General features: G+C 38.2%; 1 protein-coding gene across 1 annotated transcript; it reads left to right on the plus strand.

Annotated features, from left to right (window-relative positions):
- Positions 1-45,960: 45,960 nt before the first annotated feature.
- LOC149255364 (uncharacterized) lies at positions 45,961-52,605 on the plus strand. Its single transcript, XM_089457213.1, has 18 exons — positions 45,961-46,426; positions 46,681-46,813; positions 46,964-47,021; positions 47,314-47,550; positions 47,753-47,857; positions 47,951-48,040; positions 48,157-48,318; positions 48,446-48,505; positions 48,601-48,699; positions 48,895-49,073; positions 49,366-49,651; positions 49,892-50,005; positions 50,099-50,188; positions 50,296-50,457; positions 50,656-50,715; positions 50,810-50,908; positions 51,200-51,378; positions 51,668-52,605. The coding sequence occupies exons 1-18, from the start codon at positions 46,381-46,383 to the stop codon at positions 51,822-51,824; spliced, it is 2,316 nt and encodes a 771-aa protein (XP_089313339.1). The 5' UTR covers positions 45,961-46,380; the 3' UTR covers positions 51,825-52,605.
- The last annotated feature ends 19,484 nt before the right edge of the window (positions 52,606-72,089 follow it).

A 72,089-nucleotide genomic window follows, 5' to 3' on the forward strand; every position in this document is an offset into this window, starting at 1 on the left:
AAGAAGGCAACCAAAATGGATATCACAAGATCAAGGGCCAAAGGGGTTGGGAACTGTGTTCAAAAGGCCTACTTTATATAGAAAAAAATAGTAGAAAAGGACTGAGTTCTAGAATAAAAATGCAGAAATCCACAAACTAATGAAAAGGAACCTAAAAATGACTTTGAGGTATGGTGAAATAAAGGCCAAAGAGGGGCTAAATTGAATCTTCAAAGTCTCAAAAAAGGTTGGAACAGAAGGTCTGATCTTCAAAAAACATAGTGGGAAACAACTTTGAAACAATAAACTACCAACTTTGTTAAATCCCTTAAAAAGTGGAAGAGGAGTACTAAAATCCCTAGAGGGATTTTTTTTAGCCTCTAGAAAGTGGATAAGCTAGAGAGATCAAGGCCTATAGTGTTATAATAGCTTGCAGAAAAATACTCCTAATTGGAAAATAGAACCGAACTTTTGGAAAAAGTAGAAAAAATGCAGAAAAATAAGGTAATGTAGGTTTTTGACCTATTCCTACATTATAATGCAAGTTATAGCATGTTTCCTGCATTGGCCACCACAATTTTTTCCCTAAAAAGTGTGTTGGATGACCAAGTTTTGTTTCTAGGGTTTGTCAGATCCTGTTGTCCCTTGTGAGGTTGGAATATGTGACCTACGAAACATAGACGGAAACAAAGGAAAAAATTACGAAAAATAACCACCGATAGAAAAAAAATAGAAAAAAAAAATGAAAGAGAGAAAAAACAAATGTAGTCTCAAGGGATCTGAATATATACGCCGTTGGAGTTGTTATTTACTAATGATCAAGAACTAGTGGAGTCATCATTTAATGGCAGTCGAAGTCCAATGGAGTTGTGATTTGTTAGGTTTATTTTTCTGAGCAGATGGGGCAAAAAGATACTTTTACAGTTGGTGAAAATCCTTCCTAACAATATAGAAAACAAGAAGAAATATGTTGCAACAGTTTATGATCTTCAACAATACTTTTAGATCTGTATGAACAATGTTAGAAAAACCCTGCACAAAGAGCTTACAAATCCAAAAATACATTCCAAAATTAATAAAAAGGAACCCAATGGAAAGAAAATTATTTTTATTAATGAAAACACCTGGTTGAGTAAATCATGGGCTTGGGTCTATAATATTCTCCTCCATTGGAGGGTCCTTTTTATTCCCTATGCTTCCTGTAGTTTCTTTCTCTCTCTCTTCCTAGTTGAAAATGGGAAAATAAGGATGATTGAACCGAATGTGGAGAGCTTGTGCGTAATGAGAACAGAGTGATGATGATGATAATGATCATGTGTAGAGAGTAAGGGAAAAATCTCTCTATTTATAATAAAAGGCATAGTCTAACTTATAGATGAAATAGCCTTTTTCACCGGAATTCACTAAAATCCGGCAATACAATTTCAAGATTTGTGATATTTAAAATGCATTTTTGAATGCATAAATGGATTCAGCACCCTAAACAATCCCTGGGGCACTCGAGTTATGCAGATTAAACAATTTAAACTCAAGTTTTTAAAAATCTCTATCAAATTTTGATTAAAATTATTAATAAAAATGGTTGTGAAAAAGTCCATTACGTCTATAAGTTAGACTGCGCCTATAATAAAATGCTAGGATATATCTAAATATAATCAAACAATAAAATATTATTATACCAAATCAAGATCTCGCTGTTAGGAGTATTTTAGAGAGGAAAGTATTAATTAAATGGTTAAAAATCTTTATTTAGTAACTCAAAAATAATGATTAATTGAGTTAATTAAGATAAGTGGTTTAAGTAATTAATAAATCAAAATGGTCTATTTATTACTTTAAGGATATATGGTCAAAGTGATTTAGAAATAATTACTAAACAATGAATTAATAATTATTAGGAAAAATGGATGATAATTAAGGAATAATAAACAAATAATGGTTTATTTAATTATTCCTGGTAATATCGTTGAAAAAGGTTAGAAATAATTATTAAATATTGATTTAATAATTATTTGAAGGGATATAAATTATATGATAAAGGAAAAATAAATAAATATTTTTTTACTTACTTATTTATGTGGATGGATGAAAACAATTTTAATTATTTTCACCAAATATGTAACTATGAAAATAACATGAAATTAAATAGATGAATTTTTATGTTATTTTCAAGTGGGTAAACATAAATGATTTAGGAAAAGTGGTTCTCTAAATTATTTCCTAAGGTGAAAGTTTCTTTTATGTGTAAAACCTATACGACATGGTATATTTTGATTATCTTAGTGGAAAATGGATAGTTGATCACTTTTCAGGCAATAAAATTGACTATTGTATTGTTGGTTAGTTTGACCATCATATTTGACTAGAAGAATTAGGTGTATCTCTTATTGAACTAAATAATTTCTCTAAAGAAAAGATTATCAGGTTTTCCCGCAAGTGGGTTTTCTTAGGGTAAATCTTATATTATATGTGTGCATTTTGATCTCTACTATCCTACTACTTTTATGGTTGAATTTATGAATTCTAATTGCTTAATGATAAACTGAAAGTGTTAAAAGATATATACATCATTGGAAGTAATTATCAATTTTCATAAATTAGTGTTTATGTCTATTACACTTGAAAAATGAAAAAAGGGCACCCCCAAATAGAAAAACAAAGGATAAATCCCAAGTGGAACACCTCAATACAACCCACCAAAGTTGTAAGCAAATAATAGTAATGGGAAGTTGAAGAAAGACATGGGAAAGTGGTGTGAGCTTCACATGAACCCCACTCATAACACAAATGAATGTCATGCAAAGGCACAGTCACTAGTGGCCAAGCCAAAAGCTTCAAAGTCAGACACAAACTATGACTTTGAACTGGATCCTAACAAGGGGAAACAAATCATTAATGCATCATCTATTTCCATTGTTCCCACCACCAAGGTCCAGCAAAATGAGCCTGACAATTCGGAGGAAGGTGAGTGTCTCTTCTACTCACAAATGTGAGTGAATGGTGCTCCACTACATTTCATTGTTGATAGTGGGAGTCAAAAGAACCTCATTTTAGTAGAAGTTGTTAAGCGATTGGGCCTATTGACAAAACCACACCCGCAACCATACACCATTAGGTGTCTTCACCAATGGAAAGATCTCCATGTTAGCCAATAGTGTCACCTGCCCTACAACATCAAGCCTTACATGGATGAGGTATTATGTGATGTTCCCCCCTTGAAGTTTGTGATGTTTTTAGGCCAAACATACTCGTGAAAGTGCCATGTTGTGGATGAGTCTAGACCTTGTACTGTTATTATTACTTTGGGAAGAAAACTATATAGGATACCATAGGTATCCCCACCTATTGCCATTTCTTTTATCTCTGCTAAGAAATGTAATAATATCATTTCCCATACTAGGAAATGTGTTTTCGTCACGATTGGCTCTCAAAGTAAGGGGAAGATTTTGGCCACATCCATGGCCTCCAAAAAGGACCCTTATGTATAGAAAAAGAAAGTGGATAAGGTCATGGAAGAGTACAGGGATATCTTCTCCTCACCCATGGGGGAACCTTTTCACTATCAAGTCAAGCATTCAATCAATCTAACCCCTAACACACCTATACCTAATGGGCCTATCTACCTTCACTCTCTTCTAGAAAATGAGGAAACAAAGCAACAGAACCAGGAGTTGCTACAAAAAGGGAACATTTGGCCAAGTCCCTCACCCTGTGGGAGTACAATTGGACTTGTGCAAAAGAAGGATGGGACCATGAGACTCTACATTGATTATTGAGCTCTAAAAAAATCATAATTAGGAATACATACCTAATTCCATAGATCAATTACCTTCTTGACTAGATCAAGGGGGGAACGTACTTTGACAAGATTGATTTGAATTCTAGCTATCACCAAGTTCTAATATATTCCATGGATGTGCGGAAGACCTCCTTCAATTCCAAGGAGGGTCTTTTTGAATGTTTGGGCATCCCCTTTGGTTTAATGAGATCCCCCCACAAATTTCATGAGGATAATGAATGACATCTTTATGCCTTTCACCAACTCATTTGTGGTTGTATATATGGATGATATCCTCATCTTCACCAAAGAGTTTGTCAAAGCACTTGCAACATATTAGACAAGTCCTTCACACTCTACAATAGCACAAGCTATGTTCTAACTTGGGAAAATTCTCCTTTGGCATGGACAATGTCCAATATCTGGGTTACACTATTGATAAGCAAGGTGTGTATGTGGATCTAGCTAAGATCCAAGCCATTCAGGATTGGCCAATCCTAATGACTCTAATGGATCTTCAAATCTTCTTGGGCCTTGATAATTTATGTTGAATATTCATGTTGGGGTTCTCTCATATCAGTTGACCCTTTAGTCAAGTTACCAAGGGTGGAGAAAAAGTATTTTTTTTTGTCTGAGTAACAATAGAAGCATTCATTGAACTGAAAAATCATCTTTTCTCTACATTAGTCCTCACCCTGAGAGACCTACAATAGCCATTTGAGATTGATACATATGCCTTTGACTATGTTATTTTTATAGTACTCAATAAGGGCATTTGTTGGCATATCATAGTGAAACACTCTCTAATACTATTTAAATCTACCCCATCTATGATAAGGAGATGTATTCCATTGTGTAAGCTTACTAGCAATGGAAACATTATATTCATGGGAAGGAGATGATCATCCACATGGATCACTAGCCTCTTCAATTTATGTAGACATGTGGGAAGTTGTAAAATTATCAACATTATAAATGTTCCACATATCTACATCAATTCCATTTGAACATTAAATATAAGAAGGGTAGCACCAATCATGTCAAAAAGTACCTCAGTCAACCCTCGATTATGGCACTAATCAATGTTCTCAACTCATGTGGATTCGATACCTTTGGATGGTTGCAAAATATATGATACTTGTTTAGGATTTGCTGCCATCTACAACATGTTGATGATCAGCAAGTTAGTTTTACACTTCCACCTTTAGGATGGATTGTTGGGCTACCCGAGATACCTTTGTGTTCCTTCAAGCGAGAATTACAAGAAGATCTAAAAGGAACATTATAGTTAGGTTGAAGGGAACTTTGGTGTCGATAATACAATGGCAGGATTATAGAAATATTTTTATTGGACAAAACTCTAACAAGATGTTGGAAAGTATATCATATCCTGCACTGTCTATCCCATCGCCAAACTAACCATTAAGAAGAAATGCCTATACACCCCTATTCCTACTTATAAATTAACTTTGAAATCCAACTCAATAGACTATATATTTGGCCTTCCTCCTACTAAGCATTTTAATGACTATGTATTTGTGGTTGTTGATAGATTTTCTAAGATGACCATTTTGGCTTCCTGCAAGAAGAGTATCATAGCAAAAGCCACTACCAATATGTTCTTTTAATGAGCGTAAGTATAATGTGGATCCCATAGAACATCATATTAGATCAGTATATTAGGTTCCTAAGTTCATTTTCGTTGAGCATCTTGTTATTCTTGGACATCAACCTTACCAAGTTGACTACCTTCCACAACTAGAAAGATGGCTAGATAGAGGTCATCAACAGGATGATTATCCACATTTTACGCATGTACAACTACAAGTATCCATGAACATGGGATGAAAGTCTCCCTTATTTTAAACATAGCTACAAAAGAGTTATCCATAGATTGATTGGCCACATCCCCTTTCAAGTGGACCTAGGATTTCAACAATTATGTCCCATTGGTATCACATTTCCCCTTGCAACTACATAGGCAGAATATGCACATGTTCAATATGAAGTCAATACAGCTACCAATTTTATTTAATTAATTGATCACATCCACCATTAGGTCCATGATATCTTGCACAACGCCAATACTAAGTGCAAACAAATTCATGATCAACACCTGGTGCCACATTAGTTTTAGGTGGGAGATAAGGTTTGATCGCATTTGTAGAAGGAACGCCTTGAAAGGGCCCATCAGAAGCTTCAGCCACTTCATTATGGACCTTACACCATAACAAAGGTAGTGGGTGACAATTATTTTGAGTTGATTATGCCCCAATTCATTGGCCTACACCCAATGTTCAAGGTGGACCACCTTCATCCATACTTTCCACCATTGTTGGATGCATCTGAAATTACAGAGTAGTTGACACTGATAGACACTACAAGAAAAAAGGTCATTGGTGAGCTTCATGCCTATGATGGAACTTTAAGTTCCATCACCAATGTTGCATATGGTGACGCTCCCTAAATAAGAGTTGTTGTAAGTGCATATAGTGATGGGCCTTTAAGGTTTGTCACCAAAGAAAGAAAATAATTTTCAAATTTGAGATTTATTTCACCATCTACCACTAACATATGCTTTGAATTTTTCAATTGTTATTTATTGATAGTGTTATACATGTCAATGAATCAGATATGAATCCAGTAATGACTACGGAAGAATGGAAATGAGGACTATTCACACCGTACTATTAATCATGATTAATGGATTTACAAAAAGTGCTCCATAATTTTAAGGTACTGAAAATAGAAATGATGCCTAGGATTTTAGTCCCACAGTTTGGCAAAAGTTTTAAGATAAAATTGTATAAATATTTTCAACTATTTATTATTTGTTTCTTAAAACATGTGTTGCAAAACATTAAGTATGAGTGAAATTTTGAAGTGTTTCTAAAAATGAGTTATTAATTACATTATATCAATTAAAAACAATAAATCCATCATTCCATTGCTCCAAATGTAGTTCAAAATGCATTATGTGGAGTGTGAACTTTTCGCTCAAGGAAGACTCTGCACAAAATATGATATAGCGAAACATTTAAATTTCTCTATGCGGATGGCATAATAGTGGCGATGAACTCATATTTGTTTTATTTCATACATTCCTTCTATTTAGTATATGTATATTTACAACATTAAAGCAATAACAATTACCAAAGTAAGAAAGAAAATCATTTTTGAATTTTGAGATTTATTTCACCATCTATTACTAACGTTTGCTTTGAAATTTTCAATTGTTATTTATTGAAAGTCTTCAACATGCCAATAAATCAGATCTGAATCCGGTAATGGCTACGGAATAATGGTGGTGAGGACTACTGACATCGTACTATTAATTATGATTAATGAATTTAGTAAACAAAAACCCTTGTTAGAAGGCAAAAAATTTGCTCGGAAGGTTGTGGAAATTCCGTCACGATTTTTGCCAAAATCCTACACAAATTAATTTTCTAGGAAAATTTGCAGTCTTGATAGACAATTAGATTTGTCATTATCAAAATAAAACAAAGCATCAATGATTTACCAATGGGGCCCAACTTAGTAACTAAATCAATTTGTTATAGAAATAGAAAAACAAGTCTATGCGTGACGTTCATTTACAGTTATCGTTGGAAGTTTCAAAGCTAATTGTCATAATTATTATGGGATTTTTCTATTATTGATGCATATACGCATTTAGCCATTTCAAAAACTTGTACGATTGTTAAGAAATCATTGACAAATTTTGGGAAATTTAAGCTGAAAATCGCTTATATTCTATTGGAATTTCTATCTGTATGACATGTATTTTAATGATATTAAAATAAATAAAATACGCAGTTAGTGAACAAGATGGTTTTGCAATATCTATACTTATTTTTATTACTCCTCGTATATGTTGTCTTTGATATTTTTAATCTCTATTTATTAAGACCATCATATCTAGTAGTTTGCACATGAAAAATAACAACAACTCTCAATTTCCATTGCAACAAAAAATTACAAATTTATGCGACATTAGAGACGAATATAAGTACTAGTTAAATGAAGTAAGTTATTTGCATTTATACAATCAATGAAGTGATATCTGATTCCACTAACAGAAAAGAACATAAACATAGACATTTTCTCTAGTGAATACTTTCCTAGTCTCACTTCTCAATGGATTTAACAATATTCAACAATTTATTTTCTCAATTGCCCAGGTTATTTCATAATTCTCTCTACAATATATTTCTTTTGTGCAGAATAATTTAGGGATTTGTATTTCTCATTAAACATTGTATGAACACAAGAAATCTACCAATTGTATAGAAATTGTTTAAGAGTTTGTATTTTCTCATTGCAACTTATCAATTCACTATTTCTTTCTCTTTTACCTCTATTATGTGCATTTTTTTTCCCTATTAACTTAAGTTGTATGTGAAGAAAGAACCAGTGTAATTTTTGCATGCCATAATCTGCAAGCAAATATGTTCACACAACACATAGTTTATTTAATTTGTATGAAATCAAGTATCAAATATTGAAAATGGATGCCCAAAGAATAGCTAAGGAAAAATAGAAAAAAAAATATGTAAATCATGAAAAACAATCTTCACCTTACACATCGATTATTGGTCTAGCATCATCCACAACTCAAGCAAAAATAAGAAATCATGATTCTGCAAAACTGGTTATTGGCCAGTCAGCAAGTCTTTGACATGAGGGAGATAACTTTTACAAATTCTTTCTAGACCAAGCACATACACTTCAAACACCTAAGTCCAAAAGTGTTGTCAATAGAGAAAGCATTGAACATGCTATAGACGTAGAAAGTGATAGAAATGAGCAACCTAACTTGGTTGCTATTTGTTTAGCAAAAAATCAGAAAATTATGGAGAAAATTGCAGATGAGGAAATTATTTTCGAAGATCATCTTGTTACTTTACAAAATGCAAAGTATGACCAAACCAACAAAAAATTGAGAGTTGAAAAGGTAAAACTTGAAAATGAAAATATTATTGATCAAGAACACGTTGATATTGATATGTCTCGCATTGATACAATGACGGTTATGGTATTGCAACATTGTACCAATGGCACAATTACTCAAAGTGTTATCAACATGCTTGTAGAAAATCATATGCTGGAAAGGAAGTCCAAAGAACTACAAGACATTGCAAATCCATCTCCTCTATTAATGACTCCACTAGAGGTATTGTCACCTTCATTGTAAATTCCTCCTGTTGCAACACCGCAAACATTTAATAAGGTTGGGAATCTACTTAATGCAGTGAAGACATATATCCTTGAGAACATATGCGAAAGATTATAAATTATTGAAGATGTCTGGCAAGTAATTCTCGATTTAACGGGTTTGCAAGAACAAGTAACGAAATTTATGGACTTGGTTAATAGTAATCTTATAGAAGACAAGCAATTCGTTGACAATGAATTAAATACTTTTAAGCATAGGCTAGCAATACTCTCTAATTTCAAAAATAAAAACTAACAGCTATCAAATGTTGAACTAGTGTAGCAATTGAAAGTTAGATGGCCGGAAAGGGTCACTAAACTTGAGAATGTCAAGTTTGCTTGTAGTGAACTATCCAAAAGGATAGATGATACCTATTTCAATGAAATGGATATTATAAAAGGCTTAGACATCCTGGGCATGCAGCAAGATTCTAAGCTAATTTCAAAGGACATGTTACAGATTCAATTGCAGGAGAAAAAACATAAAATGGAAACAGAATTTGATAGCATCATTGATTTTTTCTCATAACAAATTAACACGTAGCTAATTAACTTTTCCAAAGTCAATGGCCATGCTTATTGACATTTTATTCTGACATAGTGTTTTCTATAAATTTCCAAAAATATGCTTTCAACTTTTCTTTTATATTTACTATTGTGTTGTTGTTTTAAACGAAATTGAACATTTGGCAATGATTTGGCATTCTAGACATATATCTCTTAATAATAGAATACTACAATGAAAAATTCCGCAGAGCATAACAACTTGCTTTTGCAATCAAAGATTTACACAAGGAATATCGTACTTAAAAAAATTATAAAGATGAAAAACATAGATATAAATTAAATTAAATTAGTTCTTATCTTGTTATGCAAATTTGTTTTTAATTCCTGTATTCAATCTAAACATGTTGTGAACTAGTTGTTATTTACAAATTGAACTACAGGAACTATTTTGCATTCAAAACCACTTGACTATATCAATTTTATGATAAAGTTTTTATTCGTATTTGGCGATATGATTTAAAACTTTGCTTTATATATCATATTCCATTATTGCAATATGCGTAAAAGGGTAAAAGTTTCAGGACAACAACCATTAAATAGCTAGATTAACTAGAATTAAATGGGATGTAATTAACCTTGTTTTTTTTAATTGTATGTGTTTCCAGTGTATAATGGTAACAACCATTAAATGCTATATCTTCTATTGTAAACAATTGCATGCTTATGTGCATTTTATTAATCTGAGTCTTAGATTTGACTAAATCGCTTAAGCACAAACTGCGTATGTGTCCAATGATACAAAAATTAAATTTACCAATCTAAAATATTACCAATAATATTAGCAGCAAAAGCTTTTAGTATGAATTTCATAGTTCTGAACAAAAAAGCTTTATACATACATTGAACTTCCTTCATATAAACAAAGATTTTCTTCAATGAAATGAGGTTTTGAACATAACTTTATATGCATTCCGCATAACATTTACTCAATTAACTAGTGATATGAATTATCTATAACTAAAGTATTAGTAATAATACTAGCAATAAAAGTGTTTTGTACAAAGTTTATGTGGTCAAAGATATAGGAAGGTGTCTTTTTTGTTCTGGAATTACTAGATTACCTACGTTTTACTGAATTGAGTACTAATATGCATTATTTTTAACTAAAATATCAGCTATAATATTAGCAATTAGTGAAAAATGTGGAAATCCACATAAAGAGCACTTCCACAAGAGCCTAAATAAATAAATATTCGAAATATTCGAAAATAAACATTATTTACACTTAAAATTATTAGCAATAACTTCACATATGTCTCTAGATATAGCGTGTTCACAGGAAGTTGTGTAGACATCATTGGAAGGAGCAATCAATGCAGAACAAGCATGGGTTAAGACAATTCCATACCTCTGCACAATGAAACTTGAATGACACGAAGCACTTACATGTTAATTGATGGAGACACATTAATTGATGAAGAAACCATTAAAATATCCTTGACGAGGTGTGACATTCATATAAATTATATTTTTCAAATGCAAAACTAAATTTAACTTCCTAAAAAAAACCACCTAAATGCTAAAATAGAATTGTGCATTATGTTATTCTTTGTTCTACTAAACAATAAAATCTAGCAATACAAAAACAAATTTTCACATGCCAACTTAGTGCTTCTCCATTTTGGCTTTATTTTCCAAGTTTATTTTGCATGCAAGATTCCAAAGCTAGCTTTTGTTATGTGAAGGAAGTGTGTGCGGAGGAAGTTGTTCAAAGGTGGTTATGCAGAGGAAGTGTATGCAGAGAACAAATGCTCACTATGTGGAAATATTTGTGCAAGAAGTGTAGAGGAAGCTATGCAGAGGTGCCTATGTGGAGAAAGTGTGTGCGTAGAACAAATGTTCATTGTGCAGAAAGCTTTGTGCGAGGATAATCAATTAATAATCGGTAGAGGCAGGGACTATGCTACATCGTATCTCCTCACTATATTTATTATCTTAGTAAACTTCTTGTCAGTAGTGTGTGTAAACTCAGATATCAATGACTAATCAAAGAGAGTTATCAAGTGTCGTTGTCATTATTGTTCTGATAATGTGAAGTGTGACGAAATGTTGACCCCATTAAATTAATTGTAGAGATCGGAGGATATGCACTATTTATCACTAAAATATTAACAACAATATCATATAAGTCTAGCAGCTGCCTCAGACTTATTGCGAACAAAAAGTATGCATTGTTTAACACTAAAATATTAGTAATAAAAACCTTTAATGTGAAGTGTGTCGTTCCACACATTGAAAGCTTCTTCCACACAATAGAATTCGTATGCACTTTAGGACAAATTCCTTATTTGAAACATATTTGGAGATACAAACATAAACATAAAGATATAGCGTGTGCAGACGAAGCTTTGCAGACATCATTATGTAGAGAAAGTAGAGTGGAACATGCATAGTCTGACACAGAAATGTGGGAAAAATATGCACTCAAAACCGCACCCGCATTCAATATTAATGCAGTTTTTATACATAATCACTTAAATAGCAGTAGTTATAACTAAAATATGAGCAACAATATTAGCAGTTAGTACAAGGTGCATATATCTTCTCACACAAGAGCTTGAAGAAACAAATATTTGAAATATTTACAATTAAATATTAGCAATAACTTCATATATGTCAACAGTTTACTAAAATAAATATTATTTTTGGTATATTCTACCCATGCGCTGAGACAGAAATGTGGGAAAAATACGAACCCCATCTAATTAGATGTAGATACAAACATATACACATTGTTTATCGTACATTGAAAGCTTCCTCCGCACAATGAAATTTCTTTGCACTTCCACATAAATTAAAATATTATTAATAAGATGGGGGGGCGAGGCGATGACACGCTACACAAGTCATTGTATAGAGATACTTTTTCAAATTTTCAAATCATATATTGTATGAATGTTTATGGAGAAAATTATCATGTTTTGTTGTGTGGAGCTTTTATTGTGTGGATTACAAAGTTTGTGCGGAAGAGCAGTTGCATAGGATTTTTTATTTTAGAGCTATGTATCTTTGCGGAATGATTAATATTTTTAGTTACCATTATGTGGGGTGGTCCATATGGTATTGTTTCAATGTTCTAATTTTCCTAGGCCATGCAACCTTGATCTGTCTTATTGGATATAATCAATTAAATAATAATCTAAGCATAGACAATGTTATTGAGAAAATATGCCTTATTTAGTACTAAATAAAGTATTAACAATAAAAAAGCTTTTGTGCTAAGTGAGGCGATGCACACATTGAAAGCTTCCTTCGCATAATACAGTTCATCCACACTTCTGCACATATGCCTAATTATTTATAATTAAAATGTTATCAATAATATAAGAATAAAGTGTTCATTTTTAATACTAGACTATTGGCAATAAAAATCCCTTAATGTGAACGTAGGACGAAAATCTTTATGCTAATAGAATCAATAAAATAGCGATAGAGGAAAAAACAACCGTACAATGAAAGCTTGAAATCTTCTTCCATACAATGAACATTTTAATTATTATTTAGGGACGGAGCTATGCGAGGATGGTTATTTGTGAGTGGAGGTTATGCGAAAAGAAAATGCATGTGTGGAATTTGAACGAGATGAGGAAAATGCAGAGGAACTTTTTAATTGCAATGTGTTTTGATATTGGTTTTAATTCAATTGGTTGAATGCGATAGTGCATACAATGGAAGCTTGAGAGCTTAAATGACAAAATGACTAGCTATGTGGGTGATGATGATCCGGATTTAAACAGGAACGCAACAAATTACAGAGATAACCATATACACAAAGATGCAGCGGAAATAATACTTCATTTCATTAATGGAAAATACTGAAATATGCTTACAACCAGAAATGGAAATAAACCAGCTAGGGCGATGGTAGCTTATCTCTGAGAAGAGATGTGATGGCTACATGCCTCTGAACTGTGTTACAATGAGGCTCGAATGCCTATTTTATTGTTGAGAAACAATGGAAAACCCTTAACATTCCAAAACCTAACCCTAGGAGATGAAACGCCAAACTGTGGGCCCCGTTTGGGGGTAAATTGGTACATCAACTTCCCGGGGTCGTAACTTTGGCATATGATCTCCGTTTGACACGTACAATAGCTCATTAGAAAGATCTATCCGAGCACTATCATTGTTGGAACGGGCAACATCGGTCCATTCCATGGACCCATGTTGCCCCCGGATTCCCCAAAAAACGTCGTTTAGGGCCTCAAAACGGCTCCGGAAGTTCAGGACCCGAAAAACTGCTAAAAATAGTATGTTGTGCTACAATTAAGGAAACTGAAAATACTGAGAAAGACAATGGTGGGGGTCCAGGTGGACTTGTCAGGTGGCCACCAATATCCACCTGGATCATTCCTCCCCCCTTAGGAAGCAATGGTCCCCATTGCGTTGAGCTCCTCCATGAGATGAGGAAACTTCTGCTGAACTTGTTCCCTGGTGAGCCACTTGCCCTGCTGAAGGAGTTGGCTTGCTTTGACAACTCGATACAGTTGGATATTCTGTTGGCGAGTGTTCTTGATCTGTGTGTCCATGATCCGATCAGTTGCAGCTTGTTCCATGCAATCTGGATTTAATTCTGTGGGTTTGAGCTGTTCTGCAATGTCGGATGTGTCTAGCAATGGTGGAAAGTATAGCCGAAGGCGGTCCACATTGAACACTGGGTGCAGGCCAAGGAATGGGGGAATGCTGAGCTCAAATGCATTGTCTCCCATAGCCTTAGTAATGGTGTAAAGACCATATCCGAGTGGTCTCAATTTCCGATAGGCTCCAGTAAGGCGTTCCTTTTGCAAATGCAACCAGACTTTGTCGCCCACCTGAAACTTGTGTGGCACCCGGTGTTGATCATGTCGCTGCTTGTACTTGGCATTTTATTTCTCAAGGATGTCATGGACCTGCTGGCGAATATGTTGGATGCGCTCAATGAAGCTGGTGGCCTTATCTGTTTCGGACTGGACATGAGCTGAATTCATGTGAGTAGCTGCAAGGGGCATGGCCACATCGATGGGGCATAGTGGCCGGAATCCCAAACCCACCTGAAAAGGGCTATGGCCAGTGGAGCTGTGAAGAGCTCGGTTGTAGTTGTGCTGAACATAGGGGAGGCTCTCGTCCCATGTGCGTGGATGCTTTGAGTTATACATGCGCAGAATGTGCACAATCATCCTGTTGACAACCTCTGTCTAGCCATCAGTTTGAGGATGGAAGGCTGTGGACTTCGTGAGTTTGGTGTCCAGCATTGACCAGAGACTGGACCAAAATGTGCTGAGAAACCGACTATCCCGATCTGAGATGATAGACTGTGGGATCCCAAAGTGCACCCACACTCGTTCAAAGAAGAGTTTAGCAGTGGCTTCTGCTGTGATATTCTTCTTGCAGGCCATCATAATGGCCATCTTCGAGAACCTGTCGACGACCACAAAAACACAGTCATTTCCATGCTTAGTGGAAGGAAGGCCTGACATGTAATCCATGGAGATGGATTCCCAAGGTCGACTAGGGGTAGGCAACGGGGTATAGAGGTCGTGCTTCTTAATGGTCGGTTTGGCAATGGCACAGGCAGTACATGATCGGATGTACTTCCCAACATCTTGTCGAAGATTCGGCCAATAGAAATAATTTTGCAGTACTGCCACTGTTTTCTTGACCCCGAAATGCCCAGCAGCCCGACTGTAGTGTGCTTCCCAAATCATCTTGGCACGCTCGCTTGAAGGAACACAAAGGTGACCGAGGTGGCATAATAGGGCGTCCTGGAGGTGAAAATCTGCAACATGCCGACCCTCCAAGAGTGTCTGGTATGTGTGGCCGAATTATGGGTCGCTTTTGTAGAGAAATGGCCAATCAGAAGTCTCGTGCCCACAAGAGTTGAGCACGGTGGTTAGCACCATGATCGGTGGCCGACTGAGGCAATCTGCAACATTATTGGTTCTGCCCTTTTTATACTTGATATTCAAGTGAAACTGTTGCAGGTATGTAGACCACTTCTGATGGCGATCATTCTGCAATTTCCCTTGGGTCTGTATGAACTGCAGAGGTCGGTGGTCTGTGTGGATGACCGTTTCCTTCCCCAAAATGTAATGCTTCCATTGTCGGCAGGCCTATACAATGGAATACATCTCTTTATCATAAGTGGGGTACTTCCGGACTGTGTCTGAAAGTGTTTCACTGTGATATGCCACTGGATGTCCATGTTGAGTAAGGACTGCCCTAATAGCATAGTCAGAGGCATCTGTCTCGACCTCAAATGGTTGTTGTAAATCTGGTAAAGCGAGCACTGGTGTCGTGCAGAGGCGATCCTTCAACTCCCTGAATGCATTCTGTTGAGATTCAGACCAAAAGAATTTTGCTTTCGCCCCGCCCTTGGTGACTTGACTCAAGGGCCAAGAAATATGAGAAAACCCCAACACAAACCTGTGGTAGAAGTTGGCAAGACCTAGAAAGCTGCGGAGCTCTGTTAGAGTGGTTGGAGAGGGCCAATCCCGAATGACTTGGATCTTGGCTGGATCGACATGCACCCCCTGTTCATCAATGATGTATCCTAGATACTGAACCTGGGTCATGCCAAAAGTGCATTTCTCCAAATTGGCACATAGCTTGTGTTGCCGCAGTGTTTGGAGAACCTGTCGGATGTGGTGGAGGTGCTCTTCCCAACTCTGGCTAAAGATCAGAATGTCATCCAAGTATACTACTACAAAGGAGTTGGTGAATGGCCGCAAGATGTCATCCATTAGCCTCATAAAGGTTGCAGGAGCATTCGTCAATCCGAAAGGCATGACCAACCATTCGAAGAGGCCCTCCTTGGATTTGAAGGCAGTCTTCCACACATCGGAGGGTTCGATTGGTACCTGGTGATATCCTGACTTCAGATCGATCTTGCTGAAATATTTCGCCCCCTTTAGTTGGTCTAGGAGGTCATCAATCCGCGGGATCGGGTACCTATTACGGACAGTGATACAGAGTCTCCACGTCCCATCCTTCTTCTGTACCAACACGATCGGGCTCCCACAGGGCGATGAACTCGGACGGATGTGACCATTCTGCAGGAGCTCCTGAATCTGCCTCTTGATTTCATTGTTCTCCAGAACGAAGCGCCGATAAATTGGTCCATTGGGTACCGGCGCACCTGGGGTCAGATCGATGGAGTGCTTGACTTGACAGTGTAGAGGAACCCCTGCCGGGGAGGTGAAGATGTCCTCGTACTCCTCCACAACCTTGTCCGTCTGTAGTTGTCGTGCAGAGGGACCCCGTTTGGAGGCCGCGGCCACTGTCTTCTTCTTTCCTTGAGGGCGTATCATCAGGAAAACAAATTTCCTGGTTTTGGAAATGATCTTACTGCATTGTTTTGCAGTAATCAAAGAGATGGCGGCAGGTGGTGCTATCTCTGGTATCCTGAACAACTTATTTCCCAATGTAATAATAACAGCACGGGGCCTTGATTCATATACAGTATGTCGCTTCCACAAGTATGGTTGTCCTAGTAATACATCACAAACTTCAAGGGGAGCAATGTCACACAATACCTCATCCGTGAAGGGCTTGATGTTGTATGGAAGGCAGCACTGCTGGCTCACGCGAAGATCCCATCCTTGGTGAAGCCACCCAATGGTGTATGGTTGTGGATGTGTTGTGGTCGGTAAGCCCAACCGCTTCACGACCTCTGCCGAAATGAGGTTCTTTTGACTCCCGCTATCAGCAATGAACTGTATCGGGGAGCCCTTTACCCACATCTGGGAGTGGAAGAGACGCTCCTCCTCCTCTGGATCTTCGGGTTCATTTTTTTGGATCTTTGCGGTAGCAACAGTGGCGCTGGGATCTGCATCAATGATCTGCTTCCCTTTTTCATACCCCTTATCGGGTTCTGATTCAGAGTCGGAACATGCATCTGATTCTGAAACCTTTAGCTCAGCCACCAGTGACTGCTTGGCCCGACACTCACTTGTGTTGTGAGTGGAGCTCTTATGGAACTCGCACCATTTTCTAGTGTCCTTTCTCAGCTTCGCGGCGCTGTTCTTTTCTTGCAGCTTCGGCTAGTTGTCTTGGGCTGTCCCGCCTTGGCTTTGTCCTTTGTTCTGTGGTTTAGGGTCACCTTTCCCCTGCTTTGGATTCGCAGATCCAAAGTCTCGCTTCTTTTGTTTAAACTTCTGCTCGACCTTGACGACATATCGGTATGTTGCGCCGAGCGAGGGGATGTTTAGGAATTGTATTTCTTCCTGGATGTACTTGTGCAGGCAGCCACGGTATTTGAGTATCAAATGTTGCTCTGAATCCTTGATACCCAACTTTGTGCGAAGGGTATGGAAAAGATTGGTGAACTCCGGCACGTCTTGGTCCCTTTCCTACCGCAGCATGGTCCACTTTATGTATTCATCCTCATAGCTTCCGACAGGGTAGTACTGCTCCTTGATGGCATCCCGGAATGAATCCCAGGTGGGTGTGGCTGAAAATAGTGAGCCAGTACTTTCATCCTTCTGCTCGCAGTAGGTTTCCCACCAGTCCTTGACGTGGGGGGCTGCTTTGAGAAGAGCAAAAACAATCTTTTCCCGACTCGAAAATTCATGAACAGAAAAATAACCCTCTAGCAGATTTAACCATTTATCTACGGCATCTGCGTCTATCTGACCCTCGAATATGGGGATTTCAAAATTAACTTGTACCTTAAAGGGTGTGGCGTTTCCAGAGTAGCTGCTGGAAGCCAATGCGTTGCTTCTGGGTAGTCGCTGGAGGATCTGGGAAAAGCTGTCCATCATCGCGTTCCGTTGTCGCTCGAGGGCTTCTTCAAGCAAGATTTTGATGGGATCTCCTGCCCCCTCGTCTTTCTTCTCGTCCGCCATGGGAGGCCGTCGGGATTTGCGAGGCTGGTCTTGTAAAGGTTCAACCAGTTCAAGCCCTAACTCCTTATATCCCGACCTTGTTGGGGACATGCAAAGAAAAACAGAGAAAAAGCAGACCGCTCTGATACCACTGATCTGGATTTAAACAGTAACGCAACAAATTACAGAGATAACCATATACACAAAGATGCAGCGGAAATAATACTTCATTTCATTAATGGAAAATACTGAAATATGCTTACAACCAGAAATGGAAATAAACCAGCTAGGGCGATGGTAGCTTATCTCTGAGAAGAGATGTGATGGCTACATGCCTCTGAACTGTGTTACAATGAGGCTCGAAGGCCTATTTTATTGTTGAGAAACAATGGAAAACCCTTAACATTCCAAAACCTAACCCTAGGAGATGAAACGCCAAACTGTGGGCCCCGTTTGGGGGTAAATTGGTAGATCAACTTCCCGGGGTCGTAACTTTGGTATATGATCTCCGTTTGACGCGTACAATATCTCATTAGAAAGATCTATCCGAGCACTATCATTGTTGGAACGGGCAACATGGTCCATCCCATGGACCCATGTTGCCCTCGGATTCCCCAAAAAATGTCGTTTAGGGCCTCAAAACGGCTCCGGAAGTTCAGGACCCGAAAAACTGCTAAAAATAGTAAGTTGTGCTACAATTAAGGAAACTGAAAATGCTGAGAAAGACAATGGTGGGGGTCCAGGTGGACTTGGCAGGTGGCCACCAATATCCACCTGGATCAGATGAGCCCCAAAAATGGATAATTATTTGGGCTCATTCAACCTCCTAATTCGACTTAATCCACCATTCTCATTAGTTTATTGCATGTTTTTTATTATATTTATGCTAATAGAGTGAATTGGGTTAGTCATTATGGCAACAAGTCTAATGTGTGCTTTGTGTAGCCTTTTTGGTCAATTTGGAGAAAAAATCAAAGGTGTAAATGAGCACTTGGCAGCCAAATTCGTGGGAGAACAAGGGAGAGGATTTGTAGGAAGGTGTCCCCTTCATTTATGGGCCCTTACCTCGAATTCTCCACCATCAGCTCGGAGTTCAAGGGCCACCAAATCAATTAACACAAGGGCAGCCAAGCAAGTCAAGTAGGACTGCTGTTAACTGCAAGTTTTGGGCAGCCGAGTCCCTAAAGTTTAGGAGGACTGTTGGGGTCCTCAATTTGTATAAATAAGAGGGCTTAGGGCCTCATTTCAGTTAGTCACTTTATAGTCATTTTGTATTCATTTTGTAGTCATTTTGTAGTTCGATTTTTAGGCAGTAGATTAGCTTTGCTTTCAGCACATTTTCAAGTTCTCCTTGTGGACAGTTTTTGGAATGTAACATTTCTTTTGATCAATAAAGATGAATCCAGCTTTGCACCAGCTCTAAATCTCTCTTAGGAGGTTGTAGCTCTTGGGGTTGGGCCCATCTCAAGTGCCCAGTACCTCCTTTGTTTACTTTCATGTATCTTTACTGCATTCTTAGAATAAAATCTGTTATTTAGATTTAAACTTTGTTTTATTATTTAGGTTGTTTTTGATGAGTAAAATAGCTTTTCATGCTTAGATTTAGTTGATAGGTTGTTAACAGAAAAAGCTTCAAGAAAAGGGCCAATAGACATCTGTGGTTTCACCTCTCCCTCAGTGGGATCAGGAGCTGTGACTAGGATGACTTTGCTACCCACAAAAACACTGATTTTGCTTTGCCATGCAATCACTAGTGTTTGATCTTCATGTGTAGAAATTGGTTACAAGTTCAGACTTTCGTTTGCTTAGTTGCATGAGTTAAAATACATGGTTTCATTGCAGGTCACACTTCTGTTCATTCTCTTTACTGACAGCTAGCAAATTAGGTCAACGTAACTAAGTCTTTGAATTTACAAGTCTTTGTTGATTCAGATTGGAAAAACGACTTGCAGAGCACCTGTACCACTCCTTCATCTGCTTATTCTCCATCAGCACCATCCACTCCACCCTCTACTTCGAATCCTTACCTCACGTTTGCCACATTTGCTCACGTAACCCTAGTTTTTGTACATCATTGTTTCAGCCTTCTTTGAGCCAACTTAGCTATCTACACCTTCTCACCACTCCATCCACCAGTCCCTGGGCCACTTCAGACCCCTATCCTACCTCCATATCCATTCATGCATCTTCCCTCACTCACCCATCCTCCAAAATCCAATTTTTAAACATCCTGTAGAAATTTCTAAACATCTTGTAGAAATTCCTGAAACATCCTGTAGAACCCCTGCAGACTTCCTGTAGAAGCTCACGAATGAGGTTTCTTGATAGCCAAACTCTGTGAAACTCTCTAGAAGGGTGTTAGGGACCCCTTAGGCCCTCTTTGAACCTTCCCGACCTCTTCCAAGCATTTCCTCTCGCCAATCCACCTCTGCACAGTCAAAAACAGTTAAATTGTATGCATGATAATTGTGACAACTTATTCAAAAATACAAAAAGATGTTTTCTTTAGATAGTGATAACTTAGACACATGCATTTTACCTTCCTAGAAGTCAATGGCATCTCTTTCAGTAGCTTGCATCCTATTTTTTGCATCAGTAGGGCTAGCTGGTAAAATTAGGATTTGCTAGGGTTTGCATTTCCTTTCCGCTTTCCAGTTTCTTTCTGCAAGTAAATTAGCCCCTTTGAGTTAGCTTTCATTCATCAGTTAAAAAGATTCTTCTAAGAGCTCATAGAAGTTGGCTTAAGCTCCTAGCAGACTTGTGCCAGCTGACCAAGTGATAGCTGCGGCAAGAGCTAGTACTTGTGCATACAACACCGTCGCCTCCAAGTTTGTTACGAACTACCGGGTTGATAAAATTAAAGAAGGGAGTTTCAGGAGTTGCAGCATTATTGCTGAAATACTGGGGCCCACCATCTTTTTGGTGCCGTTGCCGGGGAAGCGTCAGAGTATTGGTGATTGCTGCTTTTCTTCTATTTTCCTACTCTCGCCTTCTGCTAAATAGTTTATTTCGTTTCCATTTCTATAATTTCATTTCTACAAAAGTAAAGTAGATATTTCCTGCTTTCATAGATTAGCATTTCAATTCCGCAATTTCATTTCTGCAAGTGTAGATTAGCATTTCAATTCCGCAAGCGTAGACTAGCATTTCATTCCTGCAATTTCATTTGAGAAAAATAGATTAGTCCTTTCCTGCTTTCATTTCAATTCCGCATTTTCATTTTAGCAAGATAGTTAGTTGCAGTTCAATCTATTTCAGTTTTGCAGGTAGAAGTAGAAAAATGAAAAAATCAACCAAAAAGATTTCATTTCATGCCTTGTAGGAGTAGAGATAAGTTAAAAAAATGATTGCAAAATGCCCCCACTGCTTCACACAGCCAACATTCTCTCTTCTTCGATGGTTGTGATTAAAGAACCCTTAGGTGGACAGCAAGACATATTTGAAGAACCTCAAGGGAAGAAGAAGAAGAAACCATTCCTCCGGAGCAAATGGCTACAAGCAGAAATGTTGGGAGCAGCACCTTGTCCAAAGACGAATTTGAAGATTAGATGGAAGATTTCAAGAGTCATATGAGGCAGTTTCTTGCCATGCAATTGGATACCCTGTGGATCCAAAAGAAGCAAGAGGAAGCCAAGAGGGCTTTGGCCATCTTTTGTCCCAGGTGCACTAGAAAGCATCCTAGGGACGAATGTCCAATGCACTCCCTAGAAGTGTGTTTCATCTGTGAAGAATACCATCCTACGAATCAGTGCCCTTCCTTGCCTGGAATCAAAGCTGCATATCAGAGGGAAAAAGGAGCCACTGAATCACTCTACTATATGAACCAAAGGAGGCCACATGAACCTAGATCTTATCAGCAGGAACTGCAAGGGACATCCGAGACCTATTATGACCCCTATCAAGCCACTTTCATGCCTTCTTGGGGTCCCCCTGCTCATCCTTCCTAGTTCACACCTCCTCCTTGTTCCTTCATAGATCCATATTATGCCCAACCAGCTGCTCATTCGTTTCACTCTTATGCTCAACCACAGCCTCAGTGGAATGCACCTCATCAGGGGTGGAGGCCCCAATACAACACTCCTCCCACTTCTTTTCCTCCACCACCTGCTCGTCCACAACCATTGCCTCCTGCTCCACCAAGGCAACCCTGTTATAGACATTTTTGTGCCTTATAGCATTGAGCATGAAATGTCAATAATCTAAGGGATCCAAAGTCCCTAAACATGTTGTTCCTACCCCTAGAGGAACAAGGCTAACAAACCACAGCAATTCACAGAAGTTCTCCACCAGAAACTGCTCAAAAACAAGTCAATTCAGGATCATTTCAGTGGCTACACTAGCTGTTTGCACTGAATGTCAAAGCCAACACTGGCTACCTGCGTTGAATGTCAAATGGAACACTGGCTACCTACGCTGAACGAGAGTGGACAAGTGGCAAGCTCATTTCTCAAGGTGTCAAAACCCAGGAAGCTTCCAAAATGACACTTGCCTCAGGGAATTCGACTGGTGATGAGTAAGAGGTTCCAAATCTCCAAGTGGAAGCAAGAACCTCCAAGTGGACTCAAGAACTGATAGAGGGAGAGGACACTAGTCAGATCTCAAGCTGACTCATCCTCTCTCCAAACATCTATATATGGATCTCTCCACCATGAGATCTAGAGGCTGGAATTTTGTTATTGCAAAGAATTGCTGTTGGTTTGAGACTGGGATCATTGGGTGCTTAATGCTTTGAAAGGGGTGAAGATAGGAATTCCATTTGCTGGGAAGGAGATGCTGGATTGGAGCCCTCTGGGTTGTATCTCTTCCTGAACCTTGTTATTCATCAATAAAGCTATCTTGGTTTCTCCTATATGCTGATGTATTTTGATGTATGAATGTATTAGCATGTTTAGTTTATTTCTAATCCTAAACTAGTTATGAATGTGAATATCTGTCTTTGTGTAGAGTTCTTCTCTTGTCTCAAGTAGTTGTTCTCTTGTCGCAAGTAGCTGTTCTCTTGTGATCTTGCAGGAACCCGTGGAAGCTGGACAAGCAAGAAGGCAAGTAGCTGTGAACTCCCAAAGAGAAGAGAGACCGGATCGAGGGACAAATGGAAGACACCGGTAAGTCTATTGATCTCTCTTCTTTCACATTTCATAAAGGAAGAAACCAGAATAGCTGTCTCTGTTTGTTGCTAAGGCACTGTCACACCTTAGGTGGATAGGATCGTCTTGCATAGGCATTTTTCCCCACAACAAATTGGCGACTCCACTGGGGAGATCTGTTTAGTCATTTTATTTGTGTTTCTATCATTGTTTGTTTCATAGACTTGACAGCAACAATCGAACTGCATCTTTCCCGGATGCAAAGTAGACAGTTGCTACTTTGATCCAATTACTGGACTTGTCTATGATCTGAACAATGGACTCACAAATGATTTGATGATCCTTGTGATAGATCTTAGTAGCCCTTCAAAGCATCCCTTTGATTACACCTTGCTTGTTGCTTTTATTTGGCCTGAAACAGTTGATTAAATAGCAATCTGTGACCCAGAACCTGTGGGAAACGAGAGTTTCTCCTTCAGCGCAGACCCAGTGAAGGGATTCTGCATTTCAACGCAGTCCCTGTGAAGGCTACCTGCGCTGAACCAGTTTGTCCTTGTGCAGCTGGGGTTCTCTGCTCTGTTTTGCCTTGTTTTGATCTCTGATTTTTGCAGCCTGTAACTAGCATAGGTACTAGTCTGATAACTCCTTTTCTCTGCTTAGATTCCGCCTCCTTTTGTACAAAAAGACTGTGAATGTTTTTATGTGTTTGTGGCATCATTTACAGTTTTCCTTTGCATGAGTGAAATAGTCATCCTGTAGCCCTTGATTCAGATCTGTTGATTGTGATCTTAGAAGAGAGTTCATTGGCTGTTTTCAGATTGATTATACATTTGCTTTTGCTTATTGGTTTGAATTTGTCTCTTTTAAGTGTCGAAACAAGTATTCATTTCGAAAATCGTTAAGTGTTGTAATCTCTTCTACCCTCTCTGATTTCGAAAAAGTAAACTTGTTTGTATTGATCATTTAAAAGCAAATTCAAAGTTGTACAAAAAGCTTTCTTTGTAGGCATCAATAATAAGAAAGCGGAAAACAAACACCTGCATTGTGCATTTGCATTTGATAGTTTGCATGTTGGATTTAGGAAAAGTGCATTAGAGTGTGTTGATTGCTCTTTGAGAAAAGATGGTGTCTTTCTTTTCCATTAGTAGCTAGGATTTTCAAAGTTGAAAAGATATAAAGCTTGCTTATCATCTTTAGACTGCATTTAGGAATTGTATCATACATCTCGTGGTGAACCTTGAAAGGAAAAATTCTAAAAAGATCAACCTAAAATAAATTGAATGAACTTAACAACGCTTTGCAACATAACGCACAACATAGAGGTCTAGGCTAGAGACGTGTTCCGGCGTCGTTAAGCCTGGTGACTGTCGATCTCGTGGATGGTGGGTGATTCCTCCTGAGGGACAATAGTGCCAGTACGGATTGTGCTCCCACGTACCGTCGTGTATATATTGGGAGACCCCTATAGGCATAAAACCTTTATCCTTAGGAAGCCGTGTCGGCCGCCCTACTAATCGCAATGCACTGAACACAGCATTCAGGAAGATCGACCGCCCGTACCCTAAAAAGTATTCTGCGGTTTTGCGAAAAGTTTGGCACACCCTCTGCCTAGAACTCCATAGCAGTTCCTTTTGGCCTTTTCCAGACTCTATAACAGAAAAATTCCATCTGAGCATTTGTCACTTCGGGCGCGTTAAAACATTGAAGGAGACTAGAGTCATATTTAGCTTTTTCTCGACTCTTTAAAAGTGAAAAAGCAAGTTGTGTCTAAAGCGTCGTTAAAATTTATTTTAAACGGAACAATCACCCCTATTCCTAAGTTGATCTTTAAGTTGAAAAAATGGAGCACACTAACCAAGGAATTCCCCTTGGTGGAAATCCTAGTCCCTTCTCCTCTTGGGGAGATGTTGGTGCGCCCCACATGGCCACATTGTTGCTTCCAGGACTGACAATTGGCCTGCCAGTCTAGCTCTTTTCAACCAATGTCGTTCAGAACACCACCATTCCTGAACAGTCGAGTCAACAGTTAGACCAAACCAGAGTTGCCAACCAGCCTTCTACCTCATCTAACTCTTCCTCTCCTCTTTCCTCTTCGCTTGACGGAACTGGTAAAACAAAAAACCAAGTTCCTAAGGAGAAGAAGGAAAAGAAGAAGAAAGAGAAGAAGAAGAAGAAGGAGCCAAAGGCGACTGGGGGCAAACAAGTGTCGTCTGACAAAAATCCACACACAGCACTGACCAGGCCTAAATCGCCATGTGTCATATGCAAGGGAGACCATTTCCACAGAGATTGTCCCTGTATCCCTCGAATACTAAGGGACTGGTCTCCCCGTTTGCACAATTCGGTAGCATCAACCTCTGATAGCCATGTTGACTGCTCACCGTTGACTAGTGAAAGTGAAGTCCCAGGACGGAGAGGGAAAGATAGATTTCCCTGCAAACTGTGTGAAGGCGATCACGCCATCCACCGTTGTCCCTTCTTAGACGAGGCTAAAAGAGTTCTGGAAGATTGCCCGATTTTACGAGCGTAACTTCCTCCTGGATATCAAAAACTCCTGCCAAGTCCTTCAATAGTTGAGAACCCGGCTGGCCCGCCCAAGTGGTCAGCCGAAGCACCTATCATTGAAGATGAACCGTCTGGATCCATGCCTGACGAAAGTCAAAAGGTTGAGACGGAAGTTGACCCGGTTTTTCCTTCAGAGGCTCTATCTTCGAATGATACCATCACAGAGGAGAATAAAGACGACACCGTCCAAATTCTCTTCATCAACACTGACTCTGATGAACAAGGAGGCAATGCCCCTATTCCTTTATCGCAGGAAGGAAGCTCGTCAAAGCGATATCCGGCCGTTTATTCGGTCCCACCACCAAGCAACCTGGTTGTGTCCTTTGATTGGAACCAACTAGGCAGACCCCGGTTGCCAGCAAGCATACCTGTTGACACCTAATCCGAAACGGATGGGTGTACTGGACAGTCATATAGAAGATGAACTGATCCGTTTTATGTATGTATATAAATAATAGTTGGCTAATGAATAAAATCATCAATTCTTTCTTGCACTCATTAATTTCTGGAGTTAACCTGGCCTGACATGGTATCAGAGCACAGGTCCCAAAATAGTGTAACTCCTGCTGAGCGCTGCATCATTCTGAGCGATTCCCTGAGCGATTCTCTGAGCATATAGCGTTGCCACTACTGTAGACTGCGCCCTCTGTCCTGAGCGCCTCTGGAGACTGCGCCCTCAGATCATAAGTAATTGATTGCGTTTCTGGTGCCTCCGCCCAGGAATACATACTATGTTTCTACTGTCCCTCTCTGCGCATGAATGTTTGAATTATCAATGCGTTGAAACTCATTTTCGCTGGAAACGCTGCTTGTGTTTGAACCTGGTGCATTTGAACTGCATTTGAACTGCTTCTTATGTTTTATTAGTTTGATGATATGGTGACTGCATTTATTATAGTTTCACACCTACAGTGTGTTTGATATTATGGTGACTGCGTTTTATTATGGTGGCTGAGTTCTATTGAAGCCTGCGTTGTATTGAAGCATGGCTACGTTGTATTGAAGGCTGAGTTCTATTGGTGACTGCGTTTTCTTGTGGTGACTGGGTTTTCTGGTATGGTGACTGCGTTTTTGGTATGGTGAAAATGTGACTGCGTTTTTTATGAAAATGCGACTGCGTTTTTGTAATGGTGACTGCGCTTTTGTAACTCATTACTGCTGTGCAGAAGTCTGATGGACATTATGGTGCTGCTAATGTGATGCGTAGACCGGCTACTGCTGGTACTGGTGTCATTTTAGGAAAACAACTAGGGAGTGATAATCCGCTCAATAATGCTAGGGTAGTTATTGATGTTGTTTCGCAAATAAGGCAGTTCAGTGAAGTCGCAGCGTACCGTGGTATTCCAATGGAGGAGCTCTGAAAATGAGAGGAGATTTTTGCAAAACCTTTGTATTATGTTATTCATGTCTTCTAGTAACTTCATGAAGAAGAGAAGAATTTCTTACATACTTTCCCGTAGCTGAAATAGCTGGGCAATCTTGTTTTGACCTTTGTGGCCATGTAACTACCCTTTTCACCGCCACGAGATATATGTTTTGTTTCTTTCCATTCATTGTATGCTTTGGGATTCAGCCCACAGTGTGGAATCGGACTTTTATTTTGTCTTTGTATTAAAAGCGAAGGGGCCACACTTGAGTCGATTGATTTAGTTATTGAGCTATCTTTGGAGGTTCAATTTTCTCTAAGAATGTTCACTTATTGACTCTGTAAGCATGCACATGTGCAGCTTCTTGGTTGACTATATTGTTAAATAGTTTGAATAAGTCAGAGTGTTTATATTAGTCAGAGTGTTTTATAAAAAAAAAAAGGTGCATAAGGCTGTGGCACAAGGATTTTTTTTTCCAACAGAAGTTTTTGGCAGAGATATTTTTTTTACAGAATGCATTCAATCATCTCTATGGTCGGAATAGTTCTCACTGGCAAGGAGAACTATTCTGAATGGTCCCGGATGGTAAAACACACCCTTATCTACAATGAGTTGTGGAAAGGAGTGTGTGTCGGAGAAGAAGACAAAGACCCTGTGCAGCCCACATCAGACAAAGAACTCGCCATTTGGGAAAACAAGAATAGCAAAGCCTATGCATTAATCGCAGCATCTGTAAATGAAGAAGTAAGTCGTCATATTTCATCCTATTCCAATGCCTTTGAAGCTTTACAAAAGCTGAAAGAACTCTATGATACACATTCTGCACTTGAAGTTATTCAGCTCATAATTAAACTCTTCACTCTTGAACTGAAAAATAATGATCCTCTTGCTCTTGCATCTGAAATAAAGTCTATAATGCATGATATTAAATCCACTAAGGTTGAGCTGGATATCTCTCTTATTTCCTTTCTCAAAGCACTCTATCCTACCTACTCTAACTATCTTGAGTCTTTACAAGCAAATGGAAATCTTAAAGATATAACCTTTCACACTCTTGTGAAAAAGTTTGCTGAAAGAGAGAAAGCCTTTGGAAAGAAAACAGTCCCTGAATCTTCTGAAGAGACTGTTTGCCTTGCTCATAAAGAAAAGCATCCTGCTCAAGATTCTACAAGAGGAAGAGGTGGACGAAGAGGAAGAGGAAGATACTTCAGAGGCAGGGGGGGCAGACATCCTCAAGCAGAAAAGGCAGATCTGCATTGCATTCGCTGCAAACGAAATGGATCACATGATGCTTCTACATGCAAGCTACCATGGGACAAAGTTGAGCAGAGAAGAAATCAGCAGAAAGGTAAAACTGATGACACAGACAAAGGTAAAGCACCTGAATCCGCTCACTATATTGAGGCACAATGTAACATTGGAGTAAATGAAGATTTGTTTAATGCTTCACTTGCTTCTTCGAAAAATGACTGGTTGCTTGATTCAGGAGCAACCTGTCATATGACTCATAGGAAAGATTTCTTTGAAGATTTGACTGACAATGTTGATGGAGCAGTATACTTTGCAGATCAGTCAAAAATCAAGCCATCAGGGCTTGGCACAATCAGGCTTAAACTGCCTGGTCTTCCAGACTTTCTTCTGGATCATGTTCTATATCTCCCACAGCTCAAGAGAAACTTGTTGTCCCTGGTCCACATCCGCCAGCAAGGTCACTCCATTCACATGTTTGATGGCAAGCTTGAGGTAAGAAAGGCATCTGACCACTCACTTGTCATGAGGGGTATAGAAGAAGAAAGACTCCTTAAACTGCAAGGAACCTCTGCTCATGCACAACATTTCTCATATATTTCTCATCATGAAGAAGGTGCACTTCCATCAAGTTTATTATGGCATGCTAGATTTGGACATTTAAACTATGATAGTCTCCGCTTGTTGAAGAAAAATGGTGTTGCTGGTTTGCCTACAATTCCTAGCAAACATAAACAATGTGATGCTTGCATTCTAGGAAAGCATAGCAAACAGTCTTTTCATGATTCACATTCAAGAGCACATAGGAAGCTTGAACTTATTCATTCATATTTATGTGGTCCAATGTCTGTTCCTTCTGCAAATGGAAATAATTATATCATGACATTTATTGATGATTACACCAGAATGTGTTGGGTTTATTTTTTGAAGAACAAATCTGATGCTTTTCAAACATTCAAGAATTTTCATAAATGGATTGAAAATGATGCACAATCTCATATTGGGTCTATTCGCACTGATAATGGAAAAGAATATACATCAAATGAATTTGAACACTATCTTCGCCAACATGGGATTAAACATCAAACAACTGTGCCTTATAATCCTCAACAGAATGGTGTAGCTGAAAGAATGAACAGAACAATTTTGAATATGGTACGATCCATGCTTTTCTTCAAAAATGTAAAGACAATGTTTTGGGCTGATGTTGTTCTATGTGCTGCATATATAAAGAATAGATGTCCAACTAGTGCTATAAGAAACAAGACTCCTTATGAATTGTGGTATGGACATGTTCCTTCGATAAAACATCTCAGGATTTTTGGTTCCACCTGTTATGCTTTAATACCAAAGGTACATAGAAACAAACTTGGTGCTAGAAGTCATAAGTGTATCTTCCTGGGGTATTCAAACACATCTAAAGCATACCGCCTTCATGATGAAGTAAATAAAAAGTTTGTTTTATCTAGAGATGTCATTTTTCTTGAATCATCCAAATCTGACAGTGTTGTTGAGCGGCAACTTGATCGCTTGGATAGATTCACAAAACCGAAATCATTCCAAGAGTTTGATAATCAGATTGCACATCTTGAAGGGGGGATTCCTATACTAGATCAACATGTGGAATCTCCTTGTGAAGAACAATCTCCCCTGCATGACACTCCAACAACGGATGATGCTTTAAGTGATGTAATTGATAGAATTGGGAGACTTAATCTTGATTCAGTCCCAACTCAATCAACAGAACATCCTGGACCATCTCAGAAAGGTCCCCCAAAGTGGCTGACAAAGACACTTGAAAGTGTTCATCCTGATGAAATTGGAAAAACAGGAACCAGAAATACAAACCGACAAGATGGAGGTGATGTAGATAACTCTAATTCACCTGTTGATATGGATGTTACTTATGATTGTGAATTGAACTTGTCTACAGATTTTGAACCAACTTCCTTCAAAGAAGCTGCTTCTCATGATGAATGGAAAGAAGCGATGCAGGAGTATGATGCCCTCATAAAGAATGGCACTTGGAAGCTGGTTGATCCTCCATTTGGAACCAAACCAATTGGCTGCAAGTGGGTCTACAAGAACAAGTACAAAGCTGATGGCTCACTTGACAAGCACAAAGCTAGGCTTGTGGCAAAAGGTTTTGCACAGAAGGAAGGGGTCGATTATGAGGAAACTTTTGCTCCCACAGCAAAATGGGCCACCATCCGGACACTCTTTACACTAGCTGCTCGGGAACTTTTGGAAAGTCCATCAAATGGATGTAAAAACTGCATTCTTGAATGGAGATCTAAAAGAGAATGTTTTTATGTCCCAGCCTGAAGGATTTGTTGTGAAAGGACATGAACACAAAGTATGCAAACTTGTGAAGTCCTTGTATGGCCTCAAACAAGCACCACGAGCCTGGTATGAAAAACTAACTGAGCATCTTCTGAAACTCAACTTCAAACATTTTGATCTTGATGATGCAACTTTATTTGTCAAGAAAGTTGGCAAAACAGTTGTATATCTTGTGGTATATGTAGATGATCTTTTAATGACAGGGAACAATGAAAGCTATATTGCATCCATAAAGAAAGAATTAGGAAAAAATTTTGAAATGACTGATTTGGGCTATGTTCATTACTATCTTGGCATTGAAGTAACCCAACATCCAAAGTCCATATTTCTTTCTCAAAATAAATACATTGGAGATTTGTTGAACAGATTTGGCATGACAGAGTGCAATCCCCTTTCTACTCCAATGGAACAAAACTTGAAGCTCACATCTATTGAAGGAAAGGAATTTGAGGATGCAACAAAGTATAGACAGCTTGTAGGAAGTCTCATCTACCTCACTACTACCAGACCAGACATTTCATTTGCTGTTGGAATCCTCTCCATGTTTATGCAAAAGCCTTGTGAGGGACATTGGTCTGCTGCAAAAAGAATTCTAAGGTACTTGAAGGGAACTCAAGACCTTGGAATCAAGTATACACAGGTGGACGACTTCAACTTGATTGGATACTCTGATTCAGACTTCGATGGAGACAAAGAAACTGGGGTATCTACTTCAGGATATGCTATGAGTCTTGGATCAGGAGCTGTCTCCTGGAGATCACGCAAATAATTAGTACCAGCAAATTCCACAACAGAAGCAAAATATGTGGCAGCAGCTGAAGCAACGAAAGAAATTGTGTGGCTCAGGAAAATTCTTGAAGATTTGCAGGTAAAACAAATACAATCAACTCCACTCATGATTGATAACACCTCTGCAATAAAGTTGGCCAAGAACCCAAAGTTCCATGATCGTACTAAGCACATCAATACTAAATATCATCTGATCCGACATCATGTTGAGGCCAAAACAATCCATCTCCATCATTGTTCCACAAACGAGCAAATTGCAGACATCTTCACCAAAGCGCTTGGAAGAGAAAATATTGAAAGATTCAGAATGATGCTTGGACTCACCAACATCCCTTCAGATTAAGGGGGGGAATGTTGACACCTAATCCGAAACGGATGGGTGAACTGGACAATCATCTAGAAGATGAACTAATCCGTTTTATGTATGTATATAAATAATAGTTGGCTAATGAATAAAATCATCAATTCTTTCTTGCGCTCATTAATTTCTGGAGTTAACCTGGCCTGACAATACCATTCAGAATTATCGTTCAAATATATAGAATGGTGATGGCTGGCACTATCATTGATGAGGGGGCATCTGTGAGTATCCTTTCCTCTATTGCTTGGAAAGCGCTTGGTTCGCCAACGCTTTTGCCTGAAATGAGAAATCTATCAGGTTTTGATAAAGGAACCAGTCGACCTTTAGGGATCCTCCCCAATGTGCCCATAACATTGAAAGGGAAGACCGTTCAAATGAACGTGATGGTCGTTCAAGGACCCTTGGATTATAACCTACTCCTTGGACGAGACTATATATATTGCATGGGAGCTATAGTCTCCTCACTCTTTAGAGTAATGTGTTTTCCGCATGAAGGAAGAATGGTCAAGCTCGTGGACCAACTTTCATTTCCAAGATCACGCATCGCAAATAATCATGTACCATCCCTAAATGGTCTATTCACGCAAGAAGTGTCTCAACCCACGATCCGTCCTCCTGATGAGCGCGAGTAATCCGGGAGGATATGACTGGAACCCAGGGGGCATGCGTCCTGGTCTGCTTCGGCAGGGAAACTTTGGGTATAGAGTAGGTTTCCGCGGGAGAATATGACTAGTCTGTACCCTATCCGTCTAGGAAGAGGGTTATTCTAGAATAAGATTCTTTTGTCAAAGTTATGTGAGTTGGCGGGCTACGTCTCTCACCTTTGTCTATTTCGGTAGACATTGCCGAGGAAGTGTTTTGTTTGAAAGATTAACGAGACAATCTTTGGGTAACCTGAAAGAGGTAGGCCTCTCTCGGCGAAACGAATGTTTTGACGGAAATGAAGTAGAGGTAACCTTGAAATCGTACTTTATACCTGGGGGCATGCAAACCTTTTGGAGTGCAAGAAAAGAGCGGTTATTTATCTGTTTTTTGGGTTAGCCGTTTCCTAACTTGCATAAAGAAAGGATGCGGAGCAAAGCTTAGTGAGATGAAGCTCCATAAAAAATAGAATCTTGATGAGACACTCTTATCATATGACTGGGTATTCGAGCAGTTTTAGCACAAAGTTCATGCTCGTTAAAAAAATAAACGCAAGATCCGAGCAGTTTTAACGCGGACTTCATGCTCGTTAAAAAATAAACATAAGCAATGAGCAAGTGTTTCCACCAGCGTTTAAGCTCATTTTAAAATAAAAAATGAACCATCCCGGTAAATAACCACTGTGAATGTAATATCATCAGCCATTAAAGCCTTGGTCGTGTTTGCACCGTCACCTCCACTTTTCCATTGGCCGATCGTTCACCTCCATATGATTGTTTACCCATTTTGAGGAACAGCTGTGAAGAGTGATTTCACCTAGCCATCCTTGTGACACTGCCGTGATTGGAAAATTCCAACCTATACCTGGAATCAGCTGCTAACCCTATTTATCACTAGTTCCTCAAAAGACGAGTCTCCTTTAAGCTCTTTTCAACTGACTCGTAAAATATGAAAAGATTGCCGAGTCCTTGGCCTTCCAGCTCGTTAAAGGGACAGGAAGAGCTATCCCTCCTCTAGATTTTAATCTTTTTGGACCTGAGGGATTATTGCACAAAAAGATCGAGCGCTTGTTTTATTCGGCTCGTTAAAACTATCGAAAACTCATCCCTTCTGTATTGTTTTATACTTTTTCGGACTTAAGGGATTAGATGACGAAAAAGGACTTTTGGAGTTAACTTTATGTACCTTTTCAGACTCTCTAAAAATGAAAAGGGCCGAGTTATCCTTGTCGTTAGACTCGTTAAAATCATTAAATAGCGACAAACTTGTCTTTAGACGAGAACGAGTTTCACTATCGCTAGGCTCGTTAAAACATAGCGATGGGCTTGCCCGAAGGGCAGGTTATAGAACAAGCATATGTTATCCTCCTCAAGCTTGACAAAAATAAAGAGGTACTGGTCAGCAATGACTGGGGAAAAATTGGGAGAAACTAAAGAAAACTTTGATGGTAGCAAGTCGCTCTTGAACATGACACTTTTCCTCCGTACCACAATCGGGTTGGGTTGTTTCATTCACCGGTCACATCCATGGTCTCGCCATACCATCCATATTTGGGGTAATGCTACCGATCCATTGTATCAGTGTCGCCATATGTTCAAGAGAAGTCGTTCAGAAAAGTCAACCGTGTCCCATCCACTGCCATACATTATCCTTCATCCTTTCATGACCGCCACCCTGAATCATATGTCACAGATCGTTTTCACCTCCATTAAAATCATTAGCTCCGTTCCGTGTCACTGATGTGGGATTCATCAAGGCCCTCCTTTGACGGATCGCTTCTTGTCGACATCAGCTCATTATCCAGGAAGTTGATCTAGGAACAACCCCTTCAGTACTTTGAAGCTTGCATGCCACAATGGCAAGTTTCTCACTTCCGGCGACAGGTATACATCAATGACCTTCGACCGAAAGATTTTGCATGGTGTTCAACGTCAAGTCCTTTATTCACACCACGTGAATTGTACTGCAGTACCTTGAGGGTCATTATCATTATCGGTGATTCCTCTCGCGCTTGTTAACAGTTTACATCATTGACCAGTAATCAAGCGATGTCTTTCCATGTTCGACTTCAGAACATTTCTCACATGGATCGACTTGTACTTAGAGTGAAGATCGAATGAGTTTGAAGACCCCGGATCTAGTTTCATCCATCCAGGCTGCGATATATATTCAGGAAAAATAAAGACATTGACATGTACATCATTGCAGCAGATAATCACCCTACTCAAAGGATGATAATTTCATCAAAATTATCAGTCTACCATCAGACGATTGTCTGTTCTATGTACAGAAAAATGAATTTATAAAGTTGAGCATGGGAATGCCCGCCTCAGCTAGATCATGAAAGCAGTATGAAAAATAATGTATTGTATTGTATCTTATTACAGGTCTCCTCTCGGCATTGGATGAACTTCGGATCCCCCTGATAAAGCATTTCACCCGATAAACAGCTTCATACTTTAGGGGGCAACTGTTATAGACATTTTTGTGCCTTACAGCATTGAGCATGAAATGTCAATAATCTAAGGGATCCAAAGTCCCTAAACATGTTGTTCCTACCCCTAGAGGAACAAGGCTAACAAACCACAGCAATTCACAGAAGTTCTCCACCAGAAACTGCTCAAAAACAAGTCAATTCAGGATCATTTCAGTGGCTACACTAGTTGTTTGCGCTGAATGTCAAAGCCAACACTGGCTACCTGCGTTGAATGTCAAATGGAACACTGGCTACCTGCGCTGAACGAGAGTGGACAAGTGGCAAGCTCATTTCTCAAGGTGTCAAAACCCAGGAAGCTTCCAAAATGACACTTGCCTCAGGGAATTCGACTGGTGATGAGTAAGAGGTTCCAAATCTCCAAGTGGAAGCAAGAACCTCCAAGTGGACTCAAGAACTGACAGAGGGAGAGGACACTAGTTAGATCTCAAGTTGACTCATCCTCTCTCCAAACATCTATATATGGATCTCTCCTCCATGAGATCTAGAGGTTGGAATTTTGTTATTGCAAAGAATTGCTGTTGGTTTGAGACTGGGATCATTGGGTGCTTAATGCTTTGAAAGGGGTGAAGATAGGAATTCCATTTGCTGGGAAGGAGATGCTGGATTGGAGCCCTCTGGGTTGTATCTCTTCCTGAACCTTGTTATTCATCAATAAAGCTATCTTGGTTTCTCCTATATGCTGATGTATTTTGATGTATGAATGTATTAGCATGTTTAGTTTATTTCTAATCCTAAACTAGTTATGAATGTGAATATATGTCTTTGTGTAGAGTTCTTCTCTTGTCTCAAGTAGTTGTTCTCTTGTCGCAAGTAGTTGTTCTCTTGTGATCTTGCAGGAACCCGTGGAAGCTGGACAAGCAAGAAGGCAAGTAGCTGTGAACTCCCAAAGAGAAGAGAGACCAGATCGAGGGACAAACGGAAGACACTGGTAAGTCTATTGATCTCTCTTCTTTCACATTTCATAAAGGAAGAAACCAGAATAGCTGTCTCTGTTTGTTGCTAAGGCACTGTCACACCTTAGGTGGATAGGATCGTCCTGCATAGGCATTTTTCCCCACAACAAACCCCAAATGCCTGCCCAACCACAACCCCATCCACATCCATCTCAAATCTACGCCCCCACTCAGCTACCCATACCACCATTTCCAAACCTGTCCATTGGAGTAGCTCAACACAATTGCAATGCTGGGACACAACATGTCCAAATGACTCCTCTTGAGCTCGATGATCTTCACCATAGCTCAGGAAGAGTATTGCAAAACAGAGATTATATTGACAACATTGAAGGACCAAAGGCAAAAGAAGATTCAAAAGAAAGGATCAAAAAACCATGGGTTGCTCTTGATGAAGAGAAGAGATCAGAATCAGAGATCAACAAAGCTCCCTCATGGTTACCATCAAATCTTCCATGTATTCAAGAGAAAGATCAGCAAAAAGAGGGAGATGAGAAAGTCATGATAGAAGGTGACATGAAACATGATCCAGATCAGCAAAAGGATCAAGGATATCATAGCTATATTGAGATATGGTTTCAGATCGTCACTAAGTTGCAGTGGTACTCTCTTCCTCAACTATGTTTGATCCCTTCAAAGTCAGATCATTTTGTCTCTGAAATCTGGTTAGCTGTCAAAGCAAGCATTTCGAGCCTTCACATCATTTTGTCTCTAATCTCGATGTGCACCTGGATCCATTGGAAGTATTCTTATACTTGAAAAGAATTTTTTTTTTCAAGTAGGGTAGGGTAGAAAAAAATGAAAATAAGATGAAAATAAAAATCTAAGGTGAAAACCTCCTCGGAGGCGCCTTAGATTGGCTCATTGATTGAAAACCTCCATGAGGCGGTCAATGGGTTGGAAAGAAGAGAAAATAAGAAGAGAATAAGATCCCTAGGTGAAAACCTCCCTTGGAGGCGCCCGGGGCAGGCAATTAGGGTGAAAACCTCCATGAGGCGCCCTAGTTGTTTTTCAAAAAAAAAGAGAAAAAGAGAAATAAAAATAAACCTAATTTCCATTGGATAATTGCAGGTTGCAAGAAGGACATTGCAGGTCAGGAGGATCACTCAAAACAAAGACAAAGGAATTTTTGTGCCTTCTACAGGAAGTTCTGTATTTCTACAGGAAACATCCTGTAGAACCTTCAAGCGAGCCAGATTCGATTTTGGAAGGGAATCTAAAGCTTGGAATCTATTGGTTATGCCTGCAAGCATCCATTTTTCCATTCCTCACCCTTTTCCATCATTTTTTCCACCTCATTGTGCTTCTTTTATGAAAACTGTGTTTTCTATAGGAAGTTATGTGTCTTCTACAGGAAGCTTACAAAAAAGCCAAATTGATCTCTGAAGAGGACCCAAAGGCTGGGAATATGTCCATGAGGCCTGCACACATCCATTTTTCCATCCCTCACCCTTTTCCATCATTTTTTCCATGTCATTGTGCTTCTTTCCTCAAAACTGTGTTTTCTACAGGAAGTTCCTATAGAAATTACAAGAAGCTAGAAATGGATTTGAAAAAGGTATTTTGGCAACCATGAGAGCTTCCTCAAGGGGTCAGAAGTCCTCCTGCAATATTCAAACTCCTCCTCCATCATCTTCATGCCTGCATCACAGCCCAAGCTCAGCTTTTCTTTCCATGCAAAAACTTGCAGAATGCTTTGAAGAAAAAAATATATAGAACAGAATTTGTTTTTGCCCTAACTTGAAAACCATGCATCCATTTGAAAAACCATTTCACAGGGAATTGTATAGGGATGATGGCAACATGCCCGAGCATTTTCAGCCCATTCCGAGACACGGTTTCCAAGAAATCCGCCTCCATCACCGTCAGCCATTTTTGCATTTTTTCCATATTCGTGCATCCATTTCAAAACCTGTTTCATGGGGAGATGCATATGGGTGATAGTAACCTACCCAAGTAGTTTCAGCTGATTCCGATACACGGTTTCCGAGAAATTGATCTCTGAAATCTTTAGCCATTTTCCATTTTTCTCGAAATCTGTGCATCCATTGATCGCAATTTTGCTATGGGAGGTGCATCATGATGATAGGAACATGCTCAGCAAGTTTCAGATCGATCCAATCTATCGTTCGGGAGCAATGGCGAAAACAAGTTTTGGTCCTGTGAAAATTTAGCAGCAGCAGCTTGAGGGTGCAGATCTGAACGTGGAAACGAACTCCTGCAGCTTAGATCCGGCTAGAGGATACCTACACAAGAAAAATAACCACACATCAGATAGCAAAGAGCTTATAGCACAAAGGATCCATCATGCAACCACCGAATTAGATGCATGCAGCAGTAAAAAGCACCTCACAGAAACCATTTGACTTCAGGTACGTGACTAAAACTTGTTCCTCTATTGCATGAATCTAATTGAAGAACTGCATGATCGAATGGAATGGTGGGGTAAGCCATGAATCTAGCAAGGTTAAGCTGATTGCGTTCTCTAGCACTCAGCCGGAAGTCATGCAGTACACGTGGACAACTGACTCACGTGAAAATTAAAGCAACCAGGAGTGTTGGTCGTTTAAACATCAGTTCAATTGAAGGCAGTGATTACAGGGGGAAAACACACAGTTCAGGAACAACACTTCCAGTTGCATGTGGCCACGTACACCTGGCCACTTCACTCCCTCACCACAAATCACGCTGAAATTAAATGATGCTCGGCTGAAATTCTCACCACCCTCTGTTCAACTACGGTCAACTGGAGCACGCGTCCACCACGTCCAGATCAGTTAACCGGTGGTCCTCTGCAAGATTCCTACCTGGTTTCTCGATATTTCTGTCGTTTCTTAAAAAAATTCCCGCCTGTCGCGCTCTACAGGTGTTTCTACAGGAAGTCTTCTACAGGAAACACAGAAAACAGCCTTCCAGAGCAGAAAAGCCTGGATTTTTCTTCGACAAATGGGAGTTTCGAAGAGAGGTAGGCTCAAAAAAATTCCATACCCGTGCATGAAATTTCAAAAGGTGGTAAATTAAATTGTTTGGAGTAGGGGAATTCGAGACAAGTCTGCCATGAGTCAAAAATAGCAGTTTTCCTGTGTTGCATGGAATTTCTCGGTTGCAGGAACACAATGCAGAAAGGAGGCCTCCCAACACAAGGACAAGGGCCCCTACCAAGTTACCAGGCATCCTCACATCCACTCTCTCCATGAACACTCATTTTTTCAGGGTTCGGACACAATCTGGTCATGGTTCAACCTTCTACAGGAAGCTACAGGACTTTCTACAGGAAGTTCTGTATTTCTACCAGAAACATCCTGTAGAGCCTTTGGGCAGGCCAGAATCGATTACGGAGAGGGATTTGAAGCTTGAAGTCTGTTGAGGAAGCATGCAACCACTCTTTTCTTCCATCCTCCACTTGTTTCATCTCCTCTCACCACCATTGCCACCATCTGGTTGAATATACCTGCACCGTCATACCAGAACCCTGTTTTCTCAGATAGAAATTTGTTTTTTAAGTGAAAAATAAAGCATGTAGAGGCCCGCACACCTTACCTGTCATCCGTGAATGCAACTTTGTTTGTTTCAGCATGCACCCCAGGAGGAGAAATGACTACAGGATGTCCTACAGGAATCCTGTAGCAGCTGATCCGGCTGGAGCACATACCATGGAGACACCAGCAGCTCACATCAAACGAAGCCAGTGCATGCAGCATTCACCACTAGAGAGTCGGGTCTCAAGGTCTTGGAACCAGCATCAGCCAATGGAAGAAGAGCACCAGCACCTAGCAACCAACTCTCAGGCCCTGTTAGAGTACATGGATCGGCAGGCTCAGGCCATAACACACTTCGAGGATATGGAGCGACTATTGGGGGACAATTGTGTTCATGCTTGCACCTGTAGGTGGAACACATTGTCCCATAGCCTCAAAATCAGGGAATACCACACTCCAACTAGAATGAGGGAGGCCTTGGCACGAGTGCCTCCCTACAAAAAGTCTATGCAGAATCTCCAGGCCAGCTGGATAGGCCTCAAGTTAAGTTCCCCTTTGCTTTTGGGATTGTTAGAAGGAGGCACAGAAGAAGAAGAGTATAAGCAGTGGGAAGAGGAAACCACAGCAAAATTGAAGAAGAAGACACCCCCAGCCATGCAAGCCAAATCAGGGAAAACTGTTTCTACAGGAAGACAGAAAACTGCTTCTACAGGAAGCCAGAAAACGGCCACTACAGGACTTTCTACAGGAAGTCTGGGGAAAGGGCAGCAGAAGGAGAAATTGGCCGAGATTTTAGCTAGGGAGGCAACAGTTGTGCTGGCCACCCTAAGCACATCCCCCAAGCAGAAGGAGAAGTGAAAGAGGGAGCCTTCCATGTATTTTAAGGCGAGAAGGAGCACACGGATCAAAGTGGGCAGACCCAAACCACAGACAAAGGAGAAAATTGTCATTAAGGACACAAAAGCTAAACAAAAGGAGGAGCCTCCTTCAAGGATGTCCATCACCTATGAATGAGGAAGCCAAAAACCTTCACTTGGAGAGAGAGAATTCAGATAATGGACTCAAAGATAGTTCTACAGGATGCTGAGACAGTTCTACAGGAAGTTGAGAATTCTCTAGGAAAAGAAGCACAGGCAGTGGGAAGGAGCAGAGAGAAAAGCATGGTTTCATGACTGAGAAGAGGACATCACTTCAAAAGCTTGGCATGACAGGGAGGCCACCAGGGCCATCAAAGACGAGGAGATAGATTGGTTGCTCAGAGGATGAGCAACACTTTCAGTAGGGGGGTGATGATGAGCCCCAAAAATGGATAATTATTTGGGCTCATTCAACCTCCTAATTCGACTTAATCCACCATTCTCATTAGTTTATTGCATTTTTTTTATTATATTTATGCTAATAGAGTGAATTGGGTTAGTCATTATGCCAACAAGTCTAATGTGTGCTTTGTGTATCCTTTTTGGTCAATTTGGAGACAAAATCAAAGGTTTAAATGAACACTTGGCAGCCAAATTCGTGGAAGAACAAGGGAGAGGATTTGTAGGAAGGTGTCCCCTTCATTTATGGGCCCTTACCTCGAATTCTCCACCATCATCTCGGAGTTCAAGGGCCACCAAATCAATTAACACAAGGGCAGCCAAGCAAGTCAAGTAGGACTGCTGTTAACTGCAAGTTTTGGGCAGCCGAGTCCCTAAAGTTTAGGAGGACTGTTGGGGTCCTCAATTTTTATAAATAAGAGGGCTTAGGACCTCATTTCAGTTAGTCACTTTATAGTCATTTTTGTATTCATTTGTAGTCATTTTGTAGTTCGATTTTTAGGCAGTAGATTAGCTTTGCTTTCAGCACATTTTCAAGTTCTCCTTGTGGACAGTTTTTGGAATGTAACATTTCTTTTGATCAATAAAGATGAATCCAGCTTTGCACCAGCTCTAAATATCTCTTAGGAGGCTGTAGCTCTTGGGGTTGGGCCCATCTCAAGTGCCCAGTACCTCCTTTGTTTACTTTCATGTGTCTTTGCTGCATTCTTAGAATAAAATCTGTTATTTAGATTTAAACCTTGTTTTATTATTTAGGTTGTTTTTGATGAGTAAAATAGCTTTTCATGCTCAGATTTAGTTGATAGGTTGTTAACAGAAAAAGCTTCAAGAAAAGGGCCAACAAACATCTGTGGTTTCACCTCTCCCTCAGTGGGATCAGGAGCTGTGACTAGGATGACTTTGCTGCCCACAAAAACACTGATTTTGCTTTGCCATGCAATCACTAGTGTTTGATCTTCATGTGTAGAAGTTGGTTACAAGTTCAGACTTTCGTTTGCTTAGTTGCATGAGTTAAAATACATGGTTTCATTACAGGTCACACTTCTGTTCATTCTCTTTACTGACAGCTAGCAAATTAGGTCAACGTAACTAGGTCTTTGAATTTACAAGTGTTTGTTGGTTCAGATTGGAAGAACGACTTGCAGAGCACCTATACCACTCCTTCATCTGCTTATTCTCCATCAGCACCATCCACTCCACCCTCTACTTAGAATCCTTACCTCACGTTTGCCACATTTGCTCACATAACCCTAGTTTTTGTACATCATTGTTTCAGCCTTCTTTGAGCCAACTTAGCTATCTACACCTTCTCACCACTCCATCCACCAGTCCTTGGGCCACTTCAGACCCCTATCCCACCTCCATATCCATTCATGCATCTTCCCTCACTCACCCATCCTCCAAAATCCAATTTTTAAACATCTTGTAGAAATTTCTGAACATCTTGTAGAAATTCCTGAAACATCCTGTAGAACCCCTGCAGACTTCCTGTAGAAGCTCACGAATGAGGTTTATTGATAGCCAAACTCTATGAAACTCTCTGGAAGGGTGTTAGGGACCCCTTAGGCCCTCTCTGAACCTTCCCGACCTCTTCCAAGCATTTCCTCTCGCCAATCCACCTCTGCACAGTCAAAAACAGTTAAATTGTATGCATGATAATTGTGACAACTTATTCAAAAATACAAAAAGATGTTTTCTTCAGATAGTGATAACTTAGAAACATGCATTTTACCTTCCTAGAAGTCAATGACATCTCTTTCAGTAGCTTGCATCCTCTTTTTCGCATTAGTAGGGCTAGCTGGTAAAATTAGGGTTTGCATTTCCTTTCTGCTTTCCAGTTTCTTTCTGCAAGTAAATTAGCCCCTTTGAGTTAGCTTTCATTCATCAGTTAAAAAGCTTCTTCTAAGAGCTCATAGAAGTTGGCTTAAGCTCCTAGCGGACTTGTGCCAGCTGACCAAGTGACAGCTGCGGCAAGAGCTAGTACTTGTACATATAGCACCATCACTTCCAAGTTTGTTACGAACTACCGGGTTGATAAAATTAAAGAAGGGAGTTCCAAGAGTTGCAGCATTATTGCTACAATACTGGGGCCCACCAGTGGGCAAAGCTTTTCGGACCCGAAATAAGATGTTACAAGGCCGTTTTCGTTATGTGTCACTAAACAGCTCATATTCTAATCAATAAAAGTAAGCTAATCCAGTATGTTTGTATTTGATGTCATACCAAAGCGTTATCCTAATAGCTTAAGCACAAGATCCATGATATTGTAATCCTCTTGTATTCACAGTATTGATTCATTATATTTCCATAACTAATCGAGGTGTGTTAACTAATGGTAGATGATGTAACATAATATGCTATATATTACATTATATGTTACACTATTAGATATGATTAAAATGAAATATTAATCTTGCATTAACAATTCACCTTTGCCCGATTTCTGATTGACATTTGCCAGTTTCATAGCTTATGAACTTGTTTTATAAGGCTCATTATGCAGACAAGGCAAATGCATATGCTTTGCACTGTTATCCTTTACTAATAAATAGTTTCATTTTAATTTATTTCAACTAAAATAGATAATAATTATGAACAAAAGACAAAATGATTACTAATTGTGCAAAAGAAGTTGAAGTTGTGTGGAGGTGGCAATAATAAGAAAATGCAAGTGCGAAAAACACTCTCGAATAATTATTTAATAATCTAATTACGAGAAAGCAGAGACGGCAATAAAGAGAAAATGAAAGTGCCAGAAACACTCTCGAATGAGGATTTAGTAACGTATATTCAAGAAAATGACTAGCTATGAGAAATTTATCCAGAAACACATTGAAATCTTCATCTGCATAATACAACTCATCCGCACTTCTGTATATATACCTAATTATTTACGATTGAAATATTATCAATAATTGTGCGGAGCTTTTTATATTATTTTATTGTCGAAAATGAATATGTCATTACCGAGAAAACACTGTGAAAAAAAAATCAGAGTTATTTATTTTATTTTATTATTGAAAAATGAATATGTCATTACCTTTATTATTGAAAAACAAATACATAATTACTAAGAAAACAACTAATAATTTTTTTGCGAGAAATTTAACCTATTGTGCGAAACTTAGCTCATTGTGCAAAGCTTATAGCCCATTGTGCGGAACTTAGCTCATTGTGTGGAGCATATAGCCTATTGTGTGGAACTTAGTTCATTGTGTAGAACTTATATCCTATTGTGCGGAACTTAGCTCATTGTGAAAAACTATTTATTTTATTTTATTATTGGAAAATGAATTCGTCATTATCTTTATTATTGCAAAATGAATACATCATTACCGAGAAAACAAATAATAATTTGTGTGTGAGAAACTTAACCTATTGTGCGGAAGCAACAAACTTAATGTATTGTGTGGAACTTAGCTCATTGTGCAAAGTTTATATCCTATTGAGTGGAACTTAGCTTATTGTGCAGAACATATATCCTATTGTATGGAACTTAACTCATTGTGCAAAGCTTATAGCCTACTATCCAGAACTTAGCTCATTGTGCAGAGCTATTTATTTTATTTTATTATTGGAAAGAAAATACGTCATTACCGAGAAAACACTATGAAAAAATTAATTAAATAGGAAAACAAATACATCATTACCAAGAAAACAACTAATAACTTTTCTGCAAGAAACTTAGCCTATTGTGCATAGCTTAATTCATTCTTATAGCCTATTGCACGGAACTTATAGCCCATTATGCATAGCTATTTATTTTATTTTATTATTGGAAAACGAATTTGTCATTACCGAGAAAACACTATGCAAAAAACCTCAATTAAATAGGGATAGAGGCATGGACTATGTTGCATCACAACAATTACCCTTGTTACAATATGGCTAATTGTAAAGCAGACAAGATAATGACACACAAAATAAAGCAAGTGAATGGATATCAAAGAATAACTAATGTGGGTATTGACTAGAAGCTTTAAACATAACAACAAAAAAGAGAAACCCACACTTAAATATTAGTTGTCTTTAAACCAATTTTCAATTGTTTTTTGGGTAGATTAGGTGGAATTACCAATGGATTTCAAACCAGTGATTAGTATATATTCACATAATATTAATAATATTAAATATATATTAAAATTTATATATAATTTTTTAAAATATATTAATTATTATTTATTTTCCTAAAATTTTAAATTTTATATATATATATATATATATATATATTTTTGTGCGTGGTTCAAGGACATCTTTGGTCAACGGGTGGCCCTATGTCCACTGTAAAAATCTAGGCTGACGCCCCTCGGCCTACTGCAAGACCTAACCCCAAGAGATTTCAGGAATTGATCATTTGACTTCTCATTTAGCAAGGCCCCAACTTCACTGATAAAGCTAACCTTGGAGCTTCGCACAACTAAAGGCTATATTATTGATATATAAATTTTACTACTACTCAATAAATTTATAATCATGTAATTTGCTATATAAAATTGAAAATTGTTTTATTTATAGAAACAATATGGGTTTAGGCTACTGATCGATATGCATATTTAAAATAGTTAAATCCGTAATATTATTGTAACTCTCGAATTAAATGTTTCCAACTGTCAAATTAATACTATTTTGCCAAAATAATTCGCTTAATCTTAAAAATAAACCTAAAGTATCGGTTAGGAACTCCCTGAAACATGGAAAGTAAATGAGTGTTATGACCGTTGGGATTTCCAATCCAAATCCAATCCTTGATCTCAGTCAATAAACATACCGTATCCGTTAGGAACGGCCTGAAACATGGAAAAAGTAAATGAGTGTTATGCCCGTTGGAATTTCCAATCCAAATTCAATCCTTGATCTCAGTCAATGCTTCCTTTTCCTCAGCACAGGTTGGCTCCATGTCATGAACAAAGCTGCTATTGGATTTATTATAAATATTCTAGATTCCTTTCTCTCTCTGCAAAAATTGCCAAAAAAGATTGAATTTGGAGTCGGAGCTTGAATCGATATGATGTTATTAGAGAATCAAATTAGAGGCGTGCTAAGCGGTTAAACATCTAGGCAGGCCGAGTACATTTTGCATCTTATGTGCAATTACTTTGAAACTGATATCATTAAACAACCATCTGATTTTCCTTTGTTTAATCGGAAAATAATACGGGAGATTTTCGTTTTGGAATGTAGGGTATATTCAGTCTGATACGGGAGACGAGTCTTTGGAAAAACTCATGTATCAGTAAGCCCACCATAAACGTGTTCTTGTTGTATTTAATATCAGCTTTCTGATCGGCCAAACAGTCTACATTACCAAATTGCAGCAGTCATAAATAAAAAATTTGCCAGGGTAACCCATAATTGGAGCTGCTAAATACCCTTTGGAATAAGTACCGCGGTGAGATGGAGAACAGGTGCGTTGTTCCCAAGCCAGCTGGTGCAGTAAAAGGTATGTGGGTATATTGAAAACTTCTTGTGTTTTCTCACTATGTATACTTGATCATTATATGCTCTTAATATAATCTATTCTGTTTTTCTCTCTGAAAAAAAAGTATTTCGGCTAGATTTTTGTTTTTTTTTGTCTTTCGAAGATATGTGCACCCAAAATGGCAGGCCCTGCAATGGTTGCACCCAATCAAAAAGCACCTAGGCTAGGATTTTTTTTTCTCCTCCTTTCTAAGATATGTGCGCCCAAAATGGCAGGCCCTGCAATGGTTGCACCCAATCAAAAAGCGCGGCAAGGCAACAACAAAAATAGGAAGGCCTTAGGAGACATTGGCAATGTGGTGGGAGCTCGGAACCCCAAATGCAATATCAACAACGATGCGGTGATGGAGTATGTTGTTTGATGTTATTTATTATCCTTTAAATGTATAAATTGAATCAATCTGCTCTAGGTTTTTGTTTCTTTCTATTTTGTTTTTCTATTTGGTGACCTCTGCTTCTAATCTCAAGTCCTACACTATTGGATTGACTATTGTTTCAGGAGGTCTAGAGTAAACTTGGTTGTCAATGCCAACAAGGGAGCCAATCCCAGCACTCAGGTAAGTTTCATCAGAGTCAATTAAGCAAGCTGAATGATTGCTTTCTTGTAGAACTCTTGAACTGGGTCTACCGTTCATAAAGGACAAACTCCCGGGGAATTGAACTAGCAACCAGGCAAAACCTCTGTGTTCAGCCACCTGTTTTTTCGATCTTCCTGCCTAGTATTCTGTTTTTCTGGGCATATTTAATTTGTTGCTCTTTGTTTTCATTTCACGGGACTCACTCTGTTCTCTATTTTCTGTGAGCCGAAGCATGGAATCTCACTCTTTAATTTTCCCATTTTTATTCCAGCAATTCCAAGCAGATGATATTGTTGTTAAGGCAAAGGTAGTCCAGGAAAACAAACAGAGGCGGATTGTCAGAAGGAAGGCTGAGAATGACACTGCTAGGAAGAAGAATAATGTCGTTTCTATCGGTGATAGCGTAGACTCAAGTGCACAAGATGGGGGATTACAAACATCTAGCCAACTGAAAGTAACGAAACCCATAGCACAGTCACAGACTGCAGTGCTAACAGCTCTAAGTGAGGTCTGTCTTATTGATTAAGTTTATTAGTTCTCTGATTATTTTCTTGTTTTATGTGCTGGCTCAAATTTAAATAAACATAAGCCAAAGGTACCCACATCCACGCCCAATTACTAAGCGGATTTATAGCTGTAAGATCAATTTCTGTTTATCTACGATGTAGTTTGGATAAAAATGATTAATAATCTGGATGGGGGTATTTTAGGACGTGCAAGAGGTTCTCCCTAGCATTGATGATGGAGACCTTGAAAACCAATTGGCAGTTGTGGAATATGTTGGAGACATATACAAGTCCTATCAGAGGATTGAAGTATGTTTCTCTATCAATGATTGTAGATTTGTGTTAATATGAAGGTAATTTTTTAATTTTCATTTAGTAATCATTGGCAGTCCATATGTCCAGAACATGAGCCGTGTACCTCTAGATTATATGAAAAGGCAGGATGAAATCAATGAGACAATGAGGGAAATCCTGATTGATTGGTTGATAAAGGTACAAATTAGTTCCTATCCTAATTTCATTTGCTGCCAATCTTAGATCTAGAAGAACTTTATGAACTTTATGTGGGCAATTTCTTAGGCTTTACTTCGAAATATTAAATTTTGCAGGTACATCACAAATGTGAACTAATGCCAGAAACATTGTATCTCACTGTAAACATTATGGATAGATACCTTTCTATTTATATTGCTAGAAAGTGGGAATTACAATTAGTGGGTATCGCTGCGATGTTTATAGCTTGCAAATTTCAAGATACCTGCACTCCTCAGGTAGGATGACTTACTGACATCCATAAACATGAGTGTAAAGAAACCTTTTGTATATCTCTAATTGATAGAATACCTCGTTGGATGTTGAATATTGATATAAGAAGAATCAATTCATATTTGGCTACAGGTCAATGAATTGATCTGCATCTCAGGATACCAATACACATCCAAAATGATAGTAGCCATGGTAATTATCTCCAACTGATATCTTTATGTTTCATTAAATTACAACAGATTTCAAAGATTCAGTGTGACTGATACATTGATAATAATACTTGGCAGGAGCATACAATATTAAATCGACTGGAATTCAATCTTACCGTTCCCACTCCATATGTATTCCTTGTCAGGTTTCTCAAGGCAGCTGGACCTGACAAAGTGGTAAAGTGATGAACTCCACTGTTTCTTTTGTATTGTCAGAATAATCTTCTGATGAATTGATGATTTGATCAAATTGACTTTCAAAATGCTTCTGGAAAATTGAGATTTTGGTTTAAATGTCTTTTCTTCATTGTATTTCCTAATAATCCTCTACTGTACTGTTAAAAAGTAAAATTTATTATCGCAATGGTTCAGATGGAAAATCTATCATTCTACTTGGTTGAGCTGTGTTTGCTTCATTACAAAATGATCAAATACAGTCCATCAATCCTTGCTGCTGCTGCTGTCTACACTGCTCAATGCACTTTGAAGAAGGATCCATGTTGGAGTAAAACACTTGCTCTTCACACAGGCTACTCAAAAGAAGATCTCAAGTAAGTCTTCTAGTTCCCAAGGCACCATGCTTTTAATGAGTTTAACCTTCGAAAGGATACTTACTCCTAAATATCCTAGGCATTTCCATGAATTACGCAATCTGTAAATTATATATCCAAAACCTAGTGGACCTGCTACAGCCACTAATTTACTCGCAACCTGTCTGAAATTGTATCTAATTCTACATATGGGAAAGATTGACAAATGTGCACATCAAATTGTCTGCGGTGTGTGCACATTTAGTTAACCCTGTACATTGTTAGGGAATAACATTTGCTTTACTTGTTCCAGGGAATGTGCAAACTTCATGGTTGACTTCCACTTAAGTGCAGGAGGAAATGAGCTGAGATTTGTTCATGAGAAGTATTCAGATCCATGTCATGGCTATGTTGCTTTTTTATGCCTTGCCAACTTACCTTATGATGACAGTTGCACCACCAGCAACGACAGTGTCATTTGTATCAGTGATAACATAGACTCAAGTGCACAAGAAGGGGGATTAGAAAGACCTAGCCAACTGAAATCAAGGAAACACACTGCACCATCATTGACTGCAATGCTAACATCTCAAAGTGAGGTCTGTGTCTCTCTCTTATACTTTCCTTCTTCTTGTTCAACAAATATACACAAACCAAAGAGTATCCATGTCCACTCCAAATTACTAGCAAGTTTTATAACCTTAAGATAGCTTGTGTTTAATCATGTTCTAAGTTGGATGAAAGTGATTAGTTATCTTGATAGCCTCAAGTTAGTGTTGTGTTTATTTATGATGTAAGTTGGCTGAAAATGATTAATAATCTTGATAAGGGTATTTCAGGATGCATTCAGGGATTCCCATCAGGTGCTTCCTAGCATTGATGGAAACATTGAAAACCAATTGGCAGTTGTTGAATACGTTGAAGATATATACAAATTCTACAGGACAATTGAGGTATGTTTCTCTGTCAATGATTGCAGTTTCTTGTGAGTGTGAAGGTAAAATTTTATTTTCCTTAACTAAAATTTGGTATTCATATATGCCCAGGACATGAGTTGCGTACCTCCAGATTATATGAGAAACCAGGTTAAAATCAACGCAAAGATGAGGGCAATCGTGATTGATTGGTTGATGGAGGTACAACTTTGTTCCTATGCTAGTTCCATTTGCTGTCAAACTTAGATCTAAAAGAGATTTATATGGTCTATCTCTTAGGCCTGACATGAAAATCTTAAAATTTTCAGGTGCATCTGGAATTGGAACTAATGCCAGAGACGTTGTATCTCACTGTGAACATCATTGACAGATACCTTTCTGTTCAGAGTATTGCAAGGAAGAATTTGCCATTAGTGGCTATCGCTGCAATGTTTATAGCTAGCAAATATGAAGAAGTCTGCCCTCCGCAGGTAGGATGACTTGCTAACATCTGTAAGGAAGGATGTGTATATATCTAATTAAAAGAAGACTTTGTTGGCTGTTGAAAAGTACATACACCAGCAATCTCTATCCTACAGAAGATTAAGCTTTATGCTGTAATCAGCACAAAAATTATATTATAATGTGTAACACAATATTGAGAAGAGCTGGTTTATACTTGCCTACAGGTCAATGACTTCATCTGCATCTTCCCAAATGAATGCATGTCAGAACAGATAGTGGCCATGGTAATTATCTCTAACTGATAATTCTTTGTCATTGATTGCAACATGGTCTCTAAACATTCAGATTGACTGATCAATTGATAATAACTCTTCGCAGGAGTCTACGATATTAAAGAAACTGAACTTCAAGCTTACAGTTCCCACTCCATATGTATTCCTCCTCAGGTTTCTGAAGGCAGCTAGTTCCGACAAAGTGGTAAAGTTTTGAATCACACCACTTTTTATAGTGTTGAAAGCATCCTGTGCGGCACTGATCAAATCTGCTTTCAAAAATGCCTCATAAAATCTAGCATTCTTCATGTTTTAAATTACTTTTCTTCATTATATTCCTAATAATACTCTGCTGTACTGACAAGTCATACTATCTATTATCAAAATGCCTCATAAAATCTAGCATTCTTCATGTTTTAAATTACTTTTCTTCATTATTCCTAATAATACTCTGCTGTACTGACAAGTCATACTATCTATTATCAAAATGCTTCAGATGGAAAATCTAGCATTCTTCTTGGTTGAACTGTGTTTGCTTCAGTACATAATGATCAAGTACAGTCCATCAATGCTTGCTGCTGCTGCTGTCTACACTGCTCGATGCACTTTGAGGAAGGATCCATGTTGGAACAAAACACTTACCCTTCATACAGGCTACTCTGAAGCAGACCTCAAGTAAGCCTTAACATTTTTAAAGCATCATGCTTTTAGTGATTTTATCCTTCTAAAGAAATCCTACTCCTGGACATTTTAGATTTCTTCATCAATTACAGGCAGGCATAGTTGATCAGCTACAGCCAGAACATTGTGTCTTGATCAACTATATGTTGGAACTCAGCTACTAACACCCTGTCTGAATTGAATCTTTATCTAATACTAACGCGCATACTAACTGTCTGGAGGTGTACGCACATTTTGTTAACTCTGTACATTGCGGTAATAACATTTATGTGCATTGTTCCAGGGAATGTGCGTATCTCATGGTTGATTTTCACCTAAATGCGGGAGGAAATAAGCTGAGAGCTGTTCATAAGAAGTATTCAGATCCATTTTTTGGCTATGTTGCTTTTTTAAGCCCTGCCAAGTTATCTGCTGAAGACAGTTGCAGTTCCAACAACTAATGAATATGTGCACCACATTTACTTTTGGAGTCTAATTGAAGGTTGCCCATTCTTCAAGTTAGGTGGAAACCTAGTATTGATGGTGCTGTTTTGACTTATGTTCGTGTAAATAGCCCTTGACAAAATATATGTCAACTTCTAGTAGAGTTTTTCATACCTTGAAAAATCTCATTAATACTGAACAGTTATTCTTCAGTTGCAGGATAATTACCATATCTTTTGAATTGCCCCACTCTCAACTGACATAGACAGGAAACATACTTAGATTTACTTTCCAAGCATTACCTTAGATTTACTTTCCAAGCATTACGGCTTTGTTGACACAGGCAACATCCTTAGATTTACTTTCCAAGCATTACCTTAGATTTTCTTTCCAAGCATTACGGCTTTGTTTTGTTTATCATGTGAATTTGGATTTTCCTAATATAATTCTCCACATGACATTATTTGTTCATGAGCTTAGAGTGTATCTTAATATTCTCAGCTCATAACATCTCTGTATAAATGTAAATTTGCCAACAGGCCAATAGGCCAGCAGTTTAAATGTAAATTTGCCAGAGTCCAGAGTTGAAGTGGAATTAGGTCGCTGCTTCAACCTTTTCTAACCAATGTGAATTTTCAAAGATCAAGAAGCATGAATGAAACTTGGAAGCAATTTTTCTTGCATTTTATGTTGGTATTAGGCCACTGCTTCAACCTTTCCTAACCATTGTAAATTTCTAAAACCAAGAAGCATGAAGGAAACTTGGATACAATATTTGCTGCATTTTAACTTCGAACAAGATCCCGGTACAGGCCCCTGGCCTCCTGCAGATTACTCTTGATTATAAGGTTGGCCTCAGGGCACTATTCTATGCCAGCCACTGCTAAATGGACGATAAATGTCACTTGTGTATCAATGTACTCAATGTCACTTGTGTATCAATGGTGCTGTTTTGACTTATGTTCGTGTAAAATAGCCCTTGACAAAATATATGTCAACTTGTAGTAGAGTTTTTCATACCTTGAAAAATCTCATTAATACTGAACAATTATTCTTCACAGATTCGTCACTTAATGGGAAGAAAATGTTGCATTAATAAGAGTTACGAATGAGTCGAGGATTTGGGTAATGCACGCAACTCATTCGTAACTCTTATTAAATGCAATTGGGTAATGACACGAGGACATTTGTTTATACAGCTGTGATGTATTTAGTAGTTAAGAATGAATGGACGATGAACATGACTAGAGAGACTTTGAATAATTATGATGAATTTTGTTTATAAAGATGGTCTCTTAATGTCAGGAGACCAGTGACATATTTATTTGAAGAAATTATGTAAATCTCTAATCATGTAATGGTTTATTCATTAAATCTCTTATCATGTAATAGTTTATTCATTAATTTTATAAACTTATGCATTTTATTAAATCTCTAATCATGTAATAGTTTATTTATTAATTTTATAAACTTATGCATTTTATAAAAGACATATGAAGTGAAATAATGAATGGATTTGGTTTCATGAAGACAATGTGTAGGTAATATTGGTCCATTGGAATGTGATATTTTGATTTCAATGAAAGTTGATGTGACAAACTTTAATTTGTGTGAAACCGTAGTTTTAGGGAACATAACATCATTCTTTAGTTTGGAGCTTGGATTTAGCCATTCTGGAAGTGCATATAAATTGGGACTAGTGCATGAATATCAATATAAGGTCTTGGTGGGAGGGTGTGTGGAAGGGGTTTCTTTCTTTCAAATGGTTTTACTTCATAAATACTTTATTAAATTTTCACATGTTCAAATGAACATCAATAGAAAACATTTTGGGGAGGGTCAAGGGGGTGACCAGGGGTTGATTACCCTAGATCTATATGTGTGGAAAGATTTGAAGGGAGTAGGTGTGGATGTGATGATGATAGTTGTTGCTTCTCTTTCTTCTTTTGGTGGTGAGTTTTGGCTGGTGGACTTGTAATATCAGATTCATCATTGGATTTAATTCAAGGAACAAAGTTTTCCTAGTCAATGGAAGGGAGTCATTTTGAAATGTTTTCTCTCAGTGGTTTTCTATGACCTCTATTTAGATTTTATGGAAACTGTTACAATGTTGATCATTGATTAATAGAAAAGGGGAGGAGCTAGTCTTTAGTTCCACAAAAGATAGGAGAACATGATCCCTTATTCTATTGAGAATTAGAATTTAATGCATATTTTGAGAGGTTTTGGAGGAATGATGTATTTGAATATTTTTAATTAAAGATAGAAACTTGATTATGAAATCACCATCTACCCCCTCCCCACATTAAAATCATTGCAAACGTTTTAGCCAATCATGGTAGGGGGATTGGTGGATAGTGGAAGGACTACCTTGGATTAGGATATGTGGAAAGAATTAATGGGGGAGTGGTTACCTTACATTTGGATATGTGGAAATATTTGGAGGGGATGATTTTACATAAAAAAATGAAGAATACCAAGGATAATTGAAGCCAAACATTTATGGTCCCTAGTAAAATTCTTCAAGTAACCATGTGAATCTATGTCTACAATTGTTGCTTCTTTCTCTTCTCTTTCTTTTGCTAGAAGTGAATTGTAGGTATTAGTGTCAAAGTATCGAATAATCATAATTATATGAATGAACAGAGATTCCCTAGTCATGGGAGGGGAGTGGCTATGAAATGTTTTATTTCTCTTGTCTGAAGGAGGAGCATTTTGTGGCCTTTACTATAGAGTTCATGGAAACTATGGTGTCAGCGATGGATGATCGATATAAAAAAAGATGAAAGGGTCTTCTATTGACAATAAATATCATTACATGCACTTCTTAAATAATTATATGATGATGTTCTTCCCTTGACATGGGAAGTCTACAATACATCATGTAGATTAAAAAAATTCTTCATATGTAGTATCCATGTTACTGGATACTTGCCATTAAACTTCCTCATATTGGTCTTTGGAATATAGTTGATCTTCATCCTAAAGTTGGAGTCTCTAAAATCATGATTCACTTCCTTTTGTTTTCATAATGAGTTTCATGGATACATTGTCACCATTATGAAGCCTTTCTTGTAGCAACTTTGTCAAACCTTCCATGTCTTCTTTTAAACCATCCAAGTCCCTTTTTATTTATACTTTTATTTATGCTTTTAAAGTTTCCATGTCCCCTTGTCGTTGTGACAAACACCCTCCAAATTTTTTCCTACGCTTGAATTTTCGAGCCTCCATGCGATCTCATGATTGTCATCTCAAGTTGTTCATGGTTCCTTCGTGGTTGGTTGATGTTTTTCTAAGTGTTTAAGCATTTTTTTTAGAGTTTAACTATCAAAAACCACTTGCTTACACAGGCTTACCTTTCAAGTGCACCTATTTCTTGCAAGCTCAATTTTTAGCTCCGTAAACATGAATTGTGTAGTCCTTGAGAACAATGCTTATGCATCCTCTAGAAATAAAGCATGTTTAGCCACTAGTAACATTTATTTCACAATCCTTGGTAATAGGGATTGCACAAATCATAGGCCTTATGCAGCCCCTACCAACAAATTTTAGGACATTGCACTGTGCAATCCATCCTCACAGTGAGTGCACAACATTATTTGACAGTCTCTTTCACTCTTAGTAGCAATTATGTAATTCCTCTCAATTGTCACTTTTGTGCACCCTTCGCTTTCGCAAGTGTCGCTTTCACTTTTGCAACTATCCATTTTACTTGCTTTTTCTTTCACAAATGTCGCTTTTTATTTTTTTCACTTTAGCATGTGTCACATTCACTTTTTTAGTTTTTCCAAGTGTCATTTTCACCTTTTCTTATTGTCACAAGTGTCGCTTTTGATTTTTTTTCATTTCTTCATGTGTTGCTCTTTAGCACACCACTAGAGGCAACTTTAGTGCACTCTTTTGCATTAGTTGATCATATATATCATAACAATGTGCACTAGACACTCTCCCATAGCTTAGCACACTTTTTGTTTGCAAATGACACTTGTGTCATAACTCATATTCTAAGTGTCACAAAGCTACGTTTCAACTATTGCACTTAGAAATAAGTGTCGCTTTTTTATCATTTCAAGATATGCATGTCGAATTTGGGTATTGTGCATTCTCTTGGCCTATATTGATGTTATACGAGTATGTGATCACTATTTCAGGACTTGTTTGCATGTCTTGTTCTCTCTTGTCTCACTAATCCCACACTTAGTCATTTTTCATAGCTTTCACTATCTTTACAACTTGCTAACCTTTCTCCCTCCTAAAAATGTACACTATATAGTATCAAGTCACAGTGTAGCATCCTCTGCCTCTTGGAATTGTGTATTGCATAGTCCTAGAGGACATCCTCCCTCAACTGTACATTGAGCAACCTTGAAGTCTATACCATCACTTTGGCTACTTATCCCTATTAATTTCACATTCCATGATCTATCCTACCTTGTATTTCACATTGCGTAGTTGGATTGGAAAATGGGTTCCTCTCTATTTCACTATCTTTCACAAATGTGCAGTCCTCTGAGCTTTATCTTTAGCTACTGCGCATTGCGTAATTACAATTACTAGTCATGCCTCCTTGTCTCCTTAACTTTCCTTACTATGCAAGACCTTATTCTTCCATGCCTCTATTGCGAAGGATAGTGTAGCCTCCTCCTAATCATTGCTAAAGAAAATTGAGCAATCATTGAGCCTATCCCTCAATCACTATGCATTGAGAAGTTACAGTGGCTAGTCTTACCACTCTTGCTGACTAAAACCCCGCACTATGCAATCCCTTGCCTTGCCTTGCCTCCTACCATGCATTGTGAATTTTCAGTCAATAGTGGGGTCACCCTTAGTCCTTGTGAAGCTCAACTACGCAATCCATGCCTCCTCTTCCCTGAACTCTATGCATTACATAGTCATAGTCAGTAATCACTCCACCCTTAAATCTTGGACTTGACCACTACGCAAAAGCTTTGTCAATCTCTCCTACACTATGTCATTCATAGTTCTAGTTAGCAGTGAGGCATCCCTGGACACTTGCGACAAAGAAATGTGCAAAACCTTGTCTCTCTCTCTCGTAGGTAGCTTCAGGCCTCAAGCCTCTAGTCATTGTCCCAAATACTTCACTCACATGCTTTCATATTCCTCTTGTCCTTGTGCAGTGCCCATTTCTAGTGCACGGTCTCCCACTCCTTACCTCCTATAATTACGCAATGTACCCAAGGAATCATTTCCCTCTCGGCCCTTACACAGACCCATCATAGTCAACACTTTCCATGAGCAAGAAAAGGTAGAATAAATGATTTTTGGGTTGATGTTGGCTTGTCATGAGTGGATTTCATTTGCAAGTGTAATCATCTCATCATGGTAGGGTGGTGCTTAAGGGAGATTATCAGGGATAGGTTACAAGAAGGCACTTGTGAAGAAGAAGCAAAAGGAGGAACCATCATGGAGGACATGAAGGAATCTTGGACCAATACAAAGAGGTGGAAATTCATGCTGACTTGGAAGGTTTTGATGCTGATTTAGACCCTTTGGAGTGTGAATATGAAGAACAAATAAAGACCCATCATGAATAATTCAAAGTCATAGCATAAAGGAGAAGAGCTTGGCATTGATGAAATGAAGTCTTATGTTCCTATCACCAAGTCATGGCTTCTCAAAGTGTCATCACAAAAGGTCATATGTGTTAATGTATTTTGCCATGTCACTTGTGGAATGTAATTATGTAATTTCCAAAAATATGAGAAAATGTAAAATGTGTGGAAGCCCAAGGGTCCCACGTGGAATGTGAAAAGTCATGTAGAAGCTAAAAGGTCACATAGGAATTTGAAAAGTCACATAGGAGCTCAAAATCCATGAGGGAAGGTCAAGAGTCATTAGGAGGCGGAGAATCACCTCATTTTTTATATATACACCCTCATAACTCAAGCAAAAGGGACTTTGGACTTTTCACCTTGGCTCCTCTAGCTTGGCATAGGAGAGAATATTTTTCTTTGGAGGAGAAAGTAGTGACTTAATGTTCCACTATTGGGACTAGTGTGGCAGCATTGTAATTGTATATCTTGGGACTTTCACTTAATATATGAATCTCTCAAAGCCGGTGCACTTTCATGCATGTTTCGTGAATAATTGTGAGACTCTTCTTTCATTGTTTCCGGTGTATGTTTATGTTAACACATACTAATGAAAATGAACTATTTCGTTGGATTTGGTATGCATCTTATTGAAAGTGCGTTTTTACTTTATTTTATGATCATTTTTATGTTGTGAACTACTTTGTAGATTAATCAATGATTCTTTCACGCTCTTGTGTGTCTCTTTTAGGATAGTACTATTAATTTTCTTATAGAGGCGCACTCTCTCTTTTCCCTTTTGTGAAAGTACCTCATATACGTTACAATTGTATGCCTCACAGTGTCAACTTGTTTGTTTCAAATATTGTTTGTATAATCTCTTAAGTTGATAATTACATCCAAGGAAAATTCTTAAGAATAATGGAAATTTACCTTATTTTCCAATTGGGGTTCCTACTCCAAATGGTATGAGGTCTATTTGGGACTTCATACCGGGGAGACCCCCTTGATTGACGGATTTCCAAGACCGTCAACACCCCTTTTAATTTTTCTTCTAAACCATCCATTTTAACGTTCATCGCTCCCAAATCATTTTTGGTTTCTCTTTGTGAGAGTGAAAATTTTTGCACTTGTTCCCGCTATTTTTCTATATCATGTTGCAATTCTTATTCTTCATGCATCATAGTAGAGCTTTTCGAGGGCTTAATGGGAGGAATTTTGGAACCAATAATGTAAGGGCGCAACAATAATAATAGTGGGCTTCTATGGGGAACAACAATAACAATATGGGGGCTACACTAGTATTCTAGGGATCTAATTACATGAACCATATTTGGTTTATTATTTAATTCTTATGGAAATTATTGAATGTGTTATACAACATGTATGTCTATACCTCTATATTATCAAAAAAAGATAAAAACTCATTTCTACACAATATATAAACAAGCATACTTGTACTCATAAGTATTATAGCTAACAAATGATTACATCTATCATTGCATTCATATTTAATGAGGGTTGTACCACATCATTCAATCAATTTCAACAAATTTTAACCAATAAGAAAAAACATGGTAAGCATACCCTAAATCTAGGTTATAAGCAATGTAAATATCTAGTATACCAAAGTATGTTACAAACAACTTGTTATGCTTAGAATCAAGCTTTTTATAAGTCATACCATACTAGAATCATCATCTCATAGTGAATTACCATTCATTTTTAATATTCTTCACATGAATATTATTCATATGGCTAACAAAGAATTAATTAGGGTTTACATCATTATAGATTTCCATGGGTATGCATTATTATAGTGCATGAGTGTATTGCTTGTCTTTATCAAGGTGTAGATTTTCTTTCTTAACATGTACAACAACTATTCCATTCATTCAACATGATTTTCATTTGAGAGCATGTGTTTCTCCCTAATAAGGCATGCATTTTCCTCAATGCTTTGATTTCATGAAATTCCATAAGGGCAATGTGCATAATTTGCATAATGCATGTAAAGATATGAATTTTCCCTAACATTATGATTTTAGGAAGTTATAACGCAAATCCTAACACAACATTTACATATTTCACTTTACAGTGTGCATTTCACAACATGTCATGTTTTCATACAAAAAAAACACATAATTTTCCACTTTTGAGAGTGCAATTACTTCTTAAAAAATCCATATCTCACCTAAAGGAATTCAGTACATAAAATTCATCATTGTGCATGCATTTTAGGAACACCGATTTTAACAATTTTCCCTCTTTTCCCTACAAAACAATTTTTGGTCCTTTTACACAACAAAGGTTTTTTAAGTTTCTAGTTTCACCAAAAAAGGTATAACTAGATATACAACTTTTCTACAACCTTGTAACTTGTAATAATTCATATAGGTATACAAATTAAAATTTTGATAATTACTTAGTAATTTTTTGTGGTATGATCAATTTTATTTGTATCATTGCAACTCCTTGTCACACATAAACACCATATATAGTAGTATATCATTTATGATGAGTTTCCCAAGAGTTAAAAAAGTTAATAGCAAGTGATATAATTATTTGATAGTATTTGATGGTGGTCAAAATTATGAATGGATCATAATAGTAAACTAATATATAATGGAACAAATCATAATATATCAGCAAATTTGAAGCATTGATTTGATCCCCTTAGATTAAAATTCAAAACCCTAAAATTTATTTGATCACATTTGATGCAAGCTCAAAACTCAAGCCCTATAACAACAGTGTCTAATTATATCATGACTTGAATAATCAGATCTCATATGGAATTTTTAGGTAAGAGGTTAAATTTACTTAAAATGGTGAGGTTGCAGAGTTTTAAAATATTTTATCTATGAAAAGTGAATCACATGACTAACATTTTGAAGTCTATGTGTGAAAACCCACTCATTGCTTGGAAGCAATATTAGCAACATTTTCTAACGGAAGGACGGGTAATTAATTAACTTCAATTCCTTTGTATCAGGTCTTATTTTGGATGCACATGTAAATTATGTAGTTTCTTTTTCTCTATTTGTATCATACATCTATCCATCCAATTGTATATTGAATAGTGTAGCTTCATATGGTAGGGAATTCATGTCCAAGAATCTTACAAAAAGATCGGTTATCTGTAGAAGGAAAGATATCATCTACATAAGAATATTTGATCCTTGATCTATGCATTTCCCTATCTATAAATCCAGTATAGGTTTTGGCCATCCATATTATTGGCATTCATTCAATCATTCCAATTTTTTTTCAATGCATATCCTTCTTTGGAAATACATAGAGACAAATACATGTTTGATTTCATAAAACCAAATTTCGCATACATACAATTCTAAATAATGGAATTCTAAATGTGTTGTTCCTAAAACTTCAAAATTATTACAGTTGGGACGCATGGATCTAGTATCATAACTTCAATTTATTAAGTCATTATGCTTTGTTTTATGATTGATCAATCCACTATGATTTTTATTATGAACTTTAGAAGTGTGTTTTTTATTTAGGTTCAAGACATAAATTGGTTCAAGGATGCTAAAAACTCCACTATAAATTGAACTATGAATGGAAAAGATATTTTCTTTCACTAAAGGAAACATACAAAAAGTTAGTTCTTTCCGTTTTATGTAAATTTGAAACCCTAAAGTTACCTAGAAATTCAGATCGACCAAAAAGACAAAATGTACCTATAGTTAGAGAGATTTCACTCCTCCTCAATTGTTACTACTCATATAGATAAATGATTGTGTATGTGTGCCAAGACAATTTTTATTCAATCCAAAATGTAAATTCTTTATAGTTGTTTTTGTTGTTGTTTATTATTATTATTATTATTTGTTATGTAACCAGCTCACAAAATAGAAGAAAAGATCAATCAACGACTTCAAAATCAGCCTCTTCGAGGGGGAAACCTCCTTTACATTACACAAACGAATAATTCTTGGATGATACAAATGACAAAACCTCATTTCTATATATAGGAGTCTAAGGGGTCACAATATAATCAAAGCTGACATAACAATAATAATATAAGGTCACAACAATAAAAATAGTGGGCTTTTATGGGGCACAATAATAATAATATGGGGACAATAAGGGCACAAAAATAAGAATGACGGCTACAATGACAATAGAAATGGGGGAATCACTTGTATTATAGGGACCTAACATACCCCTCTCCTTCAAAAAAGTGTTGTCCTCAATGCTTGAGTAGTTCTGGATGGTTTTGTATAAAATTCTCACCCTCCCATGTGGAATCTTCACCGAGTAAGTTCTTCCATTTGATGAGATACTCCAAAATTGATCGATTTCATAGCTGTCGAGTTCTTGTTTCTGTGACTGCTTTAGGTTCCAATATGATTTTTCCTTCCTCTTCAAGTCCTGGAAATATTGTTTGAACTGGGAGTTTGTCACCTATAACCTTCTTTAAGCATGAAACATGGAAAACTGGGTGCACCGGGAAGCTATAGGAAGCTCCACTTTGTATGCCATAGTACCAATATTTTGCAACACCTTGTATGGACCATAATACTTCAATGATAATTTATTATCCTTCTTAGCTTGCTTGAGGGACATTTGTTTATATGGTTGTAGTTGTAGGAATACCCAATCACCTACATCAAAATTTGTTTCGTTGCAATGTTGATATTCATGTTGTTTCATTCTATTATGCACCAAAGTGAGGTTATCCTTTAAGAGTTGGAGAACTTGTTGTTGATGCTCGATGTGATCTTCCACTACTTGAACCTTAGAATTTTCTCTTAAATATGATGTGATTGGTGGTGGATGATATCCATAAAGTGCCATAAATGCTATCATTTTTGTTGTAGTATGGAAGGAAGTGTTATACCACCATTCAGCTAGAGGCAACCATTTGACCCATTGTGTATATATTTATCAGATACAAAGCAACAAAGATATCCTTCTAAAGATTTGTTTACTATCTCAGTTTTCCCATCAAATTGATGATGATAAGATGAGCTATGAGCTAACTAAGTACCAAGGCAAGAAAATAATTTTGTCCAAATATTTCCAGTGAAAATGGGATCTCTTTCACTTACAATAATCTTTGGGTTTCTATGTAGCTTTTGAATTGTTTCCACAAATGCAGTAGAAATTGTATTGGATTTAAATGGATGTGATAATGCACAAAAGTGTGCATACTTGGTAAGTTTGTCGACTACCACCATGATGACACTCTTTCCTTTAGACTTGGGTAAGGCTGTGGTAAAATCCATTGAAACCTCCTCCCAACGTTGGCTTGGAATGGATAAAGGTTGTAATGGACTTGGGGTCTTAATTGTTTCAACTTTATTTTGTTGGCAAACCAAACATTCCACCAAAACTTCTGAATATCTGATTTAAGGCCATCCCAAAAAAAAATCCTTCTTAACCCTGTGGTAAGTTTTTAAAAATCCTGAGTGCCCTCCTAAGGGAGAGGTGTGCAGTTTCATAAGAATATTTTGTTTGAGTTGGGAATTCTTACATAGGTATAAGTGATCTTTGTACCATAACAAATCATTTTTCCAGCTAAATTTATCAGATGTACTAGGATCTTGTTGTAACTTCTAAATGAGTGCCCACACTTCTTCGTCATTCTTCCATTCATCCCTTGCTTAATTTATCCAATCTAGTTGGATAATAGAAATGGCACAAAGTAATGCTTCCACATCCTCATCCTTTCTTGAGAGTGCATCTGCCACAACATTTTGTTTCCCTTTTTTGTAGATGATTTCAAATTCATAACCGAACATCTTTGTGACCCATTTTTGTTTCTCTTCTGAAGATAATCTTTGTTCTAAAAATTATTTAAGACTATCATGATCTGTTTTTACCTTGAAGTGTCTTCCCATTAGGTAGGGTTTCCAGTTCTTAAGTGCATGTAGCATTGCCAACATTTCCTTCTCATAAATAGATTTGTGTAAATACTTTCCTTTGATTGGATGACTTTCGAAAGCAATGGGTCTTTCTTCTTGCATTAAAACAACACCACTTCCATTTCCTGAGCACTATAAGAAAAAAGGTCATTGTTTGGGGTCATGTCTATGATGGACCTTTAAGGTCCATCACCAATGTCGCATATGGTGACGGTCCTTAAAAAATCATTTTTGTAAGTGTATATAGTGATGGTCCTTTAAGGTTTGTCACCAAATCCATTTTCAATGACACTTTTGGTGAGGGTCGTTAAAGGCTCGCCACTAATTCTCTCTTTGGTGACACTTTTGGTGAGGGTCATTAAAGGCCCATCACTAATTCTCTCTTTGGTGACACTTCTAGTGACAATATTTTATTGACCCTCACCAGTGCTCTTTTTGTTTACTCTTGGTGACGGTAAAAAAAATTTCATCATCATTGATCATTCCAATGAGTTTTTTTATGACTTTGTGTACCTGTTACTATATTTTTTGTCAAAAGATAACGATTTAGGACCATTGTTTTGGAGTCATTTTCATTATGTGTCCAAGGCCATAGTGGTTAGAGTCAGTCAATTTGTTAAGAAGTAATTAGTGTGTATCATTTCCCTGAAGTCATAAGAATATAGTTTTCCTATTAGTCAACACATGATTCATCTCTATTAGGTTTATTATCTTGCAAATTCCCTTTAGATAAAGTTCCACTAGTGTGTGTAGGAACTATTTTATTTAATACATAATCAAGATCTGTCAATTCTATTAATGAGAGAGACCTAACACTCCTCAACACTCATGGCACACCTTAACATGTTTTGGAACACACTAACATTCCTTGGCACCTCGCATGTCTTGGAACATCTTTGTACCTGGAACATCTTTGTACCTAGAACATCTTGCCATGATTAGGACGCCCAAGCACATGTTGGCATGCCATAGCATAGCATAGCACTCCCCTAGCATGTGTTGGCATTCCCTGTAGTCCCTAGCATGCCTTGGAACACATTGGCATAATATTTCATTGACATACATTAGCACTTGGCACACATTGGCACTTGGCATGTATTGGAACATATTATTAGTGTGTAGCATTCCCCTTTTGAAAAATATAAAGTCTCAACCTATTAACCCTCTTATGTGTTCATTTCCTTGCATTTTAGCTTGGTTATTCATTTTTTTCCATCAAACTCCTTGACGCATATTGGCATACTCTAGCACCCTAAACATCCTAGCATGTCTTAGCACATGGCATGTCTTGGAATGCCTTGGCACTATTTTGTACATGTTAGCACACCCCAGAACTACCTAGCACACTCTAGCACTTCTTGACATGTCCTAATATTCCCTGGTATGCATTACTCGTGCTTAGCATACATTGTCACTCCCTCCTTGGCATGAAAAATAACACTCAGTGACACTCCTTGACACACCCTCATATACATTCACTTCCATGCATTTTTACCTAGTGCTCCCTTGTGTTGTCCTAGTACTCCCTAACACTCCTCAACATGCATTGGCACTCTCTAGCACACCTTAGCACTCTTCGACATGTTATGCCACTTCATAGCATGCATCACACTCCCTGACACACATTATCACTTGGCACCTATTGGCACTTGGTAAGTCTTAGCATGTTTGGCATGTGTTGAGATGACTTGGTATGCTTTGGCATGGTTTAAGATTAAATTTATTTGAGATCAATTATTGGAAAAGAGATGATAAGCAACGGAAGAATATTGGCACTTAGAATGCACTGACACTTGGCACTTGGCACCTATTGGCACCTACTATTGGTGTGCCTAGCCTGCCCCTCATGGAAAAGGTAAATTGATGACTTATTAACCCTATTATTTGTTCATTTCCTTGTAGTTTAACGTTTTCCTCCCTTTTTTCTCCTGCACAATCGCTGGCATGCATTGTCACACCCTTTCACATCTTGGCATGCCTTAACGCTTGACACATCTTAGCTTGTTTGACATGCCTTCATACTATCTGGCACATCTTAACATGCCCTAACATTCCTTAACACACCTTGGCATTCATGCCCTCACTGCTAGCATCACATTTTTCCATGAATTGGGAACCTTACATTCCCTAGAACACCTTTACACTCCGTAGTTGTCATGCCTTGATAAATAACCTTACTTTTTTTGCAACTTGGGAACCCAACCAATTCATTAGCAAAACAATATTGTGCCCAACCCAAAGTCTCCCTTTCTCTGAAATTGCTTTGTCCACGACTTATCACAACCATAGTCTTACCTCATGCAAATCATATTATGGACTTCTCCTAAAACACTTCATCCTTAGGACACCTAGAAAATTCACTGACACTCCTTGGCACACACTCTTATTCGTTCATTTCCAAGCATTTTGACCTAGTTCTCCCTTGTGTTCCCCTGACACTCCCTAACACTCCTCAACATCCATTGACATTGCCTTCCATGTGTTAACACACAATTTCATTCCTTGGCATGCCCTGACACTCCTTAGCTATCATGCCCTCACAACTACCCTTAATTTTTTTTAGACTTGGGAACCCAACCAAGTCCTGCCTTGACTACAACAACTTAAACAAGTTATAGTTACTACAACTAGACTATGCCTTGTTCACCTAAGAACTACCTATAACACATCTTAGGCTACTCATGTCCAATCTCAATTCATCCCACTTAACAAGTTACCAAGTTAAGGCTCATGTCCAACCATGGACATAAAACAACTGTGCAACACAGTTTACATCTTCACATGCCATAGCACTTGGCACATCTAACAATCCCTTAGACCTATGTGGCACGTGTTAGCATCCCCTACATTTCTTGTCATGATTTGCACTACTTGACATGCCCTGGTACTCTAGCATGTCTTGGCGCTGCCTAACATATAACCTTGTCACTCCCTCCTTAGAACACTTGGAAATCGTTGACACTCCCTATCAAACACTCTTATCTCTTCATTTCCATGCATTTTGAACTAGTTCTCCCTTATGTTTCTATGGCACTCCCTAACATTCTTTGGCACACATTGACACACCCTGGCACCTAGCACATCGTGGCATGTTGCCCTTACACTCTAGCATTCCTTAGAACTACCTAACATATCTTGTCACTCCCTCCTTACCACACCTAGAACTCACTAACACTCTCTATCACACACTTATTCATTCATTTCTATGTATTTGAAATTAGTGATCCCTTTTGTTTTCTTGGAACTCCATAACACTCCCTGGCATGCATTGGCACACCCTAGCACCTGGCACATCTTGGCATGTTTCCCTGGCCTCTAGCATGCCTTAGCACTTCCTACCATACCTTATTACTCCCTCAACACACTTGTATCTCACTGACACTTCCTGTCACAAACTCTTATTTGTTCAATTGCATGCATTAATTTGACCTAGTGCCCCCTTGTGTTTCCCTAGCACTCCCTAACACTTCCTAGCACATGTTGACACACCCTGGAACCTGGGACATCTTGGTTGCATGTCACCCTAGCAACCTAATGTGACTTAGCGCAACCTATCATACCATGTCACTCTCTTCTTAGCACACTTGGAACCCGCTGACACTCCCTATCACACACTCTTATTCATTCATTTCCATGCATTTTGACCTAGTTATCCCTTACATTTCCATGCCACTCCCTAACGCTCCTTAGCACACATTGGCACATATTGGTATGCTTTCCTAGCACTCTAGCATGCATTGGCACTACATAACATACCTTGTCACTCCCTCCTTAGCACACCTGGAACTCGCTGACACTTAATTTCCATTCAGTGTTTCCTTGGCACTTGGCCCTAACACTCCCTAGCATGCATTCGCACCACACCCTAGCACTTGGCACATCTTGGCATGCCTTAGAAGTTGGCTTGTCTTAGCATGCCTAACATGCCTTGGAATTTTCTAGCATGTGTTAGTACTTCCTGGCATTCCCTGACACACCTTGGCACTCCCTAATTATCATGCCCTCATAGATATCTTTACTATTTTTGTGACTTGGGAACCCAACCAAGTCATTGGAAAAACAGTGTTGTGCCCAACCCAAAGTCTCCCTTTGTCTGAAACTGCTTTGACCAACCCCTTATAATTGTAACCATAAGCTTTCCTCATACAATTCCTATTATGGCCTTCTCCTAACACACTTTGTCCTTGAGACACTTGGAATTCATTGACACTCCTTGGCACACACACTTATTTGTTCAGTTCCATGTATTTTTACCTAGTTCTCCCTTGTGATGCCCTAACACTCCCTAACATTCCTCAACGTGCATTGCAATTCTCGACATGTGTTAGCATGCCTTTTCATTCCTTGGCCCCTGGCACTCCTTAGCTATAATTCCCTCAGAACTACCCTTACTTCTTTTAGGACTCCGGAACCCAACCAATTCTTGCCTCGACTACAACAACTCGACCAAGTTCCAGTTACTACAACTAGACTATGCCTTGTTCACCTAAGAATTGACTATAACTCATCTTAGGCTACTCATGTATAATTTCAACTTATCCAACTTAACAACTTACAAGTTACCGTGTCAAGGCTCACGTCCAACTGTGGCCATAAAACAACTGAGCAACATAGTTTACATCTTGACATGCCATAGCACCTGGCACATCTAAAAATCCCTTGGCACTATGTGGCACGTGTTAGCACCCCTACAATACTTGGCATGCTTTGGCACTCCCTAACACTCCTTGACATGCCCTGGAAATCTAGCATGCCTTGGCACTACCTAGCATATAACCTTGTCACTCCCTCCTTAATAAACCTAAAACTCACTGAAACCCCCTATCACACTCTCTTATTCGTTAATTCCATGCATTTTGAGCTAGTTCCCCTTTGTGTTTCCCATAGCTCAATTGGTATCAGAGCACAAGGTTTCTTGCTTGATTTGATTGAAGGGTTTAATAGTTGCAAGTGTAGTTATGATTACAAGGTTGAAGTTGTAGAGAGGAGAAGAGAAGCTACGAGTAGCTAGTCCTAAGATTGGGACAAGAAGGAAGAAGGCTGAGAAAGCACCATCCTCACCCAAAGGACCACTCAAGGAAGCACCTAAATCACCTCAAGTTCCATATCCATCGGTTGAGATAGAAGAGGCACATATTGCACAAGAGGCTGAAGTGATTGAAGAGGTACAATCAGTACAAATTTCTGAGCCTGAATCCATAGCCATTATGTCTGGAGAAAGAGAGCATGAAGGTCCCTCTTTAGAAGAGGAAGAATTCAAGAAATCTTTCTATACTTTAACTGAGATGGTTAAATTCCTCTATGAAGAGAGGAACACCAGAATGGTTGGAGAGAGTTCTAAACCTCCACATGGAGAAGGAAGCTCAGAGGACAAAAAAGATGAGAAGAAGGATTCCAAAGGGAATGGTGGAAATCCACCTCCATCTCCACCATCCTCATCATCTTCCTCATCATCTTCACCATCTCACACAGCATCATCTTCCACTACCACCACTTCCCATACTCATTCCAAAACCCCAAAAGGAAAAACTCCATTATTGAAATTGGACATAAAATTCGAACTTCCCATGTACAATGGATAAGTAAATGTAGAAAAGTTGGACAATTGGATTCGACAATTGGAGGTATACTGTAAAATTCAGAACCTTCAAGAAGATGACATAAAGATCCATTTGGATTCACTGAGGCTAGAAAGAGCTGCACTAGTTTGGTGGGAAGAAAAGACTCAAGAGGAAATGAGAATCCATGGTAAGATATCCATCACTTGGGTTGAATTTGTTTCTGCAATTAAAAGACAGTTTTATCTTTTACCCTATATGCAAAAAACCATTATGATTTGGAAGAATTTTAGGCAGCTTAAAGGCCAAATTGTCCAAGACTACACTCAGGAGTTTAGGAAGACGGATCCATTGTTGGGAGTAAACTTGAATTCACAAGACACACTCTTGAAATATATTGGATGTTTACATTCCTATTTGCAGCATAATATCCTTATGTTTAACCCAAGAAACTTAAATGAAGTATGTGTGCAAGCCACACATCTTGAGGCAAGGGGAAAACAAAACATAGAGGAGAAAGGTGAAAGTGAGGGTAAGGGAAAAGATAAGGGAGGAAAATGGAAGGGAAAGAAGAATGCAAGTAACAAAAAAGAGAAGGAAAAACTCACATGCGAAAACTGTTCAAAGACTGGCCATGATGAAGACCATTGTTGGCAAATTCATCCAAAATTAAAACTAGATAGATTGAAAGCCAAAGAGAAGGGCAAAAATGTTGCTATAGATGAAAAAGACTTAGGGTCAGATTCACGAGATGAGACAAAATTATAGCTATGGTTTTGAAAGGTCAACATGTTCAAAATACTAGTTCTTCAAATAGTCACAACAACACTCCAAATGAAGACAAAAGGGAAGAGTTGTTCACTATCAGAGTAATCTCAAATCATACCAAGATTGATGCACTCTTTGATAGTGGATCACAAGCAAACCTGATTTCAGAAGACTTAGTTAAAGAGCTTAAACTTGGAACCATACCACATCATAAACCATACCCTTTGGGTTGGATAGTTAAGGATTCCAATTTACAGGTTTCGAGGAAATGCATTTTTAGATTTGCTATTGTTGCAAACTTTGTTGATGAAGTCAAGTTAGATGTGGTTCCACTTGACATTTTTGGAATTATCTTGGGAATTCCATATTTGTATGATAGGAAAGTGGTGTTTCATCGCTATGAGCACAAATATCATTTTCTTAAAGATGGGGTGAAGTATATTGTGAGATCTCATCGCAAGAAACTGAACATTTCTTTAGTTAATGTAGGGCAAATGTAGAGGCTAGTGAATGCAAGTCAGAACTTGACGTTGTTGATGATCAAACAAAGAGATGTTTTAAATCATACTTTTCATAAAGATGCTTATATTTGTAATGAGTTGTTTCATAATGATAACAAGTTTCCTTTGAAACAAGGTGAAAAACATTTGCAGCAACAAACATTGGTGTTGAGTGGTGTTGAAAACAAGGTGTCGGTGCAAGAAGTTGCAAAGGTCAAAGAGAAGAGGACAAAGTAGCTTGGCAAAGAAGGCATGGTTTTCACAAATGTTCATTGTTGGTTTCCAAAAGGCACATTACAATGGCGAAGAAGCTTGGGCAAGAGTCGACTCAAGTACAAGGCAAAAGCAGCGAAAAATCACCATAGAGACAAAGTGCAAGGTGAGGAAGATTCCAAGTTTCCTTTGATTGTTGACGAAGGTAGGAACAAGATGTTTTCTGCAAAATTAGACTATTGTTCTGCAAATTCAGAAATATTGCAGCATGATGGTGTCAAAGACAACAATAGATGGTCATCGAAATGAAGGAAAATTTTGACTTCTTATGAAAAGCTCCAAATAATGAAATTAGGAAAATTTCAATGGACAAAGACTGGAAGGATGAGGGCACAGTCCCTTCATCAACACAATCAGTGATCAAGAGAGCTTTTGGGGTCCAAAAGGTTTCTAGTGGGGAGGAAGGATTAGGGATCAGTGTTTTAGCTAAAAAATGTAAGTGCTCATAATTTCTTTAGACCTGAATGACCAGATAGAGTTCGTCGCCAAGATTCCAATGCCATGAACAGTTCAAAAAACTGACATCGTATGTAAAAGTTAGAGCTTCTGAAAGTTTGGTCAAAAAGTTAAAGTTTGATTAGATGCCCAGTGAGCATGTAGAGAATATTCTCCAGTCTCAGCAACTGATATTGTGTCAAGTGTCATCTTTGGATTCACCAGTGTGGTTGTGTGCAAGGGAAATTTCCTAATTAGTGTGTAAGGTGGAATTTGATTTTTATTTTTATTTTTATATTATTATATATATTTTATATAGCTTTATTATGTTATATTATATAATTTTGTTAATATAATATATAATATATTATATATTATATATTTTAATATATTAATTTCAAACTTCACATATGTTTATTAATCCAAAGTTCCAAGTTCCGAAATACGGTGCATTAAATACAAGGCGAGTGTAATATTTGAAAGGCTCAAAGTTTAATCTTATAATCTTTTTGGGGTGGTAAAAGAATATGGGTGGGCATAGGTGGGTCTTGAACCTATAACCTCCCCACACAAACCACACACCATACCATCATGGCATCGCAACCAATTTGAAAAAGATGCTCATGTTTGTTTATTTAATGCATACAGATTTGTTGACGGCGGGGGTGGTGGGAGCTAGCCCTGTGGGCCAGCCGCCGCCCCATGCAACCTCAAGCATGTGTCCAAGGGCCAGTGCCAGTACTAAGCGTGATTAGTACCATAATTGAGATTAGAAGTTAATTAATCTGTTGATTAAGTTGGCAGTAATTATGGTAGAGCCACCAAATCCTGAACCGCCACCAAACTTGGCAGACATAACTGGAGTATCTCTAGATTTAGCAGAGGTTTTCTAGGAAAAACTGTTTCAGCCATAACTTACTCAATTCTCAGCCAAATTTCGAAAATTAATAGTCATTTTTGACTAAATGGCATGCTATAAACTCATTGGAGTAGGTTGAAGAGGTAGAAGAGGTCATATACAGGTGTTTTTGGTCACTTGAAGATTTTTGAAGCCTAGGGCCACCAGGTGTTGGAGACCATTCCCAGAGCAGCTGGTAACCAAATTGAGTAAACAAATAGTCATTTCTGATAGATTTGAATGTTTTAAACTCATTGGAATAGGTTCCAAGATCATTGGATGCATGTAACATCAATTTGAGCACTATTAAAGCTAATATAAAGGCCCACACTATGAAGCTGGACCAAGGAAATGTATCCCAAGAGGGGTGAACTCCTTCAACAAAAAATTGTGTATTGAGCTCT

This window comes from Pinus tabuliformis, chromosome 7 (assembly GCF_031772625.1).
Source record: "Pinus tabuliformis cultivar Carrire ecotype Pingquan chromosome 7, CPIR1, whole genome shotgun sequence".
NCBI classification, from domain to species: Eukaryota; Viridiplantae; Streptophyta; class Pinopsida; order Pinales; family Pinaceae; genus Pinus; species Pinus tabuliformis.

Bases quoted from the DNA above. Each gene is read 5' to 3' on its own strand.
- LOC149255364 (XM_089457213.1), top strand. From the start codon at position 46,381: ATGGAGAACAGGTGCGTTGTTCCCAAGCCAGCTGGTGCAGTAAAAG. The intron at 48,041-48,156 runs GTACAAATTAGT...TAAATTTTGCAG, and splicing joins TGATTGATTGGTTGATAAAG to GTACATCACAAATGTGAACT. The intron at 50,909-51,199 runs GTAAAGTTTTGA...AAAATGCTTCAG, and splicing joins CAGCTAGTTCCGACAAAGTG to ATGGAAAATCTAGCATTCTT.